The 72,089-nt window shown below is 36.1% G+C and overlaps 1 protein-coding gene across 1 annotated transcript; it reads right to left on the reverse strand.

Annotated features, from left to right (window-relative positions):
* Positions 1-8,712: 8,712 nt before the first annotated feature.
* Positions 8,713-27,952, reverse strand: PLSCR5 (phospholipid scramblase family member 5). The gene is made up of 8 exons (XM_055321651.1): positions 27,890-27,952; positions 22,439-22,602; positions 17,904-17,946; positions 16,649-16,869; positions 14,335-14,496; positions 11,862-12,023; positions 9,091-9,174; positions 8,713-9,004 (listed from the first exon to the last, which is right to left on the reverse strand). Exons 1-7 carry the CDS (start codon positions 27,900-27,902, stop codon positions 9,136-9,138), a joined length of 804 nt encoding a protein of 267 aa, XP_055177626.1. The 5' UTR covers positions 27,903-27,952; the 3' UTR covers positions 8,713-9,004; positions 9,091-9,135.
* Positions 27,953-72,089: the final 44,137 nt, after the last annotated feature.

The raw sequence follows: 72,089 nt of genomic DNA on the forward strand, positions 1-72,089 counted from the left end.
ATTCTTATAGATTTTGTGCTCCTGTCATTTTATTTTCTGACAAGCATATTTAAATGTGGTGGGGCATCCCTGATCAGACCTACTCACCCTTGCTTGATGATCTGGAATCACCAAAGCTTGAAGAAATTTGACTCCATGTATGTGCCACGGCTTTGCCTATACATTTCCTGTGAGGATGATCAATATGCATCATAGAAGTGACCAAAGTGAAGAGTTTCCTGCATGATTCTAAAAATTTTAGATTATTATGTAATGATTGTTTAGCTTTTAAGCCAGAAATAACAAATCAGATTTGGGAATCTACTTTCAATTATATGCTTAATCTTCATAGTTACCTTTATTTAACCACTTAACAAGAGAATGTTATTCAGTTTCCTTGGAAATATAGGAATATATACATTCACTGAATTGACTGGAAATGTATTCAGTCTGTTCATGAAAAACAGTAACTAGGGGAGCCCCGATGGCTTAGTGGTTTAGCATCACCTTCAGCCTGGGGTGTGATTCTCGAGACCTGGGATCGAGTCCCACGTTGGGCTCCTGCATGGAGCCTGCTTCTCCCTCTGCCTGTGTCTCTGCCTCTCTCTCTCTGTGTGTGTGTCTCTCATGAATAAATAAATAAAAAAATCTTTAAAAAATTTAAAAAACAGTAACTAAACTTTAGTGTTGCACAAAATGCATATATGAAAACTGTATTTCTTGTTTGATAAGAAAAATAACATCAAGTTTCACCCTCCCATATACAAAATCAGTGCATTTTTTCTAAAGATTACAGAAAGAAGAAAGTGAGCACTCAGTAGAAATTGGTCTTTCCATACATCTGGTGATAGAGCTAAACAGAACTGATAATGTGAAGTGCTGCTGCCATCTGCAGCATGAAACACTTATTAAAGGCATGTTCCATATATGTGTGTCACTGGGTTTTGAACAACTTGCTTATATAAAAAAGTAAGAACTGTTTAATTTCTCTATTAGTCTTTCTATGTATTTTCTGCTAGCTTTAAACATACTTAAAAATGTAATATATTTTAAAACATTTGAAGGGTGTATGAACATGATATAGGTACCAAGATGAATATTGACATTATATTTGATTGATTATTCTGAAATTAATTTTGAACAAGCAATTAAATTATAGATTAGTGGGATGCCTGGGGGGCTCAGCAGTTTAGTGCCTGCCTTTGGCCCAGAGTGTGATCCCAGGGTCCTGGAATCGAGTCCTACGTCGGGCTCCCTGCAGGGAGTCTGCTTCTCCCTCTGCCTATGTCTCCTCCGCCTCTCTCTCTCTGTGTGTCTCTCATGAATAAATAAATAAAATCTTTAAAAAATAAATGATAGATTAAAATAGTCTTTATGATTCATTGATACCAGGAAATATTTTCTAAATCTTTTATGTTTAGCAAAGTTTTATAGAAATCACTCCAACAAAATTTAAACTTTTTTTCAAATATTTTTTTCTTTCAGGTTTACTCATTACTTTCTTAATTGTTATATATATATTAGTAATACAGGTATCCACAAAGAGGATACCAAAGATATATTGTCAGTGGATGAAAGATTTTGAGTTGTTGGGTATATGTTACTTTCCCAGTGATAGCACCAAGTGTTGATGAAAACATTACTTATTGAGGCCTTAGGGGGATGAGAATATTTCTCTCCTAGGTTTCTAAATTCTTTTTCTATGTATTTTAAAAATTTGTCCTTTTGCCATTTCTTATCCACTCATATTATCATCTTAGAAGCTAGACAAAAGTTAACAGCACTGTGAAACTTTCTTATAAGAATGTAAGTTATTTAACATTTCCGAACATTGATCTCCCCACCTGTGCCTTTGTGCTTATAATAATCATTTTATTGTGTTGTTGCATTGCAGTTAACTGGAAATTGCATGTGAGAAGTCTAGCATAATATCTACAATATGCTCATTAATGTTAGCTTTTATATATTCATGAAACATAATTTCATCATGTTTAGTGTTGTTTGAGCAAAATACCAAATTTTCATATTTTAAATCTCTTATATTTATATTGTAATTGATCATTAAAAACTTGATATTTATAATTAAGTGGAAAATGCCCAGAAAATGTATTTTCAATTATTTTGATAATAGTATTTGGCAGATAGTCAAGAACTACTGACTCAGTCAACAAAAGCTAGATTATCCTTTTTTCCTTAACAAGATTATAGTTTATTTTTTCTCTTTAAAATGAATGATAGATTCCTTAAATTACATAACTTAAATTATTTAAACCTCAAACACCTGAGCAGTTGACAATACATGTCATTAAGTACAATGCTCACTTGTTTTTATGACAAAGAAAAGTCATAGCATAAGAAATTTTAAAAATCCATTTGCGTTCAGAGAATTTTTATCTAAAAAGCCTTTTAAGATAATGCACAGATTCTAAAACAAAATGTTAGAAGAAAGAAAAATTGCTAAACTTGAGAACTCAAAATATTATAAACGATAGGTTCTTTTCCCCCTAATTTTAACAATTAAAGAAACTACGACAAATTGTTAAGAGTATGTTGTGAAGTGTTACTATTTTATATTATTTCCTATGTTTTATCCTCATTTTGATAACAAACAAATGTATGTAAACCTCAACGAATTAGAATTTCAGTGAACTGCTATATATGCTGCTGGGCTATACTCTGATTCTTCAGATGACCTATCAAAGTCTCTCTTTTGTAGGGAAATATGGGTAACTTATTTAATGAGTTTAATTTCTTTCCTCCAGGATGTTATGAATAGGGAAGGATATTCAAGGTTTTTGTTTCATTTTATTTTTTTTGTTGTTGTTTATCTCTACTACCTGTTGGTTCACTTGGACCCAGTTTTTTGTTCAATCTAGTTTCTAAACAATTTTCAAAGCTATTAGAGGATGCTTTGGTCAAGTACAGACAAAACACATCCAGGAGAAGCTATTCTTTGGATCATGATATAGCAATACCAGTGAAGGACAGCTGCAAGCACAGCTGAGTGGGAAGGGTAGCCTCATTTCTTTGGAAGGGCCTCGATTCATTAGGTGAACCTCAACTTGTGGGACCTCTTCATTCTTTTTTTTTCTTTTCAAGATTTTATTTATTTATTTATTTATTTATTTATTTATTTATTTATTTATTTATTTTTAAAAGATTTTATTTATTTATTCATGAGAGACACACACACACAGAGGCAGAGACACAGGCAGAGGGAGAAGCCGGCTCCATGCAGGGAGCCTGATGTGGGACCCAATCCTGGTACTCCAGGATCACACCCTGAGCCAAAGGCAAAGGCTCAACCACTGAGCCACCCAGGCGTCCCCTTTTTTTTTTTTTAATTTTTATTTCTTTATGATAGTCACAGAGAGAGAGAGAGAGAGAGAGAGAGAGAGAGGGGCAGAGACACAGGCAGAGGGAGAAGCAGGCTCCATGCACCGGGAGCCCAACGTGGGATTCGATCCCGGGTCTCCAGGATCGCGCCCTGGGCCAAAGGCAGGCGCTAAACCGCTGCGCCACCCAGGGATCCCCGGCGTCCCTTTATTTATTTATTTTAGAGCTAGGGAGTTTGAAAGAGTGGAGAGAGGAACAGAGGGAGAGGGATAAGGAGACTCAGTGCTGAGAGTGGAGCCCAGTGTGGGGCTCAGTCCCACGACCCTGAGACCATGGCCTGAGCCAAAATCAAGAGTCAGAGGCTTAACTGACTGAGCCACTCTGGTGCTCCAGGGTGTCCTCATTCTTGATGATAATTATAGTGTTTCTGACTTCTATGTCTTTGTGCTGTACTCTCGGCATAGCTTTTTTGTTTTAGAAGTAAACTCCATATACAACAGGGGCTCAAACTCACAACCCCAAGATCAAGAATCACATGCTCCTCTGACTGAGCCAGCCAGGCACTGTGCTTTTGGTTTGGGATGTTCTCCTAGGGGTACACTTCCTGGATTTGACCCCACCTGGCCACGGGGAGTGGGGCACATTCATCTTATGCGTCATTACTCTCTAAGGGTTCTAATCTCTCACTCTAAATGTACTGAATGCTTCCCTTTTTTGTGTGTCTTGATGTATGTTCTTTTGTCATGAAACCTGTAACACTGTATTGTACCAGCTATGATGAATGGTATGGCCATTCCTTCAGCTTCCCACAACAGAGACTGGGGCTTATCCTTGAGTTATTAATATTCCGTACATCTCATATCCAATCATGTGCCAGGTTTGGTTAATTTTCTCTTCCATACTTTGTCTTGCAAGACTTTATATTATCTAGCCCCTGGCCACTGACACCTCAGTTGCACAGGCTACCTGTATTTCTCAAAGTTGCTCTGCAGGCTCTTGGCTCAGAGCCTTTGAACTCACTTTTCCATCTGCTTGGAACTCCATTTTTCCACACGTTCTAGTGAATTGCTGCCTTTTTCCCCTTCCTCTGCTCAAATGCAACAGTAGTTCCATTTTTTCTCTATTTCTTTATTCTGAATTATTTTTCTTCATGAAACAACTGATTGTTCATCGTAGCAACAGTCAAAACCAGTATTAAACTTGTTTAATCAGTGATTGATTACAAAAGTACACACATGTATGAAAAAAAATTCAGTAACATTCCCTGCAGTCCAATTTTGTAAAATCAAGTAATCAGCCACAGCTTTAGTCCAGTGAACATTTCTGAGAGTCTGCCAGTCAGAAACAGTCTTACTCTGATAAACACATTTCTATAGTTAAAGTTAACACTCCAGCTTCTACACTTCACACTTTTCCAAAACCCTATGTAGACTTTCTTTTGCTTATAAACTGTCTTCCAAACTCAGCCCTCCCTTGCCTAAGCAAGCAATAAATCAAACATTGTTCTAGACATTGAGTGATAGACTCTTTATCAGGATTTATGATCACCTATGATTACATGATATTTTTGTTATCTGTCGGTTTATTGTCCATCTGTGTTAGAACATAAGCTCCAAGATGACAGGCACCTTGTTGCATTGTTCCTTGCTGAAAATTCATGCTGACATAGACATATGCCCAGTACATATGCCCAGTACATAATAACAACGTCATAAATATTTGTTGAATGCATCCATCTTTAGAGTAGGAATATCTGCCACTTAGCATAATATCCCCACTGCCTCATATATTGCCTAGTATATAGAAGCAATTCTGTAAAATATTAGATATATAAGTAAATGAATACATTCGTTGACCATGCATATTTTTTAAAAAATTTTTTAAAATTTTTATTTATTTATGATAGTCACAGAGAGAGAGAGGCAGAGACATAGGCAGAGGGAGAAGCAGGCTCCATGCACCGGGAGCCCGACGTGGGATTCGATCCCGGATCTCTCGGATCGCGCCCTGGGCCAAAGGCAGGCGCCAAACCGCTGCGCCACCCAGGGATCCCGACCATGCATATTTTAAAGTATTTTTTAGGGATATCCTTGAAGTAAACCCATGATTATTCAGAAATCTGTGCATCCATATACATAGATCTTTTTTTAAAAAGATTTTATTTGTTTATTCATGAGAGACACAGAAAGAGAGGCAGAGACACAAGCAGAGGGAGAAGCAGGCTCCTTGCAAGGAGCCCGATGCATGACTCGATCCTGGACCCCAGGGCTCATGCCCTGAGCCAAAGGCAGATGCTCAACTACTGAGCCACCCAGGCGTCCTCACATACATAGGTCTTATATATTCATCTCTTTCTTCAAAAATACACTAGCTGAAAAGATGCCCACCTGCCTATTCAACGTATCCTTTTGGAAAACTTAAAGGAATGACAAAAACACTATGTTTAAAACTGAATCCAGGATCTTTATCCCCAAACCAGATCCTCTTCTAAATTTCTCTCTGTCAGTAAACGGCAAAAGCCAGAAATCCCTTTTCCTCCTCTAATCTTCAATTTCAACCCAGTATCAAGTAATGGTCATTTTACTCCCTAAATATATTTCTGCTCACTTCTCTCCCTTTACACGAGTGCCACATGTCCAAGCTACCAATAGCTGTCACCTACTAATTGGTCCATGAGCATCCTTTCCTGCACTCTTCCCAATCTAATCTTTAACCAATTAACTCTTAAGAACGTTCATCAGATACTGATGAGACAGAGTCTCGAATCTTTAACATGGCGTACTGGCCCTTTTCATCCTCCTCTTGTACCATATTCCCCCTCACTATCTAAACTTTAGTCACTGGCCTTCTTCAAGTCATATGATATTGTCATGTCCTTCTCCTGCCCCATCACAGAACTTTTTCAAATGTTAACACCTCAGCCAAACACATTCTTCCTTCTGCTCCACTTATTCTTCACATGTTAATGGTACCATCACTCCCTCACAACCTGACCAAGCCAAATACCTCTGCTGTACTTAGTACCTTGTCTATCTCCTATAAATACTTAGGTTTGACATCTAACCTTTGTGTGTCCCATTATTGGATTAATAAGTCTTTTTGAACCATAAGCTCCACCAAAGGCAGGGGTACCATATTTTTGGCATATAGGAGGGAGTCAGCATATATTTATTAACTGAATGAATGAATGGGAGGTATTTGAAGCTGGTCACATCTCTCCCAGTACATCTCAGAATAAATGGGGTTGGAGCCTGTGTTCTGAGAGTGTAGTGGGGCCAAGGGGAGGTAGTAAAACAGAAAACTGTGATGTACAGAGGACCCTCATTCTAGAGCTGCATGCTCTTTCCTGAAAATTTTACTGAAGAGCCAAGTCTTATTAGTCTCTCATGGACTCATGTTTGTGGGAAAGGAAAAGGAAAAAACAGAGCACAGAAGATATGTAAAGATCAATTTCACATTTAATGAGGGAGAGGAGACAAGATGACCTTAATTTGTTGTGGTGTGCAATTCAGGAGCAAAGTGTTATGGTAGGTTTTTTTTTTTTTTTTTTTTTTAATATAGCCAACTTTGATATAAGGGCTATATCCTAAGAAGCCTTTTATCTTTAGGGAGTCTCTTTTTAGAAGTAGGGGTTTTAAACTTTTCACTAGTTTTAGGAATCATTTAAATATTTTTTAAAATCCAAACGTTTGTCATGTTAAAATATAATATTTATAAGTAGCATTTTTCTCCCATTTTGCCGCACGGTAAGAGTGTCAAATGCTGTTGTTGTGACCTCAATTACAAAAATCTTTCACTTTAGAAATCAAAAGTACAAGAAGAATATATAAAAGCAGATTCATCTTTAGGAAGAAAATTTTGGGGAAAAAACAGGGCGCCAGGCAGTCTTCCACATACTGTCTGATTTTCCTTTGTTTTTACTGCATTTTGTTACCCCACCGGGAATTCATATGAAGCATGGTGCCTGACATGTAATAGGCCCTCAGAAAATGCCAGCTAATTTTCTCCATTTTATTAGTTAATAAACATCAGCTATAAAAATGCCACTTCCTTTAGCTGGTTATGAATAAGTCACACATACATTAGTTAAAATGATGAGGGGGGAAGAGAGGAAACACTGCAGTCCCCTCAACTGTCACCAAGCTCTGCAAAGTAACACATAGGAGACCTGAGAAGTTTGAGACTCTAGGACCGATCTCCTGATGCATGGCTAGCACACAGCAGAGCTAGGCTCAAGACAATGTCTGTCACACGCAGGACTGCCATTTGCTTCTGTGACTGCATTGTTCCAATACTCAGGTCATACTAGTGACACTGAAAGAATGGATGGGACCACCAGAAGAAAGATTGGGTGGGATTTTGAAGCATGGTTATTTTTTGGTGGTCAATGCTTGAACGATTCTGTTCCACCAGTCGATCTTTTATGGTTTGCTGAAGCATGCCAATGGAGGGGGCTCTCAGAAAACGTGCTTCTTTCCCCCTTTCCATCTTATACAACCTAAAGCCCTGACCCCAGAACCCCGGACTAAATTGCTATTTGTGGGCTATCTTGGGAACTCAACTGACATATATAGGGTTATTTCTAGATGAGAGGTTCCTAATTCCAAATGATTAACTTAGGCTTGGAACACATTTCCATCACTAAGCAGGCGATTGCCTGGAGTTTCTCTGAACACCTTTATGAGTGGATAGAAATGAGTGGATAGTATTTGTATCATTCTAAATTAGAGTCCAAATGGTTACATGGTGCTTTGTTTAAAACAAATCTGTTTTCTCATTTTGAAAAGGGAAGAACTATTATCATTCCTAACAAAGAATTCTGAAAATTTCTTCTTATGCGGGTGGGCTTTGGACATGAGTGGATAACTAGGTGTAGTTACCTAGGGGACTCTGAAAACGTTAAAGCATAAGGCATTAATTAATTGAATTGACCGTATGCCCTGACTTCTGTATTTGCCTCATGTGTTAAGTTTTTATTTGTTTTTGTTTGCTTATTTTTAAGTCCTGGAATAGTGCATTTTTCAGAGCCCCAGATCCCTTTCTTGACTGAACTTTCACTATAAATAGATAAAGTTCCTGCTCTATACCACTGCTTTTACTAACTTAGAAGTCTATTTATATACTTACTTAAATCTCTGGTGTGCCTTTGTGTTTACAGCATACTTTGGTTTGTAAATATTAGCTTCTTTATGGAAATATTAGTTCCTTACCACTAGAACAAATTGATTTCATCTATCTTCCTCCTCATCTTTAAGTATATTATTTATCCAGGTTTTCTGATATAAAGTGAAAATCTCACTACAATAAGATTAATGAACAATGTCAAAAGATTAGTCATGAAATAATATTTTAGAAATCCAGTCCTTTTGATTAGTAACCAGCCTTAGTGCCAGAAAAACTTCAAAGTGCTCTCTAAACATTGAATTTTCATCAGTGATGCTGCCAGCCTTAGTTCTCATCTTTCATGCTTACCCATGCAATGACTTCAAAAGGATTAAAAAGAAAGAATGACAATCTCTCAAAGCAGCCCTGTACTCGGGCCAGTAATCTTGTCTTTAGCTATCACGCATTTACAAACAGATAATTGCTTCATTGCATTATGCTTTAATAAATATAATAATTAACATTTGTTAGCAAAAAAGCAAATATGCAAGCCATTTAGAAATGAAATCCGGAGCCCAAGGGATTTCTAGAAAAAAATGAAAAAGAGTTAGACAGCGTCAAATATAGACATCTTCAAAGGGAAAGAGATCACTTAAAGTTTCCTTTACTTACTGAAATAGTTTCTTGCATACTTTATTGTTTTTGTCATCTTGCTTATTATAATCCAGCCAGTGAATGTTCAAAGAACATAAAATCCTACAAATAAATAAACTGAATATGAGTGAATTTACAAAAATGCGACAATTAAGATCAGGAGTCTCACAGGGAAGCTTTGATTGTATAAAGCAATCATGTTGCCCAGTGGTTGTTCCAACAACATGCAATTTATCAGTAGGAGGAAAATCAAAAAGGTTTAAGTTTGATGACACTTACATGTCTAGTTTTCAGAATACAAGTTACTTGAAAATCTTATCTGAATCAGCAGAGTATCATCCGTCAAAACTTTGGGTGATCAAGACAGTGCACACTTCAATTGCAGGGCATTCTGTGTCAGTGCAGGACATTGTAATAAACACTGATTTTTGAACAAGTATTACATAGATCATCATGGACTCTGTAGTTAGTAATGAGGTAGTCATCTCAGGAAGTACTGAAAGCTATATCACAGGAGTCTGACAAGGGGTAGAGATGTAGGATGTGGAATGGTAGGGTCAAACTAGAGGAAAACCAACATTAGGTAGAGTTTGTGAATTTTGCTGTTTGGATCAGGGAGCAGCTTTCTGAAGGTCTCTTTCTCGGTACAAGGTAACAAAATAGAGACAGCATTTAAAACATAAAAACATAATTCTTTCTATCAAATTATATTTAGAAGTAAGTGACTTATCTTGGTAATGCATGTTGAAATTGTTTTAAAAGCTATATTGGCCAAAAAAAAAAAAAAGGAAAAAAGAAATAGATGGGAGCATTAGATATTCTCAGTGAGTATATTTCTCCCTCAGACAATGGAGTTAAAAAGTTACCTATTCAGATGATTGGGGTATTATCTGGATCAGTGCTTCTCCAATTTATAGTACACAGTGAATTGTTTACAGTAAATTTTTACTGATTATAAGTGGGTAGGCTGGATTAAAGATGATCTGTTTTTTAATATAAACACTAAATGTGGAGCTTAATCAGAAAGGCTAAATTAAAATTTTGGGGAAAGGTTTTTTTTTTTTTTGTGTGTGTGTGTGTGTGTGTGTGTGTCTAGGTGTGTTTGTTCATGTGCATGTTTGGAGGGATTGGTGTTGAAATGCTGAATGATCAAAAATGGGAAAGGCGAGCAGGAAGTGGGAAATTAAAAGCTCTATCAAGTGGATAGAGGATAGTAAGCAATGGAAGAAATATTAGGTCATAGGCAAGATTGACCGGAATTGGTTAGATTTATAGATGCAAATGGGAATTAAAGGTGACTGCTTAGTAAGTATAAAAACCTAGTGCTGTACATATATGAATTCTACCTCTTACCAATGATACGGAACCAATAACTTAAATTCCTGGAAAAAAATATTCTGTATTAGACCCTGAGTACCCATCAGTAATGTCACTAGGGAATTATTTTTAGTTCATCTACTTCCCAAGTGTCTTTAGAAAAAAACAAATAGAGAGAGCAGCACACATTGATAGAACCATAAGATTTAGGATCCTAAAACTCCGAAGGACAATAAAATATGAGAGGAAGAATGCAGGGTTATTTTACAATTCCATGAATTTTTGTGAAAGCACTGACAATGCTAAACAATGAGGTAGAGATTAGAGGAAAAATAAGGAACAGGAGACGGCCAAGCATTTGGCACAGGTGTTACTTGACTTCTGTTCTCCTGTCACCAATCTCCACACCAAGAAGAAAATATTTCTAATGAAATTATAAGTTGGGAAAAAAGGACAAAGACTTAATATCTTTGTAATAATGGATACCTGTTAACTCATCCCTGTGAATCCATGTATCCATGTTCATACTGGAAGGGCAAGACTGTACTTTCTACATTCTGAATGTTACTTAGTTCATTGTTAAATGATGAAACAATTCTAACTTTATCCAGGATAAAGTGACATTTACAGATTTTTTAATGAAAGAAAAAATAAGCCAAAAATCTAAATTGAAATTGAAAGGGAAGGGTAACTAAGGCTTCAAAGAAGTGATGAGTAGGATGTTGACGGGGCACCCATTCTTGAGGAAGAAGGTATGAGAGCCAGTGGAGAGCATTGCCGGCTCCTAAATTCTGGCTTCTGAAGAGTTGGTGGTCCCAAAGTAGCCTTCTCTGCATCAACTTCCTTGGGGTAAATGCAGTGCTGTGTAGATGTAGTGAAATGCCAGGACACCTGCACCCCAATGTTCATAGCAGCAATGTCCACAATAGCCAAACTGTGGAAGGAGCCATGATGTCCTTCGACAGATGAATCGATAAAGAAGATGTGGTACATATATATAACGGAGTATTACTCAGCCATCCGAAGGATGGATACCTACCATTTGCCTCAACATGGATGGAACTGAGGGTATTATGCTGAGTGAAATAAGTCACTTGGAGAAGGACAATCATCATATGGGTTCACTTGTACGTGGAAGATAAGAAATAGTGAAGGGGACTCTAAGGGAAGTAGGGGAAACTGAGTGGGGAAAATTAGAGAGAGAGACAAACCATGAGAGACTCCTAACTCTGGGAAACAAACAAAATGTTGCAGAAGGGGAGGTGGGCGGGGGAGTTGGGGTAACTGGGTGACTGGCACTGAGGAGGGCACCTGATGGGATGGCACTGGGTGTTAGACTCAGCGAACCTCAATAAAAACAAATGAAAAAAAAACAAAAAGAAAATGCAGTGCTGTGTAAAATGAGATTGGCACCACAAAAATTAACAAGAAAAGGGAAACAAATCACTCATACTCTTTAAGACCAGACTTACAAAGAGAAAACAAGCACCGATCATCGCTGCTTTGACCGTCACATCTAGATCTGCGGGAACATGAATTCCAAAGTTGTCAGCATTGGTAAAGACATCATTTACAAATCCTGACCAGTACTTCGAAATCTTCCCAATTGTAAGCTTTTCATTAATGGTCTTCACCTGTGAAAAGAAAATAAGCGATGTCAATCAAATCTGAAGGTGAAACAAATGGTTTTATGTAGCTTAGTATATTTGCTTCAAGAGAGATACACATTATTTTATTCATCATCTGTGACAATTCCGTGTCATTCCTTCCTTTATATATAAGCATAAGTTTGTAGATTTAACTTTAGAGTTCAGAAATGTTGCTTTGCTGACAGTATCTAATCCATGTTAATTTTTTTTGCTTTGGTATGCAGATTGAGACTATAATAGCAATAAATAATTAGGGCCCAGCTACCACAAGATGGCAGCAGGTACATAGTCTCAATTACATGGTCTAACCTTGAAGGTAATTTCATTACCTGAGGTCCAGATTTTAAACCTTAATTCTTCAGTAGGAAAAAAAAAAGAAAGAAAAGAATAGAAAAAGAAAATCTTTTTGATAAAGATTTTAGAAAATATTTTTGGAAGAAATTAATTTCTAGGTACATTGTAAACTTTTTCATTGTTATTGCTAACATTTTATAATTACTAAAATATTTAAATATTATCAGTCATTTCTTAATCTCATTTTTATATAATGCTTAAATATTTATTAGGTCATTCCTCTGTAACTAACCCTAAGTCCTATTTTTCAGTAAATAAAAAAATCCTCTGGGCAAATGTGCCACCCAGGAAATTCAGACTAATTTGACATCAAAAATCTGTAGTCCTTCTCAGCTAGTAGGAATCTACAAGTACATTTTATCAACTATTTTGCTTGCCCTGTTTCTCATTCAAAGGCTGACAGTGATTCAAGATAAACTTTCACTTTCTGTATGGCAGGAGAAGATAGAAAATAGTGAAAGTTACTTAGGATATTCATTCCCACAAATACTAAAACTTCTTTTTTCTAAAGATTTATTTATTCAAGAGAAAGAGGGTGACAGTGAGACAGAGCAGGAGCAGAGGGAGGGGCAGAGGAAGAGGAAGAGAGTGAAGTCGACTACCCACTGAGCAGGGAGCCTGAGGCAGGCCTGGATCCCAACATCCTGGGGTCAGGGCCTGAGCTGAAGGCAGACACTCGACTAAGGCACCCAGGCACCCCAATAGTGAAACTTTTAAGTGTCAATCATAAGGCATATTTGTATCCTTTAGGTTCTTTTTCTTTCTTTCTTCCTTTCTCTTTCTTTCTTCTTTCTTTCTTTCTTTCTTTCTTTCTTTCTTTTCTTTCTTTCTTTCTTTCTTTCTTTTCTTTCTTCTTTCTTTCTTTCTTTCTTTCTTTCTTTCTTTCTTTCTTTCTTTCTTTCTTTCTTTCTTTCTTTCTATTTGAGAGAGAGAGTGAGAGCGCACCCATGCACACACAAATAGGAGAAGGGGCAGAGGGAATGAGGGAGAGACAAGCAGACTCTCCACCCAGCAGGAACTTATCCTATAGTCTTAGGAAAGCCATGCTGAGTTATTTTGGAGTAGAGCAAAGTAAGAACAGCTTCCTTTGCAAAATTTACATTGTAGTCTGGGTGAATAGTCTTCCCTGAAGTCCCTCAAACCGAATGTCCTGGGTGGGGTATACATGAATGTATAGAGAATGAAGGAATGAATAACAAATTTACACTTTAGATTGGATCTCCTTTGCCTAAAATATATTTCTAGGAAGGGCTGTTAAGATAATTTATATTCTTACAATTGAATTTGCAACTACCTGTTGCTTTTTAACATTGAATTTACACAAATATGTTCATGTAGGTATAGCTTATTTTACAAAATGAAATTAGCAAGTCTTCTGGTCATTGCTTCTAAATTAGTGATATTTTAATGGACTGTGCTTCTTAGATGAGATCTGAACTGAGATATGTAACCACCAGAGCTATAGGAAAGAAGGTATAATTTAGGGTGATTCTAAACTATATTTGCTTTGTACCATGGGTGCTGTAATTCCATATAAACCAAAAATTTTAGGGGCGCCTGGGTGGCTCAGTGGTTCAGTGTCTGCCTTCGCCTCAGGGTGTGATCCCAGGGTCCTGCGAATGGTCAATCTGATAGATGGAATCCCACATCAGGCTCCTTGCAGGGAGCCTACTTCTCCCTCTGCCTCTCTCTCTCTCTCTGTGTCCCATGAATAAATAAATAAAATCTTTAAAAAAAATTTCAGTATGTCTTTTAAAAAGAATTCTTGAACTTGATATCTCTGAAATTATGAGTTGTTATTGGCATGTACAATATGGGTTTATTACGTTATTTCATAAATATATTATCTTCTAAGTTTATTTCAGAGTTATTTCATGATTTGAATATTTTAAAACTGAAAAATCAGGACCTAAGTGAAAACCCTTCATTCTGTCATCCATACCTCAAAATCCACATCACCAAAACAGCCACATGTTGCACAAGGACCAACAATTTTCAAAATATCTTCTTTGTTTGCATTTTGGATCGTGAATTTAGGCAGAAAGGGGTGCCACTTCTGTGCAACATAACCAACTATTGTACCAGGAGGGGCTTGGATTTCTAACTGTAAGAAGAGATAATAATAAAATAAGATTTTTCTAAGGTCACTGGGTTTTCATTTTACAACAATGTCAACTTGCTTCTAAACAGTAACTTTCATGAAATTCTTCTGTATTCTACAAAATATTCTAAATATCTGCTTCCAAGGAAACACAGCAGGGGATTTTTTTCTTATGTTTTATACAAAGAAATTCACTATTTTGATATATATTTGGCATGACTCACTCAAAGTCCACGTCTTTAATCTTCTTTCCCTAAAGAGAACCTATCCTAGAATTGTTCTCTGAGCCTGGGACACTGGCTTCTTTGCCAGTTTGTTTTGTGTGGCAGTTGGTGGAGGACTGAAGCTGTTTCCCAGGAGGTACTTCAAATCTCCTCCCTCTTTTGTGTTGCCACAACACACATCTATTTTTATCCCTCCTTTACCAATGATTAGTTATTCAGGATTTTTTTCCCTTCTGGCTGTCAACTTCTAGCTTCTCTGTTCAATTAAAAACAAATGCTTCTTGTGCAGGTTCTGTTTTGCATACCAATTTCATTTCTGTTTCACTTCTTCCAAAGTATTATAGACTAGCAATTGCATTTTCAGGCTTCACTTTAGTATTTTACTCCATTCCCTTCATTCTCTCCATGTGTTTATTTCCCATCATATTGTATTTCAACATACTTATGCGGCCAAATCCCTTGTGAAATAAGCTAGAGGTGGGCAAGCATAATGAAAATTGTTTGCTTTTAAACCAAACCAACTCCTTATAATCGGTTGACCTTTTATCTTTTTTTAATTTATTAAGTTCATAGTCTTATGTGTATCTCTCTAGCATTCTTGGGTCAACAAAGGTGGTTTCAACAAGAGTGCTTAGAATTATATAGATCTGACTTGTCAAATCACTAAGTTGTAGAACTGAAACTAATGTAAAATAGTGTGTCAATTATACTTAAATTAATTTTTAAAAAACCCTAAATAGAAAGAATTATATAGATTTATTCTGGGATCACTTTTCAAATAATTGGTTTGATTTTGACAAAAATTGGTAATGGGTATCAGGATACATCTTATTTTTCACTGGGCTACTATGAAATAAAACATCAATTATCAGAAACCTTCAAATGGATGTTTTATCTTAATCTGACTATACCATCTTAGAGCATATTAAATCTCATATCCTCAGTAGGAGGATGAAGTTTCTGGGACTCCGTATATGAGTACTTTCACCATTTTATCACTTAGCTAGGAAATTGCTTACAGATGTATGGAGAATTAGCTTTAGTATATAATGCTAGAAACTTCTTCAATTAACCCCATCCATATTAATATTTTTTCCCATTGTGCTAAGTAGAGTACTTACTTGCTAAGTATGTCCTCAATAAAGAAAATTTTTTTTTCTTTTTAAAAAATGTCTTTGAATAAAGACAGGGGGTCAAGCCCCATTCATGATAGTTCAAGGATGTTTAAGTTACCTCCAACCCCTAAGCCCCAGTTTCCTCAATTGCTAAATGTGGAGAGTAAAACCTATTCTTTCTAACTCATAGAGATGTTATGATATCAAAGACATTAAAGTAAGTAAATGTTCCATGTCGACTTAACTGCATTATGCCAATAGAAAGTTATTATTGTAGAGCTATTAGATAATGATGAAAATCTATCATACATTAAAATAATTAAATGACTCCCTTCAGAACAATAACATAGTCTTTGTCAAAGTTTGAAGTTCGTCATAAAAAGATGAATGGGTTGTGAAAGTCTATACTAAAAATAATACCTCACCAACAGAACACCTCGGAAGAGTTTAGTATTAGTTAGCACTTTCTGATGTTCGCTACTATTAGAAAACACAAAGGGTAGATGTGCTTGATGGTGGAATTCATAGATATTACAATTATATGATTAATACAGAGATTCAGGGAGATGTGTCCTATTTACACAACCCTTTAGCTGTTCATGGAAGCCACTGTAGCTTTTGGTCAGAAAGGAAAACAACAACAACAACCAGTGAATCACCAAATCCTTAAGCTTTTCTGATTCTAAAGGAGCAATCTAATAATTCAAACAATTGAAAAGTGAATGGCCTTATGGCTTCAGATCAATGCCATTAATTAAACAAATTATTGCTAATATTTTCAAACATAGAAAAATAAAAGTACACCCAATGACTAACCTCTTGCAGGTAGCAAGGGCACCAGCAGCTGTTACATCTCAAGGGCCTGTTTACCGTAATCACCTCCCGACCTGAGTTATCTGTGATCTTCAGAGTGCAGGATCGCAGTGTGGAACAGAAAGTACGATTGAAGCAGATGCTTTCCTCCACTGCAAAGTAAATTCTTTGTCCCAAGCTGTTTTTAATTTCATATTTGTTGGAGGTCTCTGTGCCAAGTATCACTAAGGGAAGAAAAAAATTCATCAAAACAATGCTCTTGCCTAGTATCAAATCTTTAAGTAAAGAGGTAGTGTTATTCAAAGAAAATAGTCACTAATTATTAAGTATATGGCATGTTTTTCACCCAAATCTACTTCCATGCTCTAAAATTTGAAGACTAAGCTATGGAAATCAAAGTCAACCAAGAACAAAGCTGTACAATGAGTACATTTTGATTCCAGATATATGACCTACTTGATAGATGTAGTTCCACTCTCCAAGTGAAGAAACAAGTCTGTAAAGAATCAAATCCTCAAATAATACTTCTATCATTGCTGTGGAATTTACTGGGACAACTCACAGCATAGTAATGATCTTCTTTAAGATTTATATGGCAGTATACCTACAGCTGCATGCTATCCTGCTATTACAATTTCAACTTATTTTAGATATAATATAGAATATTAAGGACAAAATACTCAAGCAATTTGAATTCAGTTAGTCATCATTGTAAATCTTTGTCAAATAACATACCATCTGATTAATCATTAGTGCAATGATAAAACATCACATTTTGTTCAACGGATTTTTGTTATTTATTTATTTATTTATTTATTTATTTATTTATTTATTTATCGTTTTTGTTTCAGGTTTTATTTAAATCCAGATAGTTAACATGAAGTGTAATATTAATTTCAGGAGTAGAATGAGTTTTTGTTATTTAGTTTCAACCTTGATTTCCATTTCTGAAATTATTAAGAAAATAAATTATTAACAACCATGGAAATGATAAAATATCTTGTATTATTGTAAGAGAAAAATAATGTTAGATTCCTGATAACAAATTACCAAAGACTTGGAGAGTTTTATGCTCTCAGGTTTATCTACATCAGACTAACAATTTACTTTCAACATTTATTTAAACAGTAGACCTACTGATCTTTTAAATTTTATCCTCAACACTTAATTTTTTATGAGATATTTAAATATAACAAAATTACTGAAGCCTAAAATATTTGTAACAGTTCTAGTTAAGTGTAGAATATAATATACTTACTTCCAAGGAGCTCCACCTGCTGGTGTATAATTATCAGGTCTAACTGTTAAAGAATGACAAAGGAAATAAAAAGTGTTATATCATGGTTTGAAAACCTTTGGAGATACTACTGTTAACCTGTTTGCCACATGAAATTTGGTGATTTCCATGTTCTCTACCAGGAAAATGGTTGAAAACAACTCACATTTTATTTTTTACTTTTTTAAAGTATTTTATTTATTTGACAGAGAGAGAGAGCACAAGCAGGCCGAGCATCAGGCAAGATAGGGAAAAGTGGGCTCCCTGCGGAACAGGAAGCCCAACGTGGGGCTCGTTTCCAGGACCCTGGGATCATGACTGGAGCCTAAGGTAGACGCTTAACTGAATGAGCCACTGAGGCACCCATTTTCTCATGAAAAAGATATATTTTTTATTCAAGTAAATTTAAAAAAAAAATTACAAGAACCCTGAAAATCCCAAGGCCGAATTGCCCAGAATAAGAATAGGAATTGTTGGTTAACTTTGTGTTCTTTCTGTGATAAAGGGAAAAATGAGTGACTCTTAGAAACAATACTTGGAGAAGATTTTGAAACAGTCTTTGAATAATAATGCCTAAGAAGTTTTAAAACTCACTTTTTAAAGCAATGATTTGAATGCCTGGCCTCTCATTTCCAACCTGCCTAACTTCTCTTTCACTCTCAACTCAGTCCTCACAGTGATAAAATGTCTTTGTTAAAGCTGAGAGAGGTTATTCTACAAATTGTTCTCTCACGGCTTCCTTTGGACTAGACAAAAAAAAAACAGCCAGAAATCCTACTGATGCCAACAAAATACCATTTAAGCAGAATAGCTGACATGATAAAATTTGCTTTATGTCACTAGAAATGAAGTTAATTTATAGAGATAAAGTACCCATAGATAAGAAATGACTATATTAAAAAAGTGTACAATGCAAATTTTTAAAGGAAATATTAAAATATATTCTTAGAATGATTTTTTTTTCACTAAGGTAAATTCATGAACCTTGAAGACCACTGTCTTTTCCAACACTTCATTTTCTATTTTGCCTCTTAATTCCTTAACTGTAGTCCTCCTTCATTAATAAACTTACTGGTAACAAACTGAAATATTAGTAATATTGGGTATTGATTGGGCATCACAAACCTGGAAAATTTGAAGTTACATTATTTCCTACATTCTCCTTGCTTATCCTGAGATGCCAGTAAAACTAATGTCACCTCCTCTATTTAAATCTTATTATTGGTAAGAGAGTGCATGTGGCTTCTTTTTTTTTTTTAAGGTTCACAGAAAGTATTTTCCATAATTAGTGATTTAAGATATTCTAAAACCTATTCCAACAATAATGGAAATTTTTAAAATATTAGAATCAGTCTTTTGTCGTGTCCTATTGTTAGTTCTGTTTTCTTTTGAGGAAAATGGAGGATGAAGAGAAGCGAGAAGTCACAAAGGATATCTGTCATTATCTAGCTGTGGTTCCCTTGGTGGTAACTAGGGGCAGAGAAGAACTATGAGGGCAAGACTGAGGTTGGAGGTCTGGGAACTTAATGTTAGTGCTACAGATCAAGTTTTAGTCTTGAAATTTAGAGACTGTCAATTGAAATCCACTCCATGTTGGAAAGGGAAGTTGTAACCCTCTGCTAACAATAGCAGGTGTTTATTAGGGGCCGACATGAGGTAGTCACTGGGGCAGATATTTTGACATAGTGTTTGATTTAATCCTCCCAAAAACTCAGAGGGTAGACATCGTTACATTGTGAAGAAACAATCCCAGAGAGATAAAGTAGTTTGCCGGGGATTTCAGAGTTTGTCAATGGGCAGGCTGGGATTTTAAACCCAGATCGGACTACCTGCAACCAATTCTGACATGGGTTCTACTCTCTTGTATTGGCATTGCTAAACTAATCTTATGAACTGGAATAAACAATTCTTAAAGTGATACTGTGGAACTTCTGAGTAGCTTTTCTTCCTATTTTCTCTCCCCCTTATACACACCCCAACCTCTGTGATAATATTTGATTTGATCTATCTCTGTGGGCAAACCCCTTGGATTTGAAGGTCTTGTTTTGTTCTTGCAGTTTCCATTAAGTAGTCCTGGGCCACTTATAAACTATGGTCCAAAGGAGCCCCTTCCACCCTTTGCTATTAATTGAGGGGCTAGGAATTGTTGGAAACTTTAAACATATCGGATCATATAATCAGGTGTTAGGGCAAGTAAAGAACTCAAGTATGAAAACCATAGAATGGAAATCTAATAACAGCTTTGGATATATAGCTTAAGAATAAATTCTCATGTATAACTTACCAGGTTTACAGATATCAGTGATTCCATTTAATATATGTGCTTCAAAATATATTTGATCTATGCATATATCTTTGTAGACTTGAACTCACTACTCTTACTCTAGGTGACTAAATTATAATTATCCTTTGACAATAATAGGGTAAAATGATATTGACTATAATGAACATGTTAATCCAGAGAGAAAAATCTAGTTTATTCTTAGGTTTAGCTCTACATGAACAACCTAAATGTATACGCACACTCATCCATATATGTATATTGCACAGGCAAATATATGCACATATCCACATATGTATACATATGCATATTTGTATTTACATGTTACATAACTGAACATTTTCAAATTGTTAATGGGAACAAGATTTTCATTAGTCATTGGATGGACTTGATTAAAGGAGAATAGATGAATTTTTAAATTTTTACTCTGACTTTTTTAATTTAGAAAGATTTTGTGTATTTTGTATATTTTCCTGTTTATTGAAGAATGTACTGTTTTCAGATGTTCATGATTTTATTTAATTCTTATGGTTTTTAGGAAAAAATTAACACATAAAAATGCACTTTATGTGTATCTCCTACAGACTTGTGGTATAAGACATTTTAAAATGCTCGTTTATCCTGCTATAAGTACACTGCTTTAGAGCAAGCAAGTGTTCTTTTAGTCTATGGTGAATAAATTACCTTTCCCTTTGAAGTAAAAGAGTCACAAATTTGTGGCATATTTTTATTTTTCTGAAAGAGATTACCAAAGGTATATGTCTGGAAAATTGGCTTCATTTTAGAACTGAAGCCAGTCGGTTCATATCTCTATTTATGGAATGCAAAACAAAAAAATGTATTCACGTCAAGCATCTGGCTCCGGGTGTGTCATCATTCATGGATGGAAGAAGAATATGTGATGACCATATGTGATCATCAAACCTCAGCCCTCTGGCACTGGTATATCACTTTTATACTTGGCAAAACCTTGTCTGACAACATTCCCAAACAGCTTGCAGCAGTTAATCAACTCTAGTCAGCTATTACAGCTGATCCTTTCTGCAGATGGAAGATGGTAGGTTAGCTTTTCCAGCTCTTTTACATATCTCCCTGAGCTCGCCAGTCTCTGAAGTATATTTGTCTGCCAGTGGGTTTCTGGAGAAGGCATCTGCCATTATAAACATTTTCCCAGGAACATATGCTGCATGCAGCTTAAACCCTATCAGGCATAACAGAAAATCTCTTGTACCTTAAGGGAATTAACACAGAGATTTGATTTTGATAAAGGAGATAGACTTTATAGTTTGAAAGAATGCCAAACAAGCTGCAAATTGCAGCAGATGTGCTGACATCTCAATATTAGTGTATTTCTAATCTTTTGCAGGATAAAATACAAAAGCAACAACTATGTTATGTATATGTATTTTATATATATATATATATTTGCTCTTTATGTGCCACATGGTTCAGATGATAATATTTCTTGATTGATTTGTTATAAGGCTTGAATCACTGCTCACCCTCCAGTGACTATATCTAATACCAATATGATCTTAAAAGATCAAATCAGCTTGGAGATGCAACAGTATCAAAGACAATGAGGTTGACTTGGTACCTTGCTTTCCCTTGAATTTATAGCTACCTTTTGAGATTCAGTTGAAGACGCTGAATTCTCAGATCATTACGGAAGTCTCTCCTGAGTACTTAGATCCTTAACAACCTCTTTCTCCTCTATGCACCTGCACACATTACAATTGTGTGTTTATCTGGCTTTGGTACATAGCCTTGCACTGTTTGTCAACATTTTTTGCATGCCAATTAAGTTGCAGAATGTTTGGGTTAGAGGGACTAGGTTTTATGCTTGTTATATGTCTTAATGATAGTGAGTACTCAATAAATATCCTTTAATTAAATAGCTGTAGGTGACTAGACATGTTAGACAATTCCTTGAGGATGCATTTGCTTGTATCTTGAGCAATGAGCAGAAGGAGGATAAATGTGCTAAACAGCTCCATCAAAAATGTTTAGTGTCATACTCTGCCAAATAAATAAGGAAAATAGAAGTGGGAATAAAAGAGAACAAGTTTCTTTCCAAATAATAGAGATTTTTTTTCATAATTTCATGATTTGCAGTGCTTTTCTCACTTCAATAAGTGGTTTGCTGAAGTCCTTCAACCTTGGTTGAAAAGCAAGAAACCAAATCTGTATTCATTTTAAGGGGCGAGCATGTGTAGAAATAGAGAGATAAAAACACCTGACTTAAATATTCTAGACCAGGAGGGAGACTGCCTGGCAGAGGGAGAGCTGGCTGCCACACTTGGTTCCCTGGGTTGGGAAGTGAGATGTGAAAGCTGCGGTCAGGGTCTGGAGCTCCAGGAAGAAAGCCAGGCAAGTCTCTACTTCTTTGGTTCTGTGCATCTGAAAGAGAATGAAAATCTCAGCCCATATTTAAATTTAGGCCGTTTCATTGAGTTTTTCTCACGGTATTTGTTACGCCTGAATTCAGAGGGTCAATGATCTCCTGCATTTTCCCTATTGCCATCCCTTAACCCTAAGCCAGAGAATAAGGAAGGCAAAAGATGGCTAGTAGTAGTTGTGAGAAGATGGATAATTGGGCAAGAAAAATGATTCCATAAATATATTTTCTGAAGGTAAGTTAAACTCCTGTTCAAAGAGCTAAAAAATGATAAACTCCAAAAGGAAAAGAAATAGTAAAAGGAACTAGATATTCTCTACTCATAAAAGGATAAACTTAGACATCAGTTGTGAGTCATAATTATGCGTTTCAAGGCATATTCTTCCTTCCTCAAATATTATGAAGGTACCTTGTATTTGCTGAGGATATTTTGTCTCTTTTTATCAGTCCTACTGCTATGACTAGGTTTAATTCAGTGGTCCTTACTCTTCAGGCCATACCAGAAGCACCTGGAGGGCTTGTTAAAACACAGATTCCTGGGTTTCTGATTCAGGAGTTGGGGTAGGGGTGAGACTTGAGAATTTGCATATCCATTAAGTTCCCAGATGACCTAATGCTGCTGCTCTGAACTCATGGCTTAATTCTATATACTGTGAAAATATTCAAACTAATCTATGAGCATGAGGGCAGTATAATATCTAATGAAGCTTTGATTTCTCAGTATTTTGTATAAAAGCATCCAAACATTTTTGACAGCATGAATCCCTTTGTAGTTTACCCAATATTACAAAAGATAAAGTGATTACAGAAGTCTATAATATCTAGCTTTGATTTTTTTTAAAGAGAATCACCTGTTTTCTATTGTATTGCCAGGTAAAAATGTTACTGTTTCAGTGATTTGTTAGGTTAAAATTTAGAGATTTGCTATTTATCCTGCATTAGTCTGGACCGTGTGTAGTATCATGCATAAGATGTAATAATGCATGAAAAAAACTCTTCTTTTTAAAAAAATATAAATTACTGCCTTTCTACTGTTATTTTTCCTTTTTCTTTTCACATGATTGCCATTTAGATTTCTCCCTCATTAGATACCATTTTTTTCAAAGAGTATCAGAGTTTTTATGCCTCATCCTTATTAATCCATAATTATCTGAGTCTCACATTTGCATTCATTTAGTTTGAAAACACTATGCTGTTCTAGATTGAGCATAGGTATGGATCAAGTTTTGTGATAGGTATTTTCAAATATTAGAGGGGGCATTATGAAAACAAATAATTCACACTATTCTGAAGACATATGAATGGGGAGGGCAAGGAAAACAGTTGCCAATAGGAACTTTATAACAGATTGAAATCTGCACACAGATTTAGATAAGTACTCTCACTGTATATAAACTAAAGTTGGAGTGATATCTACATAATTCATAGTAGATTAGAATGGTCTCTTGGTCTCTCCTGAGTTCATGTAAGTTGTGTGTATGTGGGGGTGTACTTTTCAGAATCTTTTAAATCTCTAAAAAATAAATTTGAAGAAAGGTCTGAGTTTCCTTTGGAGATAGTAAATTCCCCACTCTTAAGAGAATTCAAGCAAAGCCTGAATGAGTTCTTGGAGAGGGATTAAAAAATAAAATAAAATAAACTGGTGAAGGAATACATGGCTCCCAAGGATTGGTCCTTTGGACATTGACATAAACTATTTGCGGTAATTATAGGCTCATTAAGTTTGTGTATACGTGTGGTGTTAAGGAAAAACAGTTGCCAGGTGATTCATTTATTTACTTAACCTTCAGGTTGTAGGAATAGATGACAATAGGTGTTTAAGTTGGTACTGGTCTGTGACATTTAAAATTTGGACATGGTTGTGTTAGGACCATATGGAAACACACTTGTCATTTGATCTCATTAAAATAGAGCTCTATATATGAACACCTGAGTCGCTCAGGTGGTTAAGCTGCTGACTCCTGATTTCAGCTTGGGTCATGATCTCAGGGTCCTGGGATCAAGCACCACGCCTGGACTCTGCTCGGTGGGGAATTTGCTTATCTCTCCCTCTGCCCCTCTCCCCCCTCTTTTTAATAAAAGCAAGTAAATCTTTAGAAAATAAACAAAATAGAGCTCCATACCAATAATATTATAGCGATTTGCTTCCCACAGGCCCCATCCTGAACCTCTCGGATCAGGGCAGGCAAAAAGCACATAGGCTTAGGTACTCCTCTTGCTCTGGAGAAGGTGGCCTGAATGGAACCTCAGGCAGTAAACTGGGGAGAAAGACTGTGTAAGACCATGTCTGATTTGGGAGAGGAGGTAATGACCAATACAGCAACATCAACTAGAAATAATAACGCAGAACAATCCTTTCTTCAGTTTAGTGCCAAAAGCACTGCTGTCATGGACTTTCAGATAAAGATAGGGGCAAAATTATGATCTAAGGAAAACTAGTTCGTAATGATAAAATGTTATGCTAGAAGTTCATCCTGGGTATGAAGGTGTATCACTATTGACCAAAAAGGGAACTTTATGAGGGGCTGGAAATGTTCTATATCGTAATTTTGTTGGTAATTATACAAGTGCAACCTTATTTTAAAAATCATGAACTTAAGTTTGGTGTTCTTTATGCATTTTATACATGTTATCTTTCCATTAAAACACATATAAGGATCAATTTCTAATAAAAACCGGCAGAAGAATATTAGATTCTCTCTTGTCAATTTTATTATTAGAGACATTAGCAAATTACTCTAATTATCTTTTGTAAGCTATGTTTGCCATTACAAAGTGCAGATTTTTGAGTGTCTTGTGAGTGGCTCTACGTTCCAGACCCAGGTCTTTGGGTCCTTAGACCTCACAGCAGGTCCAGAAGCAGTGATGCATTTGGGGCACAGGACAGATCATGTTGAAAGTTGGAATGGAGTCTCATTTGGAAACTCTTGGTACCGTCATTGTGATATCACTTGATTTCTTTCTTTCTTTCTTTCTTTCTTTCTTTCTTTCTTTCTTTCTTTCTTTCTTTCTTTCTTTCTTTCTTTCTTTCTTTCTTCTTTTTGATTTTATTTATTTATTCATGAGAGACACAGAGAGAGAAGCAGAGACATAGGCAGAGGAGAAGCAGGATCCCTGCAGGGAGCCCATGTGGGATTCGATCCCAGAACCCCAGGATCACGATCTGAGCCAAAGGCAGATGCTCAACCACTGAGCCACCCAGGTGCCCCTCACTTGCTTTCTTTTCTGAGATTTCAGTATATTGGAGCAGATTTTAAAGATAGCTGCTGTTCAGTTTAGATCATCCTGGAAACTTCTGTCTTTCTTGAACTTAAAATTTGGGACCAACTTTTTTTTTTTTGACAAACTTGTTCTTAAATTATGTTTATTTATACTAAATCAGGAGACTCCAGACCACACAAATATTTCTTCAGTTCTAATGGCATCCAGTATTCAGACTGTCCTTTGGTTTAGTGGTGCTGTGTGCCTAAACTGCGGACAAAATGTGTGAAATATCCAATTGTCCTGTATTCCCTGGGAAAATAATAATTATCAACATAGTTCATGGACCAGAGGACTTTCATCATGTTGTGAATAATGTCCTGCAACATATTTGAAGAAAACGGTCTACAAGAATGTTTTAGGTAAATAATGATGATAATCTGACTTGCCTCTCAAATCAGACTTCTGATTCCAAAGGAAGCTTCATTTTAATTTCCTCTAAATAGAATAGAGTCTCTAACAGATGTTTTGGTCACTAAATAATTTGAGTAGGTTGCAGTAGTATTAATTTTCCACCTGAAGTTTTGCCTCTAAGTTTAGTGACTCTTTATCATTACTGAACATCACTGCCTTTTTGGTAGATTAATCATATTTTGATCTTACTATTGCTTTCCAGTCACAAGTTTCTTCAAAGACTCAGACCACCAGATAAAGAAGGAACTCCTTTGAATTTCTATCTGGCTTTGAATTTCTATCTACTCTTTTAAAAATGTATAACTAGCTTATAAATATTTCACATACTCGGCAACTCTTTACCTTACAGGCTACAGTTGTTGCTGTAACTCTTATAAAGTGTTGAAGTGTTTTGGATTAAGTGTTAGTGTCAGTCTTAAATGAAAGAAAAGACTTGTCAAGATTTTTTTGTTTGCCTTCAAATGTAAAAATGAGGCACACATATATTAAAATTCATGATTTTGTTGTTTCATGTCTATATTTTACAATTGGCTTGAGCTTTGCCTGTGACACTCAGGGACTGGTGTACATTAAATGTTGAAGAAAGAAAATGAAGATTATCTCCTTTGTTCCATATTAAATCACATCCAAAAGTGTGTTTTGATAAAGAAAGCAAATAAGCCTACATGCTTCTTTGAATGTTTCTTATTAATTTAGGATATTTTAAATTGGTGGACTCTATTATCCTATTTGTAATTAGGTTAAAAGGTTTCCACCAATTATACTAATCATAATTCTGCATGCTAAAACTTTTTATTATAGGCTAGAGTTTAATGGTTTGGTCTGATAATGGAATGAAACACATTATAATTTCATTTTTATATAATTTCACAAGTGTTTTTAGTGAGACTGAAATCCATTACTTTCAAAAACAACCATATCTCTGGTCTTCTGAGAAATTTTTTTAAAGTCAGAGAGTACTAATGATATTTATGCAGTTTCACAAATTTGAGGGATAAATTCCCAGCTCCCCTCGCCACAAACTCCCTAATTAATCTGCTTACTTAAATTACTTATTTTCTGTTTGCTTTTTTTATATATAATTTACTATCAAAGAAGTTTTGGAAGTTTTTTGCTTTGTAATTCAGCAATATTTACTTCTAGTCTATTAAATTTATTAAAATTTATCAATAAAACATTGAATTCTTTATGATAAATGGATGTATCACACATTTTAAACAACAAATTTAAAAGACTGAGCTATACTTTAGCACTTTTTAACTTCTGCGTGAAAAGTTTTCTTTAAATCCCTTTAAACTTGGAATATCAACCTGTCCTTGTGTTTGGCATTAAATATTGCCCTTCTAAATTCTGCTATGCAGCTTTTCTTATTAATTCACTATATTTATATTCATGATAACTAAAACATTGTTTATATCTTAACTTTTACATTTAATCATATAGTTTTTTTTTAATTTAATGGAACAGTCCCTTGAAGTTAAAAATTCCAGTATTCAAAAAGTGATAAATGACAGGTTTTAAAGTATCACTCTCACTGATTGTAACATCCCTACCACTGAATATTTTTAGTCATAAATAAGGACAAATTTATTAGCTGGCTATATTTACTCTTACCTTTAGAGGCCATGAAGATGTCTGAGTCACTTCTTCAAAGGCAGCCAGGTTAAAAGAACAGGCTTTTCTTGTTGCAGCAAGGAGAGAAAACACAGCATGCACAAAACTTCAGAAGGTGTCTGTCTACTTCATGTCAGCTTACAAATAACGGGAGGGAGTGCCTTACTGTTTCCAGAGTGATGTATTTTATCACTTTGGACAACAGGGGGAGACGAAGCTATCACCAAAGGTAAACACTACTCAAAGCATCCTCTCTCTTGGTAGCTGAAGGAACAATTTAGAGATAATAAAAACAGGAAAGGAAAATATGCAACACTCATTTTAAGAGTCTTGTTTTCACTTATTGTTTTTTCATTTCTTGGAATATATACCTTTGCATTTGCTATTACATCAGAAATGCTCAGATCTTCTGTGTCAGAGTCTATGATACATTATTCTGTCCTGTGTAAGTTTCTGACAGTTCTAAATACAATATTTTATATTTTGAAAATGTTCAAAATTTTTATTTTATTTATTTTATTTTATTTTTTGTATATATTTTTATTGGAGTTTGATTTGACAACATATAGCATAACACCCAGTGCCCATGCAAAAATGTTCAAACTTCAATATTATTCTTCTTTTGAGATTTCCTCGCATTCTCTCCCCCAAAAGCAAAGGAGCAAGAATTATTCCTTACTATTTATGTAACAAATAAATCTATAGTTTCGTTTTTAAATGAATTTGATGAATCAGAGACATATGAAAATACAAACATTCAATAATCTTGCAAAGTTAATGAGATCATACAGATGATATTTAACTGCATTGCATACTGAGGGGGAAGAGAAGGCACTGTCACCTTGACTAGATAGCTCATCTTTCTAAATGCAGGTGACCAGGTGACCATGGAGATTTCGCTCCCCAAGTCAATTGCCCTGGATGGCATGATTTGCAAAGGTTGAACTTGCAAGATATACTGCATTATAAGCAACATTGTCTATCTTCTAAAAATAGTTAAGTGGCCTAATAAGCCATAGAGCATAATGAAAAATTATAAAGTCAGCCTCACAGGTTGTTGTTGATAGTCAAAAGTTTATGTTCTTATTTGGCAAAGAGATATTTCTTTTTATTGTTGCTTTTGTTTTGAAATATTTGGGGTTGAAGAACTACCATTAGCTGATGTCATTTGCAGAAAAGGTGAATAAATATGACTAGCATTTTTTAAAAAAATATTTACTTATTTAGAGAGAGAGAGAGAATGCGAGAGCAATTGAGCGTGTGTGTGTGTTCAAGGGGGTGGAAGGGGAGAGACAGAGGGAGAAGGAGAGAGGGAAAATTCTCAAGCAGATTCCCTGCTGAGCACAGAGCTGACAAGGGGATCGATCTCAAGACCCTGAGGACCTGAGCCAAAATCAAGGGTTGGAGGCTTAACTGACTGAGCCATGCAGGCCCCCAATATGATTAACATTTTTAACTAAATTATATGTTTCCTGGATTTCTTAGCATTTGTCTTGGGCATTTGAAAAAACTTTATTCCGAAGGAGCTAAATTGTTATTAATACTATCAAACCTGATATTTCATTTTTTAAAGATTTTATTTATTTATTCATGAGAGACACAGAGAGAGGCAGAGACATAGGCAGAGGGAGAAGCCGGCTCCATGCAGGGAGCCCAATATGGGACTCTCCCAGGACCCCAGGGTCACGGCCTGAGCCAAAGGCAGACAACCGCTGAACCACCCAGGTGTTCCAAACCTGATATTTTAAAATATGGTCATAATGGACCTGTTGATTTTGACTTTCCACAGAGCACCAATTTTGAGTTAATTGTGTATTTGGGGGGACACCTGGGTGGCTCAGTGGTTGAGTGCCTTTGGCTCAGGTCGTGATCCCAGGGTCCTGGAATCAAATCCCACATCAGGCTCCCCACAGGGAGGCTGCTTCTCCCTCTGCCTATGTCTCTGCCTCTCTCTCTGTGGCTCTCATGAATAAATAAAATCTTAAAAAAAAAAACATGTATTTTGGCAGGCCAATCATCCGTCTATGTGGATATGGCCATATGACTGACTAATGGATTCTTTCAATATTTAACCTGTAAGGGAGAACTTCCAGGCCATCTAACTTGGTGTAGTGTAGGAACTGCCCAATTCTTTCTTTAAACTTTCTCCCTCTGTCCTCCCAAAGACAGTACTAATATTGCTTTTTCTTTTCAAAGGCTTAGCAAATACCAACCTGAGGTTTCCCCTTCCCTCCATCCCTTTCCGTTTCCCAGCCTTTCTCAAAGAGAGGCTCACAAACTGTCCTGATGGACCCGTGGGAGATTCAAGTGTCCTATTGCTGAGTGCTCCTACAGCCAAGTGGTGTTGCTCCAAGAGCTGGCTTCGCCTCCTCTCCTGCTGACGTTGCTGCTGTCAGTCATTTCAACTCCAGCTGCAAGTTGCCCTCAATCCCCCTCCCCCCTTTCCTTGCACCTGCTGCCTCAGTGAAAGCACCTGGACCTCCTTTCAGCCCTCAGAACTCTCACATCCACTCTCTGTGTGCTATGAAACTCTGGGCTGTTTCAATCAGCATCAATATCAGTTTCCTTTTGCCATCAGGCTGCACCTTTCTGTCCACTGGCGTGATGCTGTGAAATATAGCTGGTACAAGGTGGGTGTGTCCAACATCCACAACCCAGGGCTCGAAAACACAGTGGGATCAGTACAGAAAAAGAGACTTAAAAATAAATATTAGAAAATAAGTCAATGGGCCTCCCCCTGCAGAGGGTACAACCCTCTCCTGAGCCTCTGCTCTGCAGCTCTGTTGCTTGGGCATGCTTATTTTCTCAGGATGTTATGTCTTGATTGTCCTTGTCCCTTCTAAAAGAAGGGCCTCTTTAACCACCACCAACTTCAGATCCAGCCCCCCCCCCCTAAAAAAAAAGGAAAAAAAAGCCTGCATCATAATTTCACTACAATTACCCTCTACCCATGGCCTTTCTGCAGGAGACATATCACAGCTCTTCCCGAAGATCTGTTTATTCAATATCCACATCCTTGTTTAGAACTTTTCCCTGAAGAGGTTTATTCAATATTACATCCTCGTTTAAAACTTTCCCTTAGAATCAAATTAAATATTTAATAGTTAGATACTGGACTCAAATTCTCATGTCTGAAGAGGCTCACCAAAATAGGGTCTCTTAGTAACAAAAGGAGAGACTGCAAATTATTTAAATCTGTCTAGTGGCAGATAAGCTCCCTGTTATGATCAAAACAGCATTATGTTTCAGACAGCATCTGCTGGGGAAAGGGTGGAAAATGGAATAAGGTATAAGACAATGTGTCTAGGGCAGGACCAAGGACCAAGCATTGAGAATAACTAGCTTCAGGAATATTTCATGGTTATTTTGGTTTTACCATAAAATTATGTGTTCCTAAAAATTAAATATATACACATATAAACATATACATATCTGTATACATATATAATCATATATATACATTTATATGGAATGAGAGGGAATTATTTGTTTTTATTGATTTATATTAATATTTTTGAAGTGTAATTCCAAAACACATTTTATTCACTTGAAATTGTGTTTTCTAAAATTCATTATAATTCATAATGTTACATTTGCTTTTAGCGGCTCCCTATTATTATATTTTATGGATATAATGCATATACATTTTATTATATTTTATTTTATTACACTTTGCCCATTGTCCTTCTAATGAGTATTTAAATTGTTTCTATTATATAAGGCAATGGTTATTATGCACATGTATTGTGGTCTTTTGAAGGTAAATATCCAGAAATGAAAATGCTGGCTTATGGAGTATGAAGATTCTCATTTTTACTAAGCATCATTGCAGAATTTACCAAGTACTAAGCAAATACTAAAAAATTGCTATCACTGGAGATCATTGGAGAATTGAACTCTAGTGTGCTTGTAACAATTTACATGCCCAACAGTAATGGGTAAGTGTTCCCATTTCCGTATACCCCTTCCAACACTGGTCTGGTCAGTAGAGTGGGGAATTAACTAGGGACTCCCAAATATTGATTTATAAGAAGGCAGCATCCATGGGGGTGACTGGGTGGCTCAGTGGGTTAAGCGTCTGTCTTGGGCTCAGGTCATGATCCCAGGCTCCTGGGATCAAGCACTCCACTGGGCTCCCTGCTCAGTGGGGAGTCTGCTTCTCCCTCTCCCTCTGCCTCTCCCCACCTCCCACTTATGCTGTCTCTCACTCTACACTCTGTCTCTCTCAAATAAATAAAATCTTAAAAAAAGAAGGCAGCATCCAGAAGTTTTAACTATAGCATGGCTAAGTAATGTGAACACTTTTGTATATATTTATGTTTTCAGCTATTCCTATCATTCTGTATAATGTAAGAATAATTAATAGCAAATTTTATGAATAACTGATCATAAAAATAGCTACTATAGGTGGAGAAGGGTTTGTAAATGGATCATTATTTATTGATAAAATAGCTCCTTTCATTCAATGAGCCTTATGGCATAGTCAGCGAAAATGTGAATCCACTTTTAGCAACCATGTAGCACATAAGGCATGCATTTCTATGCATGAATCTTATCCCTGGATTTATAATTTCCCATACAAAAATGTGTTGTGGAATAAGATAAGGTGTGTATAAATAAATTAAGAAAGGAAAGAAAACAAATATAGGGAGAAATGTCATTATTATAAATGTTTTTTTCCAGAGTTATTTGATTTATAACTATACTATACTATAGTTAGTTATTTGATTTATAACTTACTATTAAATATCCATTAATATCCCTTAATGTAAACTTGAGGATGTTCCTTTCCTAGGAATGTGTGCCTCCTACGTCAGTAGCCATTTATCTACACTTTGCAAACCTTCTATCAAAGTGCATAGTGAGGGATCCCTGGGTGGCGCAGTGGTTTGGCGCCTGCCTTTGGCCCAGGGCCTGATCCTGGAGACCCGGGATCGAGTCCCACGTCGGGCTCCCGGTGCATGGAGCCTGCTTCTCCCTCTGCCTGTGTCTCTGCCTCTCTCTCGCTCTCACTGTGTGCCTATCATAAGTAAATAAAAATTAAAAAAATATATCAAAGTGCATAGTGCATTTCTTTTCTTTTTTTTTTTTTTGCATTTCTTTCTTTTTTAAAAAAGTTTTTATTTATTTATTCATGATAGACAGAGAGAGAGGCAGAATGTAGGCAGAGGGAGAAGCAAACTCCCTGAGTGGTGCTGGATGCAAAACTCAATCCTAGGACCCCGGGATCACCACCTGAGCCAAAGGCAGATGCTCAACACTGAGCCACCCAGGCATCCCTTAAAGTGCATTTCTTTACTAACTTATTCAAATCTGTCCTTTTGGTGCAATGCTTTATGCATTCATTCAATAAACTTGTTTTAAATTTTTACTATGTGCGTAGCATTATAGAGTCTATTCAGATGTAATGATATGGCCCCCATTTTGGGGGGATGTGTACTCCACTGAAGTATCATAATACAGGATTGAAATATTCTTTTTATTTTCTAAGCTAAGAGTAAGTTACAACCTCCTGAAAATAAAATGATGTAATTCATCCTCTCTCTGAAAAGTGAAACTAGTTGGAATCAATAATGCATCATTCAAAAGAGCAATTCTTTGTTTCATACACATCTAATTTTTCCTTTCCTCTGTTCCTTTAAAAAAGGGAAATAATAACTATTAAGATATTTTTTTCTTAAATAATAAAAGGATAGTAAACTGGATCATGCCTCTTAGCTGTTAGTAAAAGATGGATTTCTTACCCCCTCTCGCTCTGCACATTTAAAAAGATACTGATCCAAAGGATTAGGAAAAAAGGGAAGAATTCTGGATACAGAGAAGAATCTGTGAAAGTAGGAGAAAGCTGGTTCTGGAACAAATCTAGAAGGATCCCCATTTACCAAGATGACATGGAAAGGACTCCTAATTTAGAATCCTGTGGACAGACTCCATGGGACAAATGGTATCCCATAATCAGTAGATTGTAAAGCCCAAGGCAGAAGCAGAAGCTTAGTTTGTATAAATTTTAGCCTTATACATTTTCTTTAGGCAGGACTAAGTTAAGCTGAATGGAGTCCTTTGAAGTATTCTGTGTTTATTGTGCTTTATCATCGGGTATTTTCCTGATCTGTTACACCATAATGTAAACTTTTAATAGTTCATAATGGTATTTTGCTTTAAAGAGTCTAAAAATAGGGGGTGATATTCTGAGAGGTTCTTGGCTCATTCCAGGGATATTATTAGAGAAATAGATGGAAATTACAAGCAGAAAACTTGTACAAACATATGACATATCAACAACTATTTATTTAGGTGTCTTTCAGGAGGTATGTTTATGCTTGTATCTGGAGGGGGGAGGAATAGAGGCAGAGATGAGAGATAGAGATAGATGATAGATGGACAGACAGATAGAAATTGAAGCTGCTAAGTCGATTAAGGAGAATTAAAAATGTGAAAAATCTTCAGAGACCTCAATCCTCCCCACCAAGAACTACTTTGCCATTTTGCAAATCTCTTTATTTCTACCATTATTTTACATATACTTACCTTGTGCCTTGCTTCTTGCACCTTGCTCCTTGTGGTCACTTTGTCCTCCCAGCATCTGCCTGCATCCCTGACATCACCAAAATCCTGCACCAAACCCTTGGGTCTCTGCAGCCGCCAGCCCAGCAGTGCGCTGCATACAACTGCTTTCACTGACAGCAGCCATATCCCGCACAGCCAGGGCAGCTGCAATTCAGTGCCAGCCAGAGGACACCAATTGTTTTCTGCAGCACATCTTCTTCGCATTCCCAGCATTGAAAATAAGCTTCTGCAAGCTCAGATCCCCCCAAGAGCATAGTTCCAAGAAACTGAGATAATTATCATAACGAATATACATTAAACATATAGGCAAAGTACACGAGAGTTAATTTATGCTCAGTAGTGCATGTTTAGTGTTTTCTTCTGCTGCTGTTTATAGGCTAGCTCATTCAGAAAATGTGACCATATTTAAATGCATGCTCTGCTAAGCAGTGGCTAAAAGAGGGGGATGTGTCCTGTGTGACATGGAGAATGTTGCTTCACTACATGGGATGGGAGTGGAAAAAGAAGGCCTGTTTTTGTTATTTGTGTACATTCTTTTTGTTGGTGATGGTGGTGCCCAATGCAGGTCCTGACTGGTCGTGGGCATTCGTGGAATGTTAACTACAAAAATGATGGAATAGAGGTCACCAACAACATTATTTCTTGTTTGGACCTTCTCCTTTCATTATTTTATCTGCAAGCAGATGCATGGGCTGTGAAGAATGGATGAGAATTATGATTATGCTCTTGACTTCAAATTATCGTCAGTTGTGATTTGAATAAGATTTATACAGCATACTCTTGTGTTCTGGGCATATCTAGAAATAACTCTGTGTTTGCCTAAAGTATATTTATGTTTTGTGTAGTTTTGTTTTTTCTTTTGAAATCTCCTTGGTCGTGTTTTTTCTCCAGTTGCTAAGTAGATTCTAGTGCAATAGAAATATATTTTGAGCCACATATGTAATGTAATTCAAACTTTTCTAGAAGTTACATTAAAACTTCTAGAAGAAACAGGGGAAGTTAACTTAAATGATATATTTTACTTAACCGGATATTTCAAACATATAATTTCAACATGTGGCGCTGTCCAATTTTCAAGGGCTCGGTATCCACATGTGTACTGGACATGAGAAGTCCTATTCTACTTTTCCAGTGAAAGACTTGGCTGGTGACACATGAAAGATTGTTTATTCATTTTATGTTTTTGTTTAAATAGTATGTGCTTTAAAATAATTTTGAACTTCTGTTTTTGATTTATATATTTTTATTTTTATTATTTTATTTTTATTTTTTTCTCGAAAGCTTTCCTATTTTATTTTATTTTTATTTAATTTATAAATTTATTTTTTATTGGTGTTCAATTTGCAGACATAAAAAATAACACCCAGTGCTCATCTCATCAAGTGCCCCCCTCAGTGCCCGCCACCCAGTCACCCCCACCCCCCACCCACCTCCTTTTCCACCGCCCCTTGTCATTTCCCAGAGTTAGGAGTCTCTCACGTTCTGTCTCCCTTTCTGATATTTCCTTTTTTTTTTTTTAATTTTAAGTGGCTTTGAGTGGTTTTATTTATTTATTTTTTATATAAATTTATTTTTATTGGTGTTCAATTTGCCAACATATAGAATAACATGCAGTGCTCATCCCGTCAAGTGCCCCCCTCAGTGTCTGCCACCCAGTCACCCTCACCCCCTGCCCACCTCCCCTTCCACCACCCCTAGTTCGTTTCCCAGAGTTAGGAGTCTCTCATGTTCTGTATATTTTTAAATAAAAGTAGCACATGGTATGGAAAACTTTGAAATTATACTGAAAATTATAAAGTAAAAGGTTATATTCTTTCCCATATTAGTTTTTTCCCCAAAATAATTGTTGTGAACTCTTGTGTATGTATTTTCAGGTCAAAAATATGCTTATATTATGGGAGTACTTTTATATTTAGAATATAGCAATATGTTTAGAATTTCTACCATATGAAATCATACAAATAGACCTGTACTGTGCTTAACTTCAGCAGTAAGCAGAAAAACTACATGTGATATCATTACTCACTTCTTAGAATGACAGAAACTAAAAGGACTGACAATACCAAGTGTTGCCAGACACAGAGCAATGGTAGCTCTTATATGTTTGCTAGTGAGTGTGTATTTTGCTACAATATGTAGAAAAGTTTGGGATTATTCAGCATGTTTGAAGAGACACATATTCAATGCCCTAGCAATTCCATCTCTAGGTATATATCACAAAGAAACACTTGCACATCTATGTCATGAGAAATATGTAAGAATACTCATAGAAGCATCCATCATTATAACCCCAGATTGGAAACAACCATTGGTTGGGAAACTGGTCCCCTACCACAGAGGTCAAGGAGAGACCAAATAGGCAGACCACCTCTGACTGGTAAGTGGTGGTTTTAATAAGCAATGGATTTACTTACAAGGCTTGTCTTGCGCTACTCTAGGATTTTGCACCTTTCTGCCAGGTTCTTAAGTTTATATAGAGGCCTTGACTGGGTTTGGTCATAAATATTGTCCAGATGATTTCAACACCTTCCTCTCTCAAGACTGTGTCCTTGGGGCAGCTTCTTGTGGGGCGGGCAGGCAGGATGCACATTCCAAGGACGGATGAGGGATGAGTCCCTATAGTCTCTCAGGGACTAGCCAGAGATTACATCTTCTTGATGACCTTCTTTACACAACAAAAATGTTCATTCACACACAAAAAATTAGTAAATAGTTGTATACTTACATAATGAAATATTACACATAAACCAAAGTGAGTAAACTACAGCTATCTGGATGCAATATGGGTATTTCTTTCAATCATGTCATTGAATGAAAGAAGCAAGTCACAGAAAGATGCTTGTCTAGGGTGATTCCATTTCTATAAAGTTTGAAATAGGCATACGTAGATACTAAAACTATACTTTTAAAAAAAGTTACAGCGAATATCAGATCTGTAGTTACCTTTAGGGAGAAAAGAAAAATATGTGAATAGGCATAGACCTATGAGAGATCCTGGCAACATTTTAATTTTTAACTGAGTGGCGCTGCCACTCTAGAGAGTAATCTGGTGATATTTGATATATACTAAGGTGCGTACTTCAGTGAAATTCTTCCCCAAATCCATAATGGGATACTCATGACAGTGAAGAGTTGAAGACAACCCAGATGTCCATAACTGGGGCAATGGATAAGCAAAATGTGATAGATTCCCACGGTGGAATAGCATACAGCTCTTAGAAATGATTTACCAGATGTACACGCAGTAATCTGCGTGGGTAGTGGCAAAAATGTTTATTAAAGAAAAAAATGAGACAAAGTTTATTCAGTTGTTGGTATCTACTGATACTGCTTTTGTCTTCTCAATGATTTTAGATTCTCTGTCACCTTTTTCAATACTACTTTTATATTGACACTTGCAAAATAAAATATACACATAAATGACAATGCCATGCCCTTTTATCTTCCCCCAGTAATCTTGTTTCCTGTTCTACCTTAAAGATATGACTTTTATACATATAGCTTAGATACTTCTGTAACTGGTAATGCAGTCCTTCCATTATATCAAATTCATGTATCCTCTCCTCTATTTCCGGCTCATTCTCTCTGGTACTTCTGCTGAAACAGACCTTTGATGCACCAGCGCCTCCAATCCTACCCATCATTGGCTCCCTTTCATGTCCTCATTCTCTTGTTCACCCAGGCTAAATTCCATGGGGGAATTGTTTTAATTACACCCCTGAGTATACACATTTCCTACTTCATAGTACTCCTTTAGTAAAAAATAAATAAATAAATAAATAAATAAATAATCAATCAATCAATCAATCAATCCTGGTTGAATCCAACTCTTCTACTCTAGGCCTGTACCTAAACCTATATAAAGCACACAAAACAATGCTTATTAGTTTCACTTTTTTATTTATGATCTCAAAATCAACTGGCCCTCAATTTCATTGACTCTCTTGGATGACTCTTTCACACCTTCTCTCAAACAAGCATCAATACCTTCTATCCTATTCTCAGCTGATGATTTTGCATCCTACTTCACTGGGAAAATGGGAGGAATCAGAAGATGACTTTCAAAAATTCCCACTGCCACAGGTAGCCACCTGCCAGCAGCACACATGCACATAGTCTGTCTTCCTCCATGTAGCCGAACATGATTTATCCAGGCTGCTCCCTGCAAGCATGCACTGCATCTCAGCCTCTCTGGTAAATTCAAGAACTCTTAACTACTAATCTCCTTTCTATCTCTCTTTTTAAAATATTTTATTTATTTATTAATGAGGGGCACACAGAGAGAAGCAGAGACACAGAGGGAGAAGCAGGCTCCCTGTGGGGAGCCCGATGTGGGACTCAATCCCAGGACCCTGGGATGGTGCCCTGAGCCTAAGACAGATGCTCAGCCGCTGAGCCACCCACGTGCCCCTCCTTTCTCACTCTTACATCAAGTTTTCATTCTTCACATCGTGTACAAACTGCCATGATGACTTCCATATTAAACTTTTTTTTGACCCACTTCTCTACCAGCCATAGATCATTTTGTTCCTCCTCTTTGTAGCAAGATTCCTCAAAGAAGATTTCCGTATTTTTAGCCTCTGATTTCTTGCTTTCTACATTCGTTCTCCCAACCCACTCCACTCAGGCTTTTGCCTTAGCGATTCCACAAATAACTAACTTTGTTAAAGCTTAAGATAGTTTCTGTGCTCTTAAACCCGGTGGTTAATTTTGGATCTCCTTTTCTGGTTTTGCTGGACCTACTGGCAACGTTTGACACAGTTGATCAGACCTTCCTCAAGAGGCTTTTAGCGTTATCTTTTTTTTTTTTTTTTTCTCTTCTGCTGATCACACCTCTGTCTGTTTTGCTAGTGATACCTCTTGTTTCAAATGTCTATTTTGGAGGACTCCAAATCTGAATCCTTAATCATTTTTTCCCCATACATTCACTTCCTTGGTAATCTCGTCTAATCTCCTGGCTTTAAATCTTTTTTTTTTTTTTTTTGAGATTTTTTTTTTTTTATTTGAAAGAGAGCATGCATGAGCAGGGGATAAGGGCAGAGGGAGAAGCGGACTCCGCTGAGTAGGGCACCTGATATGGGGCTGGATCCTTGGACCCTGAGATCATGACCTGAGCCAAAGGCAGATACTTAACTGACTGAGGCACCCCTTTAAATCTTTTATATATTTCCAAAATATATTTCTAGCTCAGGCTATGCCTATCTCTATTGTCACATCTGATTCTATTCCCTTATTCACTCTATTTTAGTCACACTGGCTTTCTTGCTATTCCTAGACCATACCCGGGAATCTATCATTTTAGTTTAGCTCGAAACATTCTAACTAGAATATTCTTCTGCAAGGTGTTTGCAGGTTAAGGCCCTCATCTCATTTAAATTTTTGTCTAAATATCACTTTTTAAATGAAGTCTCTACTAATCACAGTATTTAATGTTCCTACACAACCCCACCCCCCAGCAGTCCAGCAGTTTCTTTTCTCTTTTTAACTTGAAAATTATAGGTTCTATTTCTATTCTTTAAAGACTAACTTTACATGTTGAGCATGTCCATATAATGAAGTGTAAAGTTATTTTCTATAACTGCATCTTAATAACATTTGGTTTTCATTCTATATATAAAATTTTCAATGCTTAGTCCTTTACCGTAGCTTCCCTATATCATGGGTGGCTACATGTGTCATCATGTTGTGTTTTCAAAAAGGGCTCATGGGATTGTGTTTTCTGAATTCATGCATAATTGAAAATTTCTTTCTGTTGTCTTTACACTTGCTTGACAGATTGGCTGGGTATAACATTCATGAGTTATGCTTCATTTCCCCTTAGATCTTTGTAGACTCTGCTTCTATTGTTTTTTTTAATATTTATGTGGTTGTCTGAAAACAATAGGCATTTCCTGCTTCCTAAATGCCTCGGTTTCCTAGCCTAGATGACTGAAGAATTCTTTCTTTATCCTCACAGTTCAAGAAGGTGACTATCACACGTTAGATGGTTGTTTGTTTTGTAACACTTTTTTGGAAGCATGTAGTCTTTTGATCCTTACATTCATATATTCTTTTATGTAAGGAAAACTTGTTTTAAAATATATATTTTTTTCTGTTCCATTAGTTGTGGTCTCCACTTCAGATACAAGAATTATCTAGGTTTCTTTGTTATCACCTTTTCTGTATCTATTACCTTCTTTCTAAGTGTTTTAAGTACTTTGTTTTCTCTGCATTCACATTAATATTTCAAGAATCTGTTATTTTTCCTATTATTAATTTTGCTGTTACCTTTAATCTAATTACCTGAGTTAGTTTCAAGTTATTTCTTAGGTCTGTAATGCTACTTTCCCTCCTTCAATTTGGTCCTTAGCTCTGCATTTTCATTTCGTTACGGTATCTTACCATTGTGAATTTAGTATATTGATGACTTAGATCTGTGTTTTCTTTGGATTCTTTGGGAATATGCAGTTAGAGATTTTTCCTTATTTTCTTAGATAACTTTTCCTTAAAAGTTGATTTTTTAATTTCATTTCACTTACGCTACCATTTCTTCTTTCTCTTTCCACCCATGTCTTCTTTCCTTTCTCCCTTTCTTTCATCTCTCTCTCTCCCTCTCTCTCTCTCTCTCTGCCTTTATTCCTTTTTTTTTTTTTTTTTTTTTTTTTGCCTTTTCAATAGCCTTTTGCAGTGCTAACATGCTTCTTTCTTTTATCCATCTCTGTCAAGGCCTTCTGATTCCTTTGATGTAGTGGGGATAAATCCTCCATGATTTTCCTTTCCAACCTGATATGAAATTCACAGAGCTTCAGTTCAACATCTTTAGTATTTTGTAATCTATTACTTTTATGTAGCATATGACCATGAAAGTCAAGAGGATATCTTATTTAAAGGATTTGATCTCTGGGTTCTTTTTTCCATTTTTGTGAAATACTTTGTATCAAAATCTCAGTGTTCTCTGTTGCTGTGTATTCTGCTTCTGTCCTGTGGGTGGATCCCCCTCCACCCCAAGTAAAGTGGGATCCTACAGCCCTCCTTTGCTTCCAAGATGATTAGGCAGGTTATTTCTCTTGTCACTTCCTCCAACAGCCATTGCCACTTGCTCTAAGCACTGGGACAGAAACACAGTTGGAAACTTGCTTTTGCCCATAAAATTTCCAGAATGACTAGTGTACTGCCTGTAGAGTTTGAGGGATTGCAGCACTGCATGGTAAAGGCAATTCAGAGACTGCTGTTAAGGTGTTTAGACCCATGGCCTTTGGCACATGCATTTCACTAGCCTTCATTCGCCTCTCCCAGACAATCTGCCTTGCTTTTTAATTCTTTGTCTTTGACTGCTTTGCCTCCTGACTGGACACAGCTCTGGGAAATATAATTCATTTTTTCCCTTTAAACATCCTTCCTGCCGTGGAAATCTAAATGAAGAGTCTCAGACATTTTTCCTGTTTCTTAAGAGACTCCGGTGTAGTAGGGAGGGGCTACGTATCTAGACCTTTTTTCCTTCTCTGCCTAAACGTCTCTTCAATTTGCCCTTCAAGTTGGGAGAAAATGTTTTAAAATCTTGGGCTTCGAGACACAGAAAGAGATCTTAAAATCATGGTTTCCTAACCAGAAACATAAGTAGTTTTCAATATTTGTGTTATTTTTGATGGTAAGGACTGATAGTTACTTGGCAAGTTGAAAATAAAATGATGTGACTAAGTACATACAACTAGAGAGATATTCTCTGACTCTAGATTTATTAATGCCCTTATAATTGTATTTCTATTATACTTTTTTTCTTGCTAAACCACACAACACAATGGAGAGGTGTTAAAAATATTTATTTTAGTCTTTTGGGTCATTCACAATATAAGTCAACTAGTAATTTTTATGCTAATTATTGAAAGTTAGTTATAAACAATGTAACATATTTTGGCCAGTTAATCAGGAGCAGCGATTTTGATTTACAGTTTCATGCTGTTATAAATTGAGATATTCTGTCCAATTTTTTTTTAAACGAGCAAAGGGATGTTTCATTAAATTTCAAAGCCTGTCTTGTGTCTGACCATCAATGTGCTATTATTACACTTAATGTCTTGTTCCTCATGAGGGAAATCTTTTTCTTTTTTAATCCCCTGTCACTTTCCAAATCATCATTTTTAAGAATCTACCAATCAAAGGAAATTGTGATTCTTTGAGCCTCTCAGCTGTACTCTTTGTAACCATGGAAACCAAGCCAAACTGTTGCCATGGTAACCCTCCTGAAGCAATGATTTCTCTCATTATCAGTTTTTCCTAAGATTAATAAATTCATTGGAAGTTTAACATAAATAATGCTGTATTTGTGTGTGATTTATGGCTTATTTTTAAATCTCTCTCATTTTAAATTATATACAACTGAATGTATGGTTCATGATGGAGGAACAAGCACATTCAAGTGGCAATTTTTTAAGCAATTGATTGAGTGCCTGAAGAGAATTAATTTGACCTTGATGCTGAGCATATTTTGTCTTTAGTGGCACATATTTAGTAGCTTAAGGTGCATTCCCTCCCTGCCCCCCTACATACAACTTGATTTTGCTATATTATATGCCTTGATGTTATAAATGCTATTTTTGGCCTTCAATTTATATAATCAACATATTGATAAAATACAAAGGACATGGTTATGGATAAATAACAGAAGATAAATTATAGATATCTTGGGAACATAAAAGCAATTGTATCTTTATAATGTGTGGTGAAAGAAAGTGTGATTTTATAAAGAGCTAATTTGATATTGTTGGAAATCAATTACTACTGTTTAAATTGATAATCCAGGAAATGGTAGCATAAACATATTTCAGAATAATTTTATAAATATTTCCAGATATTTATAATATTTAGGTATTTGAATATTTTAAAACATTTTAAGAATATCTTCTGATGTGCATTCAAAGGGGGGAAAAAGTAAATTGGGGAAAAGGGGACCAGGATTGGAGGTTTGGATGTATGACTCATTATTTTAAACTTTTATATGGTTTGATGTTTATGTTTAATACACCACAATATAAATAAACATCGAATCAAGATTTTTGTTGTTCTGTAGTTTAGAGTGGTGTTTTTCACAGTAAAAAGGAATGTCTAAGAATTTTTATTTCTCTCTAAACTGAATATAAACATAAGCATATGTGCTAGATTTTTCTAGGAGAGTCCTATTCTTCATAAATCTCAAAAATACTTCATTCCAATTGTCCCTTTGTCCCTTTTTTTTTTTCTATTATAGAGAAACTATGGACTCATGTAATCGGTGAAACCAAGGCTCTGAATTTGGAGCATGCACACATGGAAGGGCTAGCATGTGCACTGTCTCTATGTGATTGAGGATGGGGCCTCTGGGAGTCTGGGAACCCTGGGAGTCTAGGCATCTTCAAAATAGAACAAGATCAGAAACATTATTTATGAAGACATTATTTTAAATTTGTGGGTGTGGAGACCCAAGATGAATACCCCTCAGTTTATTAGTCAGCCAAGTTCTGTAAGTCACTAGTGTGTGACTTACAGTAGGAATCTAGAAGGAAACACTTGTGTGGGGTTGGTTGCCAGGAAAGGGGAGACAGCTATTCCAACCTCACCCATCTTTGACTTTCTCATCTCCTGGCTCTTTACTGGCTAGACTCCAGCAGGAAGCCAGAAGACAGGAAAGTTCTGTTTTGTGGAACAAATAAGTCAGTTTCTCTGGGCAGAAGACAGAATAGGGATAAGTGGAGATAGACAGAGAATGGATTTTTAGGGGCAAAAGGAAGACAACTGTCATGTAACTCCCATCTTCAGACTTTTTGTGATTTTGCTAGAACTGGGATTTATTCTCATCTGTCAGAAAAATTGCTGTAATCAACATACAAATCTGCTATCTCTACAATACGAACGGCCTCCTCTTAGATATGGCAACGTTGAGCATGTGCCACCTACAACGTGATGGGTTACTGCGTTACATTTGAGTAAAAATGGAGAATGAGGAACCTGATTGGACTCCATGAATGGTGTCTTTTATTTACAGTGTCACAATTATCAATAAAAAGGAGCTACCATGAGTTCAAATTTCACGGCATCACCAGGGTGACATAGACGGAATCCAGAGAGTGGAGCTGTCTCATCAACATGCTGTAGGTCCCCAAGTTCCACTGAGAATTCTTTCAAATATCATTTTCTACATAAAATTTATACGTCTGATGGGAAACACAACAAAATGATTCTAACTGTAGAAACAATGACCATAAAGATTTCTTCTTAAAAAACAAAACATTGAGGGCATCACTAGAGTCCTGTTTCACTTGAAAAAGGGAATACTTGAAGGAAGAAAAAGACCAGGAAGGAAATTCACATGCCTTTAACATCTTTTGCATCAGGTGCTGTGGGAGGGAATCAAATATATATATATATCTGACTTAATTTGGGTAATCATGGCAAATTGATAAGGCAAGTAATTTTTCCTTTATTTTAAAACTACTGTGTATGTTTTCCACAAAATTTGGTTCCAATCATGTTCTGTGGTTGCTGTTCAGTTGAAGGCAATTATGAGGTATAACATAGCCAAAGCTAGGAGAAGAAAGGAATGTGAGAAGGTAATAGACTAACTAGATCAGTGCATTTCAAAACAAGTCTTGGGAAATCCTCATGTTCCAAGAATAAGCCTCTGGGATTTTTGAGGTGTGAGGGGCAGGGCAGGATTTGGGGGCCCAAGTGATGCTGGATGGGTAGATTTCAGACTGTTTCTTTTCTTTCAAACAGAGAAATGTGATGTGATATGCTTTCAAAATGTTCTTTAAAAAGAAAACTAGTCTAGAAAATTCTAAAAGTTGTATAATCGGCTTCTTAATATTCACTCAAAATCCCCTCTAATATGTTAGTGGCATAATCCTTTCAGACTATATTACAGTTAAGTAGAAATGAAGCAATAATCAGCTTGCTATTCACATAAAAAGCAGTATTGCTTATTTTGCTCCACAAAGGTTCATTAACTCATTTTAAGCTAGACACTTCATTAAACAAACATGTGATCAGCTACAAGCAGTTCTTTCAGAAAGAGAAAGTGAGAAACCCCGGAGTAGAATGTGACCTCCCAGGGTAAAATTCTTCTCACATTCTTTCTTAGGATACGGCATTTGTCTTTTCTTTTGGGGCTCTCTTTTTTGATTGCTGCCTTCAACTTACCAAGAGAACAGTTTCGAGGAATTTGTCAAATTAATAAGCAGTTACAATCTGTCCATTTGTTGTATGAGTTCTGCATTTTGATGGCAATACTGAGTTTAGAAGGGATGTGCAATTTTGCCCAGGCACGTGGAGGTGTGAATCCTGCCTATCAGGTACACAGACAACCTTAAGTGACCTTGCCACCGAGACATCTTGAAAGACTGAGGGAAAAGGAATTTGAAACAGATTTCTTTTCTCATATGATCATCTTTGTTACGTGTGTTTTTTAATTCAAATGTCATTGACATATGACCTTGTGTAAGCTCAAAATGTACAAAGTGTTAATTTAGTACATGTATAGATTGTAGTATTTAAGGTTACGTCTCTATCACGTCACATAATTATTTCTTCTTTGTGGTGGGGACCATTAAGATCTAATCCCTTAGCAGCTTGGAAGGTGATACTATGGTATTGTTGACTGTAACACACCGTTGTGCATTAATCCTCCACGATTTACATACCTACCAGTTCCAATTCTCTCACCCTCTTACCTTTGGTAACCACCATCCTACTGTTTTTATGAGTTTGACTTTTAAAAATTTTACATATCAGTGAAGCCATACAGTATTTGTTTTCCTCTGACTTATTTCACTTACCATAATGGCCCCAAGGTCCATCCAGTTTGTCCCAAGGGGCAGAATTTTCAGTTTTTATTTTTGTTCATAAGTAAAATGAGTCTACCAAAGTAAGAGGCCCTAGGGGCTCTCACAGAAGGAACTCTCCTTACGTTAGGCTGCCAAAGGGAAACAGTAGATAGTCTACTAGTTTAAACAAAGCAGAAAAAAAGCTACGTTTGAGAGTTTTCTGTTTTAAAAAGCAAAAAAAAAAAAAAAAAAAAAAAAAAAAGAGGGTGAGGAGAATTACACAAGTTTTCACCTAATTTATTCTTTGGCTGATTTAATCCATGTATATTTGCATATATTAGCATACAAGAGAACTCACCGAATGAAACCAATTATTTAAGTTGAAGCTAACAAATAATGGCAAGAAAAGAATGAGGGAAATTGTTAAGTATTTGACTCTAAGTATTTACAGATAAGGAAATTGAAGTAAGGACTTCTATGTTATCTGTGTTTAATTTCTCCCCTCATATTTTATATTCTTTATAACCAGGAAGAGTCTGAGAACTGTTACACTGGCCTTTTTTAAAGTTGCTTTTCAGAGGGCTAATTTAATTAAAAAAAAAAAAAAAAAGGAACGCTAATGCTCAGAGCTGTAAGGGGTCTCCAGGGTTTCTGTGCTTCATCTCTATACCCTCAGGCACATTTTGCAAGTAATTTGGACAGATAAACCTACCGGAAAGGTGATTTCACAAACCATTGCTAGTAATTCATTGTAATGTTCAACTGACCTTCCCTTATTGGCAGGAAGTTCTTAAATCTGTGTGAAATGCTTTGTACAGGAACTTAAATATCACATGAGAGAAAATCTGATGCAGCATTTGTCCTGTTTATGTCTGGGTCAGTTACAACCAGGGCCTTTGTCTCCTTCATTTGAATAGAAGCTTCCTGAAATATGTCAATATTTGCCTTCTCCACTTCCTCCCCTACCCACTATCACCATTCTCTACTTAGACAAGGACAATCTGGCTTCTGTTTCCTAATTCAAAGACCTATGGCTTCTCTGAAGTAACTGTTTCCAAGGTAACACAATGCCCTCTGGTTTCCAAACCTAAAAATGCTTTGAAGTTTACTCATTTAACCTCTGTTGGCACTTGACTGGGTCGACAACTCCCTTGTTTCAAAACATTTTCCTTCCTGATTTATTGGACGTTATGTTCTCTTGGTTTTGCTTTTACATTTCTGAGGATTTTCTGTATTTACCTAACTTTTAAATTTAGCGTTACCTATGCCCCTCCTGTCCTTGATCTCTCTCTTTTTTTCCTCACCCTATACTGTCTCCCTGAACAATCTTATCCACATACTGGTTTTAGTCTCTGTCAACTCCAAATCGGTATTAGTTCATACCTCTCTTCTGGTTTTCAGATTTGTATAACATTTTATAAGAGTGTATTAGTTAAAAATCTCTGATGTTCCATTAATTGTACACACATACCATCGCCAATACCTCACTGAAAAATCGAATTTTCAATACAAAAATCTCTATTATGTGCCATTCTCTTGTCCTTTCTTCGTGCTAGACATAAGACTTAAAATCAAGTAAAATACATACATGATCCTCCAGGAGCTTAGGTCCAGAGACCCTGAGCTGTCTCTTGGGTTTACCCCTTAAGGGCTATAGTGCCATCTTGTCCTTCCCCATCATGGCTTATAACACACTGTGCTATATCTGCCTGTTTCCTCATGTACATCTCTCACACATAGTGTCAAAAGGACAGGAACCCCTTCTATCCTGTTTATGTCTCTTTCTAACTTAATATAGATCTGTTGACTTGAATGGCTTTTCCCCAGTGCCGTATACCCACCTAAGCATATAAATTTGATGTAAAAAGAAAATTATTATTTGCTTTCCAGAGTTTCATTTTTGTACTTATGGAATTATTTTTCTAGCAGGCCAAGAACATTCTATTTATTTATTTTTTATCAACTTTAAAAATAAAATCGTCAGTTATTTTACTAGCAAGAGGAGTTTACGTAGGAACAGCAGAGGAATTGCAATTCAGACAAACAAGCTATGAGAAACCATAGTCAAGTCCAAAGAGACAAAAAGAAGGACAGTTTTTATTAGATTTTAGGAGGAAATGGGGAGGATTATTTTGAACAAAAGTTCACTGGAGAAAGAACAAGAGTTTGAAGTTGTGGAGGTTTCTCATTGTCTGTAAGTGGTAGTTAATGCATTGCTGCCTGGGCTGAGAGAGATCTTTTTCTTAAAAGCAGGAGATAAAATTACTGTGTGGAATGTGTCCTTCCTTGTCAAGCTAAGAATTGTCTTCTTTCTTGCTACTGGTTATACAGGCTGCAACTAGTGTTCCGTGCATGAGAGCTCCCCCTTCAGGGCTTCTTCACTCCATTTTAAATAAGATTTCCTTTACTCATTTTCAAAATATGTATTTGATATTTATAAACAAAATGGACTCATGTAAAGTGCAGGTGACTTTTAGTGAATGTATGGCCTCTGGAACCAAAGAAATATATTTGGAGAAATATAACCTCAGATGTTAAAGGATTACCAACTTAATAAAGCATCTAGAATTTATTTTTTTGTACTATTCCAGGGAGGTTAAGGAGGAAGTCACAATTTTACTGAATCTTTAAAAAATTCTTAATATATATTTTTATTGGGCCTGCTTTTGTAGTGGAAAAACACATTTTTTATTGATATTAGCCTATGCATTACGGTGAAAAATCTTGATCATTTTTTCTAAGATCTTTTACTTGTGTCAGGGCAATGATATTCTGTAAAGTCTTTGACATTGTATACACATGTTGGAATATGTACATAACTTAATTATATGGAGTAGGCTCTGTAGCTTTTGTTAGATTCTCAGAGGGGTCTGTTTTTCCCAAAATGTTAAGAACCATAAAAGCCATACTCTTTGTTCTATACCAGATCTGGAAATTATTAGTAAGAAAGAAGAATTTTTCAGGGAAAATATCAAATGAATACCTTAAGCCAAAAAAAAAGTCTTTTTGTTTTTGAAATTTACACTACACAGAAATGCAAACTCTCTTGATGCTGACCCTACAAGGGCATTTCTATTTGTATCTGAATAGATTCATTTCCAAAATTGGAGAGTAGCCCATGTTCCATTACCGTGTAGCCCACAACATGCTTGAGATTGCTAATTAGGGTGCAAATCATGGTGGTATTCCTGGTGACCTGGACATGTGTTCAATAGAAATAGAAATGAGCCCCTCAACTCATTCCACATAGGCCAGAAAACATCTGCCAGATGGTTATAGCTTTCAGTAACTATTAAACTGGATCACATTTGAACAAATGACTTAGATATATAGTGTTTGAAAGCTTATTCTGAATTTTCTAACATATCCATGGAGATTAGCCTTAATGAAAAACTACATTAATCTACCTCATGTATTGTGATTAGCCTAAAACCAATAATTCTCTCTCACTTTTGCCAAAGTCAGCCCCAAAATGGCTTTATCCACTTTCAGATAATGTTAACAAAACATCTGGGAGATTTATTGAGATAAGGATATCTATTAGGACATCAAAATTAATTTCAATTCCCTGAGGTATCTTATTTTAATTAACAAAGCCATGATCTTGTTCTATTAATTAGCATGCTGAAGGAATAAGTTTGAGATGAATTTAATTCTAGAAAAGCATTTATCTTCCAAAATAATAAAAAGAGCATTAACTATCTCAATCTAATTTGTTTTATACTTTTAATAACAGTCTTGAAATTCCATCCAGAAGAGTAATATAACTAATATTCATTATTTTTAATTTAAAACTTCATTTTGGGTGTGCATATTTCTTACAAGCCTCATTATTAGTAGTACCATAGTTCTAACATTGTATCTTTTAAAGATTATTAATGTGAGCACAAGTTCATTTATTATGTGATATTATTAAACTTTCTGTTGGGTGGGAGCCTCATATTTATTTCACTCCAAGTGTTTTTCCTCACTAACTTATGGAAGTATCTGAATATGCCAGAGTACAACTAGGATCAAGGCACATGGAATTTGTAATAACTCCCTGTTCTGCCCAAACATATAATTTCTGTCTAATCATATATTTCACTCTAGATTGCTTTTATTGATATATCCTTATATTTTAAATATAGCTAAAACATTTTAGGCAAAATTAAATTAACAGATTAGATTAATAGTATGTCTGATACAATATTAAGATTACTGTAATGGAGCATGTTGAACAATTTCAAATAACTTCATCTTACATCAAGCCACAGATGATGGCTTCAGGTGGTATAATTAGAGGGACTGGATTGTAAAAGCTTAAATGGCATCCTACTGGAAATCCTCCTTAGAACGTTTTCACTTTCATATCTGTTTTGTTGTAAACAGGCTTGCATTTGAAGGCATCATAGAATGGTTCTCAAACAAAACACTGGAAAACGGAGTATATGCATTTACTACCCGAATGCAAGAAAAAAAAATCAATATTTTATATATGGTTGCTGTTTTTCAATCTTTCATACTTATAACCTAAACCATGGTCAGATAATGTTTTAGGCTTTGTGGGCCAAGAGGCAAAATTGAGAATATTATGGAAGTCAGTATACAGCAAGTGAGAAAACAGAATTACACAAATCTTATTGATGGCATTCAAAATGTAATAATTGAGGACAATTTTTGATAATAAAAATCTAATGAGAAGAATGAAATTCTTCTTTATAAATAATATTTCACTTTTTTGGCATTCAAATTAGTGTTTCCTATCATCAAAATTAACTGCAAGTGTTTAGCTGCCAATGCTGATCCATAATGAGATATTATGTATTTCATCTTTGAAAATATTTTTTCACAGAGGTAGGTCTGCCAAATGTTGATATTAACCCATGAGCATATGGAAGGCACAGAATCCTGTTAGATTCTTCTCTAGATATTTGCCTTTTAGCATGTCATTGGATTTCAGATTATTCATTTCCAGTTGAAGGTTGTGGGGAAGTTCCTCACTTACACAGTTAAATGAACTTTGAGATGTGGAAATTTCCTTTGAACTTGGAACTACTAGAACTTAGTTGAAGCTTGAAATGTGTATCTCCTACAAAACTGTGGTAATGAGGTATTTCTTTTTATCTTAACTTCTGGCAATCTATGAGACATATATAAGGCAGCTTGACATTACTTATGATTCAAACAATATTAGTTGTCATCAAAATGACTTTCCTGCAGTATAAATTCTGCATTTAAGTACTGTTATTAGTACTCATAATTTTGCCTTTTAATTCTAGGTCAAATTAATGAAAAAATATTATAATATATAGCAAAAATTATTTCTAACTCTGTTCAGCATTCAAAGGTAGTGGTTGAGGGTGGTTCTTTTTTAAATATTTTATTTATGTATTTGAGAGGGAGAGTGTATGTGAGTGAGCAGAGGGAGGATCAGATGGGGAGGGAGAGGGACAAGTAAACTGTGTGTTGAATGCAGAGTCTTTCAGGGCTTGATTTCATGACCCTGAGATCATGATCTGCGCTGAAATCGAGTCAGACACTTAACCTACTGAGCCACCCAGGCACCCTGAGGGTGGTTCTTGATCACAAAAGTTTTAACCTTGCCTCTGAGCTCAAGAAAATCACAATAGAATATCCCTGCCAAGTTATATAATTGCCCTGTGGTAGAGCAAGTCAGGGTAGTCAATGTCTATTTTTGACACACATTCACAGAATTGATGATGATCAAACCCATGAAAGCCAATGAAGATCACTGTTGACAACTATGGTAGTGACTTATCTAATAGAAAGTCTTTTATTCTTTATGTACTTATTCACAATGTCACTGGGTTAGTTGGGGTCCTCTAAAAGGCAGAGACACCAACGTGGGTTTAGATGTGCAAGAAATGTACTGGGGAAAACATCGGAGAGGCAGAAAATAGGAAGGAGCTAGAGAAGGTGGGGCGAGCATTCAAGCTCTAATGCAGTTCTGACTCCTGTCAGGGAGGAAAGGAATGAAAGGGGGGTTTACAATCAGTTTGAGGAAGGTTTCAGCGAGCCACTTGGATTACTTGAGCCAAAGTCACCCATCAGAGGAGTCCCTTCTATGTTCCATCTTTGGCTGGAAGCATCCTGCCACAGTCCAGCACAGGTTCCACCCAAGTTTACTTCTTCATATTTACTTGGGGAGAATTTCCTCCATAGTTCCTCTGGGTCTGCCTTCCTGAGGGGAAACTTTTAGAGTGAAATTTGTTTAATAAACTATAGTCCCAAACACTGCAGTTGATCTTAGACTGCCACTGGTCCTCACTCACCCATTTCCTCCCGTACAATTCATTCTAAATCTCTGTGCCCTCCCTATCACCTTAGCATATTTTGGTTGCTTATATGGTGGTGTGATCCAAACATTCATTCCTGAGGGTGTGAGTGCTCAGTGATCATACCTTCCTCAGAATCTCAGATTCTTCACAGTTCTTGACATATATCTAGTTTCTGTATATATCTAGTCAAGGGGGGTAAGGGAGTACCAGGAAATACCCTACTGGAAAACTTGGGTTCGGTATGAATTCCTCCCTGCCCCACTGCCTTCTCATGCCATGCAGAATCACTTACCTTGTTGGTGCGGTGACTTCCATATTACCTCTTGGTATCTCAACACAAGGGGTTCTAGTGGGACAAGGTGTCTTGGTGGCAGCTTTAGCTTATAATGTAGTGGTATTTTTGCCAAGTCCATTGGTAAGAGTGTATTAGTTTTGGGGTTTCAGGACCTCCGCTCCTGCATAGTCTAGTTGTAGGGATGGAAAGCACAAAATTCCTATTGGATTACTGGAAGTAATAGTACATAATGTCATTCTTGCTTTTACCTGTTGGTATGTGAATCTATTTTTATTATTGGAAACAAAATGCCATGTTGAAACCTGATTGAATGCATTTAATACGTACAAAAGGATGGCATTCCATTTCCTCAGAGAATTGCCTCTGAGCTCGTGCTGTAGTTAAACATTTAAAACTGTTCCATCATTTTGTGAGGTTGGCTGTTTCTAGATGGTTTGGTATGTAATATGATTATTGGATTCCATTGTAATGGGCTTACTCCCATACCTCTTTCACTGCAAAGTAGGTCCCCTAGTCTGATGTCATGCTATATGAAATCCATAAACCCCAAGATGTTGGTGCTTACTGAAACCACGCAGGTAAGGATGGCAAAGCTATACCCAGAACAGGAATCTGTCTTTCTAAGAGGGATGGACTGCTGGCCTTTCCAGCATGCAAGAGCCAACGTAGTCAACATGGTTCCAAGTGGTCCATTGGTCTCTTCGTGTAGGAGAGTTGTATTTGTTGTCAGGAACTGTGAAGAATCTGAGATTTTACTGTATTTGCAAGCTAAGTTAGCCTGCCATAGTTTCATAGATTTTGGCAGAAGATGTGAGACTCTTGGATCAAGGGCAATGGACAATTTAATATGTACAGCCGTAGCAGTAGCTTAAGTGTCATTATTTTTGTGTTGGCTTCTTCAGACCTAATTCCAAAAGGGGTTTGAAAGAGGAATACATATAAGGTGAGTTGAACTACAGAACAGAAACTGAATTTAGGGAGCTCAGACATTTTATTTTATTTATTTTTAAAGATTTTATTTATTCGTGAGAGACAGAGAGAGAGAGAGAGAGAGAGAGAGAGAGAGAGGCGGAGACATAGGCAGAGGGAGAAGCAGGCTCCATGCAGGGAGCCTGACGTGGGACTCGATCCCGGGTCTCCAGGATCAGGCCCCGGGCTGAAGGCAGCACTAAACCGCTGAGCCACCTGGGCTGCCCGAGCTTAGATTTTATAATGAGAAGCAAATGATAGATATATAACAGAGTTATTTTAAGGACAAAATATGATCATTAAAAGCTTTTTGTACAGTGATTTAACAGCATCTAGCATATGGTCAGGATTAGAAATAGATACTTTTATTATTAGGTAGTATAAAGGTTTACTTCATAGACCAGGGATCTCAGTAAGATTTATTATTTGTAGCTAGAATATTAAAATGCAACTGTTACATTTTTGGGGGGAATGCGAATTTACATGTTTTCACAAGGCAAAAGAAGGCAAACACAAAAACCAACCAAAAAGGAAACAAAACATCCTCTGTAGATTATTCCTTATTAATCTAGATTATTCCAGATTAGGCCACCTGAATAAAAAGAAAGAAAATAACCTGAGTTTTTGCCTGGAAACAGTGCCAATTTTCTTTTAAAATGTGTATGAGCTTTCATGAAGTTCAGCATTTGGTAATTGTTGGTAAATATTGCATTTACTATGACAGAGAACCTATATTTATTGATAATTTTACTTTGGATGCTACAATATAAACCCATACAACTGCGCAATGAAGATGACTATGTAAGTCTAAAAGGAACTTCTTTTTTTTTTTTGTTTGTTTTTTTTTTCTAAAAGGAACTTCTGAGGGAAAAAGCAGTATCACTGTTTACTTCTGTAAGTTTTAATTACATTATTAGTTCTAACGTGTAGTATCATAGGAGAGCAAATGATATGGTTTCAAAAAAACTTTACAGATTCTGAAAAAGTTAAAGGACTGTCAGGAGTCTCATTGACCAAAAAACTCTTTCAGATTTCAGCTTTTGTTTACATATAGAAGTTACTCTGCATTTTTCTTAAATAATTTATGATCTATATGGGATTTTTACATATATTCTATATCTGTTAAATAAATATAAGCACTGGGACCAGGTAATATGATATCAAAATTTTATTCTTGGAAACCTATTTTGAAATATCTTGCAAAATTTAGTTTGCTACATCAATCTGCTCTCCGAGGAAATTATCTCAAATTGTAGGCTTCAGGGTAAGCGAAGGCCATACTTCATACTTCATAAATAGAAATGATTTTCCTAACAACGCGTTGCTTTTGCAATTCGTACAATAGTCATCTTAAGGGGCTTCTCTTCTTCTGTTCATGTGGTCTTAGATATAACAAAGTGCATTTTATGCCATCCTCTTCTTGAAACTTTTCATTGGCATATGGGCGCTCTTAAAATAATCTCCAAAATTCTTACAAGGGCCTTCAAAACGTTACAAGTTCTGTTTCTTGCCAAAGTATCCTCTAAAAATCAGCCACTGTTTTTGATGGGAAAAAAAAATGACTGGAAATAACCAAATACCTATCAATCAGAAATTGATGTATTCGCATAATGGAGTGCTATGAAGCTGTAGAATCTCTATCCCTCTCTCTCTGCAGATGTACATGTGTGTGTTATTTATATGTAGATCATGTATATCACATAAATGTATGTGTACATCTATGGATATATTCATCTATCTATTTATTGAATCAGGATGTAGCGGAGCAGAAGGGATAGGATGGCAACGAGACTTCACTGAATATACTTTGTTCTATAGATTCGACTTCTCTACCACTTATATATTTCAATAATTATAAAGCTACCTTAAATTTGAAAAACTCAATCCCTAAAAAGTCAAATTCAAAATGCAATAAATGAATCTGTGTCTTTGCTGGTAGCGTAACCACAGGCATAGTAGAAAGGTCATTCTTTCCTGATGATTTAGACTCTCCTTTAGCTTCTATATCCTGGTAGTTCAAAGGTGTCTACTGGATCCTTTTGAAATCAATTCACCCCATTATCTGGGGATCTCCCTGGGTCACTGTGGCCTACAGGAACACATGTGTGTTGGTTCTCACTCAAAATTCATATGCTCAGATGACTCCTGCTTGATTTCTGACTTTCACTGATCTCCAGTTGAGAGCTAGACACTGGCTCCAGTGCTATGTGTACTCCATCCAGCTCGAGTTCTCCAGATGATTGGGTTAAATTTCTCCCACTTATTTTGTGGGTAGGAAACATATTTTTCCCCTTCTCTCAGGGCTGGGAGATTGAGTGGCCCTCTGGCCATTCTCTCCAAACATCTATTCTCTCCCAGTCATTAATGAATGTTCCCCTCACCTCTTATATACCCTCTCATGGGTGATGGGCTAAGGTGTCTGACTATTCGGGGGATGTTGCTTAGCAAGTTCAGCATGGTTTCTCTGTTCCCTATTTTAAACACAGGCGGAATTATCCTCTTTTATTGACAGCTTTGGAGCTTCAACTGAAAGTAAAATTTTAGGTAAAATAGGCATAATGATTGAATGGCACTGGATGAGTTTCTATAATAGTCACTGAGCCTAAACTACAGAACTTTGACAAACCAGCAGACTACCAGCTTTGGGCTACTCAGCTACCTTTAATAATAAATACCTAATAGAGTACTTAATGTTGCTTTGTGATAAAGACATATGTTCTTTTTGTGAAGTATCAGCAAAAGGCAAATATAAATTTTATTAGAATGACCTGAAGAATTTATGTATTGCTTGTGAAGTTCCCAAACACCCCAGAGTCAAGAATATAGGAAGAGATGAAAAATGCCTGATCCTGAATTTAACCGTTATGGGAAGTAAATAGATAATGTCTATAATGTTAACAAAAAGTTAATAAATATATATAAACACATGCAAATTAAAGATACAAATAAATTACCGAAAAGAAAGAAAAAGGAGGTAAGAAATTGGAATTGATTCTCACTGGGGATTAGTAATTAGGGTCAAAATTTGGCCCTTTAATATGAAATAGTTGACAAGAACAATTAGCTAATATTGTTTGCTTGTTTCTTCCTTTCTGCTTTTTCATATAGTACATTGAAAAGAACTATAAATATTCATAATTTAAAAACTAAGGCGGAACTTTCATAATAGAGCCACCTAGTGGTGAGAAACCTGTGTTATGGAGGCAAAAATTACAGATTTTGAAATTTCACAGTGATTTTATGAAATGACATTTAAGATGCAAGGGAGGATTTTATTTTTATAAGATATAAATAATATAAAATATAAATTATAATTTGTATAATTAAAATTATTTGGAACTACACATATAGTAGTGGTAAATAATGAGAATACCAATATTTATACATGTATGCTTCTCACTCTCAAACGAACAAAACTCCCTGCACAAATTTTTATGATTCTTTCCCTATTTTTTCTCTACCACAGATCACCATACAAAAACTAAACCTTATCTTCTGTACATATTATTTATCCTGTGTGTAGATTGGGGATATTGATATTTCCATGGATCCCTGATCTATGGAGCAATGCTAGCCAAGCATCCTAAGATTCCTGGTTGCCTAATGAATTAAAAGGAAATCACAAATAATACAAATTTTCTTCATGAAATAAATTTCTTTTTTTTCTGTTTCTTTGCAACATCAGTGGTGACTAGAAAATATATTAATATTTCACGAGTATAAATAGTGGTCCTCTATTATGTTTGAATCATTGTACCATATTTGTTCCATCAGTTTTTCTGGGAGTACAGATTTTGGGATCATGAGTATAAGTAGGCTCAGAACAGAAAAATTTTTGTAAATAATTGTAAATAATTTTTGCTTTCTTTTATCTTTGCTCTATAATTTCAATTACATATTTGTGTGTCTATATTACAAATATATATTTATATATGTATAAATATACATATATACTGTGATATTCACAGTAGCCTAAATTACTTGTTATGTGGCAAATCATGACTGTTTCATGTCTAATGATTTCCTGGAGATGCATTACTACCCGCTTTAGCCATTATTAACCTGTGATGCAAATTGTAATTTAATTATACTTAATTTTTACCTTCATTGTTTCTGCTTCATGTTTGAGTGATCAAACATACATGTTTTTAAAGTCAAAATATCGCTATTTGTCAGTTTTGGGAATGTGAGGGTTGGCTTGCTCTTCTCACAGAAATGTTAATTTTGTAAAAAGACATTGCTATTTTTTTTGCCTTTATCTAATGACTCAGGGTACCCATCTGTGGGAGTATTGGGTCTCTACTCTCCGACCACAGAATACAAGAATGTTGGTTAATTTCTAAGAGTATTGTATCTTTGATTAGGTTTATATGTTAATGAATAGGGAAGTTACCACCCATTATCACCTCATAGATCAGCGTAGGAACAACTAGTAAATATATCAGGGCATTTCAGAACATGGGTTGTTTAGCTTCCACTGCATATGAAGTCCAATATGGGACTTGAAGATGTCTCCTGAATAGAAAAGTATATCACTTACTTTAAGCTTTACCACAGTATTTAATCAGATGTAACCTCTTGATTCTTTTAAATGTTGTGGACCTAATTGTTTAGTTGTCAATAATATTATAGACAATTGAAGATTCTCTTGGAAACCAGTTTGGGCCCAGCTGTCAGGAGAACTGGAATGTCTTATTTCCCCGCTCTAGGTGTTTCCACTAAAGCATAATCAGATTCCCTCCAACCCCAGGGCTATTTGCAGTTTGGATGCCAGGAACAGCTGTGGAGTCCAGAAGGCTTCTGTAGGATTCTCTCACCAGGGAGGGCTTTCAGGGAATAGCTGAGCAAGGATATAGATTTGGAATAGATTAGGGAGACAGTGCTGCTTTAAAATAGTCTTCCATAATACATAACAGTTTCAAGGGGAAAAAAAATCAACAAATCCTTCACACATTGAAATTTAAATTTAATAGAATATTTTAAAAGGTTGAAATAAAGTATGCCTTGCATGTAAACCAGATTCTATGTGGGAATTGACCTGTTTAGCCACAAAATAAAATTACTATCTCCATATTGAAATGGAGATAGTGAGCTGGATTTTAGATAATATTTCCTTTTCTATGGAGAAAATAAAGTAGTACTATAAAAGTAATAAAGTGCTATAGAGGAAGTGGGCCTTTATTTACTCCTTATTTTAAGCAGTTCCTTTAAATCAGGAGGATTTCCACTGTCAAATTCTGGCTTATTTGCATTTATATGGTGAAATGTTGCCATCATGTGGCCAGTCCATCTATCACATCTTTCTCTTTCCACAGGGTTAACCTGAATTTTTAGCTATTTTTATATATGATGCTTGAGTATTTGGAGGCAGGTATGGTGTCTGTTAGGTTCATTAATATAATGAGATGACAAGTACTTAAGCATATTAATTAAAAATAGACATTGAAATAAATTTACTGTTAACTCCCTCACAATGGGATTTTAATCTGTGTCTTCTGGAGTTCTTAGAATTCCCCTTTTCATGGGCAGATTATTCAAGTTATGAATCTTAAATTGTTTGGAAGTGCTCTCTTAAGAGTCCAGGTGACTTTTCTTCCCCATGTTTGTAGTTGTTTTGAATGTCAGCACAAGTTACCAAAATGTCCATTTATTTGTATATATTGGGAGCTATTTCCAATGCATACCCCATTTTAAACAATAGGGGGCATTATGATGTCATGTTTCTGGTTTTCTCTATGATGGCAAGTATTTTATTTCATAGTAAAAATCCTGGATTTTCTTCTTGATAAGAATACTTCTCTAAATCCAAAAACATATTTATTTTGACAGTACTGGCAATGAACATGAGCTTCATCCTCGGGGGACTTAATTTCTTAAGAGAAAATACTACACCAATTTATCACTATTTCAATAATTGCATGCATTTCTAAATTGATATAAAAATCCAAACCAATTTATATTTAATCCAGATATAATAGTTTTAAAACATAGGTTTATGTACTTCCTTATTAAATTGAGAAATGTTGGCATTTTCAAGTATTCGTAAGTCAATCTTTTTCATCATGTATTATCATAAATGCAAACTTTTCTTAAGTTAAATTTTAAGTATAAAAATCATGAAACTATGGGGATGCCTGGGTGTCTTAGTCGGTTATGCATCTGCCTTGGGCTCAGGTTGTGATCTCAGGGTCCTGGGATTGAGCCCCTCATTGGGCTCCCTGCTCAGCAGGGGTCTGTTTCTCCTTCCCCCTCGCTGGTGTCCCTCCCCCTTTTCCCCCTCCCTTTCTCTCCCCTCTCTTCCCCCTTCCCTCCCTTCCCTACCCCAATGCTCATGGTCTTTCTCTCTCAAATAAATATTTTTAAAAATCATGAAACTATGTTCTTAGCATTACAAAAATTTGAAATCTTTAGACAACTAGGGTGAAAATTGCTAAAACACAAACATTTTCAAAATTATTGATTTTATGAAGTTAATTAAGGAAGTTCTTTAAATGTATAGCCTTTGGGTGTTTTATTTTTTTCAAGCTTTACATGGATTTAAGTTTCAGACAGGAATCAGAGTAAACCAGGATTTAGTAGATTAAATATTAAACTGAAAGTTTTAGATGGAAGAAAATATATTTCTCAATGAGAAGCATCTCTTTCATGTTTCATGAAGCAGAGAGAAAGAAACTGGATATGAGGCAACTTCAAAGATCATTTCTGTCTCCATCCAAAATTATATAACAGTTATCAATGCTTTTTTTGAAGTTTTACTGAAATTATATATATGCACATATGTATACATGCAGGTATTGCATTACTATGTTCTCTTTATTTCTTTATTAAAACTTAAAACATTAAATAACATCAACTTTTAATTTGCTTTTCCAATCTCAGTCCCCTATATTGGATAGTCATAATCATCATTGTGAATTTGTTGGGTATCCTGAATTTTTAATTATTCTGGTAAAAGTCACTATGATACACATATTTTTGCATATTTCAAGGCATTAGAACCCATATTCAACAAAATATTTGTAACTTTTTTTTAATTGCATGCTCATAGCTTGAATTTAGCCATTGTGGGAGTATTTACACCATGGAAATCAGCAAATTCAACAGATTCCTGCCCCACAAAGTCCTTGTCATCAGTACACCAGTGAGTGTTTCTAACTTGGGACCATTATCGGTATTTTGATTAAAATAGTCTTCTTCTGCAGGGTTTTTCAACCCATTGCAGAATGTTTAGCATCCTTGGCTCCTGCCTATTAAACATCAGGATAGAAAACCCTACACACTGAAACCACTAAAAATGCCCCCATGTTTCCACATGTTCCCTAAACCATTTAAACTCTTGCAAATGACACCCACCACTGCAGGGATAACTAAGAAATATGTGGCAGTAGGTAATGAAAACTCTCAGGCTGGGGGAATTTAGATGCAGAAAAAGGTAACAAGTTAGTTTAGAAAAAATAAATTGGGCCGACCTATAAACAGATTTAAATTATAGTCTATATTGTTTCGCTTCTTAGTCATTTTGTTGGTCTGCTTATTGATAGTACCAGAATATGGAGAGACCAAAAACAAGAAACTGGGTTAAGGAAACTATAGTATATATCCTGTTTTGCCAATTGGTAGCATTCATTTTTCTTTTGATAACATTGTACTTCAAGTGCCCTCTGGACTTCAGAGGTGTGGTGCTTGATCCATATCGTTTCATTCTTCGTGATCAATAGCCTCATATGGCATTGAACACTCAAAATAAGATTAGTGCAAAGGAGGAAATGAATTTTTAATTGAATTATGTTGCAAGTGTAAAATCTGCACTGAATTTTGAAAATATACTCTAAATTTAATGAAAGAATGGAAATAATTTTAATAATTTTAAAATTTTGATAAGATGGTGAAATAATGTTTTGAATATATTGGATTAAAGAATGTTATATCTTATAATTATATATTAACCCCATCTATTCCTTTTTACTTTTTAAAATGTGGCTACTAGAAGATTTACAATTATATACATAGTTTACAATATATTCCTATTAGATAGTGCGGCTCCAGAAAGAATCATTTCTTTTTCATTGTGGGTCCATGCAATTCTGATATTTTTTTTAAAGTTTACTTATTTTTAGTAATCTCTACACTCAAGTCGGGCTCAAATTCACCACCCCAGAGTTCAAGAGTTGCATGATCTTCCAACTGAGCCAGCCAAGCACCATAGTTCTGACATATTTGATTCCTTTGCAGCTTTGGAGGTAGGCAATGAGTCAGTCCTGACCAATCAGAAGACACTGTGTCTTATCTCTTTGAAGATGGTTACATGATGTAATTTCAACCAAAGAGAGTGATTTTAGCTCAAACTTCTGGAAAAGAATAGTTCTCTTTTTATGAACTTGGGACTGTTGATTCCAAGCCTAGAACCGGTAGAGACCATATTACCACCTTGAAAAAAATGCCAGGTTGGACACAAAGCCGATGCTGGAGTGCAGAGCCAAGAAGTAGTGAGAGATGGACTCCTAAAACCAGATCTGTGTCAGGACTTTTTAGTTACCTTGGGCAGTAGAAACCTTTTGGGCTCAAGCCTGTTTGGATTTTCTGCTACTTTAAAAAAATAATTTATTTATTTAAGAGAGGGAGAGCATGTGTGCATGACTGTGTGTGAGTGGGGGGTGGGGCAGAGAGGAGAGAGAGAGAGAGAGAGAGAGAATCTCAAGCAGATTCCACTCTGGGTGAGAGCCCAACGCAAGGCTCAGTCTCACGATCCTGAGATCATGACCTGAGCAGAAACCAAGAGCTGAACGCTTAACCAGCTAAGACACCCAAGTGCTCCAGGTTTTTCTGCTACTTTAAAAACAAAAATTCCTTCTTGATACAGAGATAGAAGATTTCTTAAGGGCTAGTGCTCATGCAGTAGCTGCAGGAATCAAGAACATCAAATCTATGATGCATGGCAGTAAACGTGGCTTTCATTTGACTTAAAGAATTCAAGGAGTAGAGATAGGGAAAAATTAAGTACATTAAAAAACAACCTCTTCAGTTGATTCTATCAAGTGGTAAATACAGGTTTTATTAGCACAGGATATTGAACTTGCTTTGAAATTCAGGCTTTTCTAATGTATGCTAAATTCAAATCCTCAATAATCTGGTTAGCAGCATTTAGGAGCGACTCTTAGTTTACAATGTGACCTTCTATTTGGTTGGTCTTTATTTAAAATGCTAGTATAATTAGTGAGATTATGAATTATAAAATATATATTTTTAGGCTCCAAACTAGAAATAGATGAATTGCAATTAGTATACATGCAAGTGTTACGGCTTTGTATCATCAACCAACCACCCAATTCTGCTTCTCTTATACAAGAGACTCATAAATTCATAGCTCAAGTCACTGTGTGCAACTATTACTGATTAGCTCTGAGTCAAGTCAAAACATTTCTCTTTTTAGTCGAGTGCCTCCTGATATTCATAAACTTTGGCAAAATGTTATACTTTTATTTATGGTAAATCATAATTTTTTGATATTCTAAGTTTCAATGAAATCTCCATTCCTTGGTAATCTTGAAACATTTCAGATTTTAAAGCTTGATTAAACTCTAGATGTTTAAAATCTAATTTTTTAAATCATAAAGGTGACATGGAAAAAATATTGAATAAATGTGCTTTAGTTTTTACTTCTGTCCTCTGATTCACTTATGATACTAAAAAAGCATTTCTAAGAGGTTTGATTCCCAGCTGCCACCTTGATCGGCTGAACACTGGAAAGAAGATAGACAAAGTTGACAAATTTTTTATTTATGAGAGTTAACTAGAATAAGATAAGTTTTCTTATTATGATAGAAATTTCTCAGAGGGCTCTCAAAATAATAAAAAAATAATAATATGTTCCCAGTAATATTCAGATACGTGAATGAACAAGTATAGATAGTTCAGTGCTCTTGACATCAACAAAAACATTACCTTGTAGAAGAAAGATAGGTCTTTCTAATTGTATAATAGTGGAAAGATACTTGCATAATTACAGGGCTACAGTGACAGCTGCTTACCATGTCCGCTATCATGCACTGCAGGTGGTAATTTACCCATGTGCTTTCCATTCATTTGAATGGAAAACAGTAGGGGGTGGCCCTTATGCATTCCATGTAATTGTAGACATTTTAAGCAACTATCATTGAAGTTTTTTCATTTTAATGTTGTATAAAAATATGACTTATTATTTTTTATACTAGACTTTCCTACTCGACAGAATCTTTTAAATACTATGCCTAAAATTTTTGTCTCCTTTTTCTCTAAAATTATTTCTTTACTATTTTCATATTTCAAGGCTGAAGAGAGAAGTATCAACAACAGGAACAAAATCTTGGTTAAGTTATGGGTCTAATAAAAATGTTGGATAAAATCTTGTCTTCTCATTAACATTCCTAAATGTAGTAGGTACAGTAGCATACAAAACGACATATCAAATATACTGAGTTCAGAGGGCTTGATTTTATAAAATTGCCTTAATAATCATTTATTTGCAAATGTTTTCAAAAGCCATTTAATATCCACATACATGGAAGTTCCTGGCTCTAATCTCAACCAGCCAGAAGAGACCAGGACCAGGAAATAAAACGGTTCCTGTACAACTATAGTTGCTGGCTTAAGACTTTAAGGTCAAACTGACACATGATCTTCAGGAGAGATCCTTCAAATTTTTCTTTTTTGTAAGATTTTATTTATTTATTTATTTGAGAGAGAGAGAGAGAGAGAGAGAGAGAGAGAGAGAGAGAGAGATGCACTTTTGCACATGTGAGGCCAGGGGTGGAGGTAAGGCACAAAGCAAAGGGGGAGGGAGAAGGACAAGCAGCACCCCCCCCCCGCCCCCGCCCCAGTGAGCACAGAGCCTGACTGGGGCTCAATCCCAGGACTCTGGGACTGTGACCTGAGCTGAAACCAAGAGGCTGATGCTCAACTTACTGAGCCACCCAAGTGCTCCTAGGTCCTTCACTTTGATCAGAACTTCTTTCTTCTTACTCAGCACACCATTCTTATAAACCAACATAAGCAAGCAAATGAACAGCTTTAATTCCTAATACAGGGGCAATTAGAAACATCAAAGGAGAAAAGACTAGACAGGAAAAGAAAGTTTATTTCTCTTACCTACAGACTTAGGTCACATTTCAACTGCTTTTTTAAGGCTTCCTTAAATTGCCAGGGTTGGAGTTAATCACCTCATTCTCTCATCTCCCAGAACACTGTTTTTTTTTTTTTTTTTTGAGCACATGTGTACACATATGTGGGGATGGGGAGGAGCAGAGGAAGAGGGAGAGAGAGAATCTCAAGCATGGAGCCTGGCAGGGGTCTCCATCCCAGGACCTGAGATCATGACCTGAGCAGAAATCAAGAGTTAGCCACTCGACCGACTGAGGCACCCACACACCTTCTTCCGAGGACACTTAAACTGCCATCATGATCAGGGTTGATACTAAAAATATTTAGCAACTGTTACAGATGTGGGGTGTCTCTCCCTTTGCCCCACCCCTACTTGCACCCTCTCTCTGTGTCTCTCTAAAATAAATAAATAAATCTTTAAAAACAAACCAACAAGCAAGCTGGCCAATGCTGAAGTTTGGAGCTTATCTATGCTGTCCATTAATCCTTTAGCTATTGGATCCTGTAGAATTCCAAGGTGTCCCAAGGGCCTGGCTGCTGTGGTGGCTGGGGAACACGCAGGGAGCAACGGCAGTGGTTATTTGCCAAGTAGTATGGAAGTATATGTAACTTCAAAAACCAAAGGATGAATGGGTGCAGAGCCTGTCTCTAATGCCTTTTAACAACCCCAGCTGGCAGAGAACAGCACAAGATGTTAGCATCTCAAATAAGTAGCCTTTGGATTGAATGTGTTTTTAAAAATTTTAGCAGAGAATCTAATGACAATTTAGATTCCTATCAGTGTGTATTTTACTAAGGTTCTGCCTCTGTAATTCCCCTAAACTGGGAGACAATGAATGTTGCCAACATACAAAGAGTGGAGAGACGAGAATATTGTAGCCAGAGGACTTGACTTGGCCAAGCAAATTTTGGGTTACCAATTCTACTTACCTTGTTCTTGCAGATAAACAAAGACACTTGCTCTTGCAGATAAACTTGCCAAAGAGATGGAAGTGTGCTGATTAAAATAAAAAACAACAGTATTTTAACAGATGTGGTGTTCTGTTAGGAATTAAATAAAACAAAGACATTCTGAAATGTTTGGGGTTTTCTTCTTAGATCTTTGGATACTGCTTATATTTTCTTTTTGTCTAAATTCAGTTTTCTTTTCAGTTACCTCTCATCCTCCTGCTTGTTGGTGTCCTAGTTAGCAGAAGAGACGGGTAAAAGTACGTGGAAGAAATTGAGATGTGAGTGAAGAAAAAAACCCAGTTACATCAAAGCCTACAGAATACTCAAAATTATGGGTTTGTCTTCGCCTATTATTTATCATCTGTACAGATAGTAGCATCCAAATAGTAATAGGACACATATAATATCATGCAACGAGAATTATTTTGCATAATTTTGCAAGATGGTGAATTGTACCATGAGATGTGTTTAGGTACTTAGAACTGAGTATGAGATGGATATACTGAACATTTACATTTTAATTATAAACATGGTAGGTAAGGTCCTTTTCACTGTATATTACATTAAGTTAATGAAGTTGGTCAGCGGAACTTGAACGAATCATCAGTTTCACTCCAATTCATTATAAAAGGTAAGGGTTCATTAATGCAGATTTCTATTCTACTTTATTTCAAGGAAGAGCAAAAAAGTTTACTTCTACTATCTGCTCAACTTGTTTCTTCACCACGTAAGTGATCACCTCTAAGTGACAAACCACAGTAAGCATGCAGCTTGGCTTGCCTTTTATTATCTACGTTCCTGACCTAATTCAGACCTACTTGCCCTTTAAGAAATAGTGAAAAGTTTCTCTTTCCCTCTTTTTTTTCTCTTTGCTTCTTCCATAATTATATGGAGGCATAATTGATATGTAATAAATCACACATATTTAATGTATACAATTTGATGTCTTGACACACACACACACACACACACACACACACACAAATATATATATCTCCACATCCCAAGGAAACTATCAGAAAAATCAAGGCAGTGAACATATCCATGTTTACCTGATAAAAGTTTTCTGAAGTTTTCTTGTACCCTTTGTAACCCTTCCCTCACACCCCTCCTCAGCTCTCATCCCCAAGCAACCATTGATCTACTATGAAAGTATTCTTAAAAAAAAAAGTATCTTTATTTTCATAGTTTAGTATTGGGGATTCTGATTCTCATAAAGAAATCTGAATGCCCAGTTTAACATGGTTAGTGTACAGGTGGATCGACTTTATACAGGGAGCGGAACAGCATGAGTACACTTCAACCACAGGCATACAAGCTAAGCAAATCCAAAATCAAATAAATATACTCCTTTCATATTGATAGTAGCCATTCTACAACTATGGAAAACTAGTGTTTTATATTGACTGTTTTAAAATAACTACTCAGAAACAAATTCTGGCACCTTGTGTTTGCCCAAGGTAAATGGGCCATTAGGTAAACCAAAATTCCCGCCCTTACATGAAGACATATATTTGTGGATCTGTGCAAAATGAATAGAAAAGCTGAAATACTTACTGAAATCTGGGTCTGAAATTTGTTGTTATTAAATGCTAAGGAATTCCCATTAAGTGGTATGAACTAGTCTTTATGTCTTAACCTTTTTTTTCCTCTTCTTCTCTTTGCTCCGAATTTGGCCAGAAGGTGAAAAGACGTACTTTGTGGTGACATTATCATTACTGCATGTTTTCTAGTGAAGAGACGAAGGGCTGAGCAGCCTATTTCTTCTGTCCTGGGCAGGGGGGGGGTGAGGAATAAAGATTTGTGTGGGTTCCTGTGTATGTGTGTGTCTGTGTGTTTCCGAAGAAATATAATTAGAATAGGAATAGAATTCCATTGCTGATGGTCTTATGTTTATATATTAGTAAAATAACAATAATAGTTATAAAGTTGTGTTAAGGCTGAGACGGCTTGCGTAGAAGAATCCTGGTGCATAGTACGTAGTACTCAAAGTATGTTTGTTCTTATTTAGTTAAAAACCTTTACATTTTGATGCTATTTGAATCAAAATGTATACATATCTTCCAACCCCAACCTACTTGCCCTTTAGAAAATGGTTATTGATTTTTGAACTCTGGAAGTTACAGCTGTATCTGGTCAAGAAAATCTCCTAGATTGGCAGGTTATTGAGTTAGCTGCCTGGAAACAACCACGAGAGGGTCACTTCTGATTAGAACTGACATCTAAGACTTTTAAAAATGGGTTCCTTCCCAGCCTGCTCATGTACTCCACTTTATTGTTTATAGAATTGCAATCCCTGATACTTAAAATAGCACAGACACCACATTTGCTTTCTGCTGACAATTAATACAATTAAGAATCATCAGAAGTTCAGGCACTACTAATTCCCTCATAAAGTGTCCTCAAAGCCAATACAGCTTTGAGTATTTAAAATGATGCTAATTCCACCTGGGGTGGCGGCAGCGCCCTGTCCTTGAATTGTTTGTCTTCCACGGGGAGGTAAGTACAGAACTTAAGAGTGCCCGGATAGGTGGGTATGTGATTTAGGATTTGACAAGAGTACTGGTGGGGACTGGTAGAGGGGAACCCCTCGCTACAGTAATTCACACAGCACCGATTTAAGGTGAAATCTTTGTGCATAACCAGATAACCAGCTATGTGGTCTGACTTGTGGAGAGGGGGGCTGCCCCCATATCTGTCTCCAAGCACTTGTCATGAAATCTGATTTTATAATGAGAATTCTATTTCTTAGAATCATCAGATTTAAAGATCAGAGTTTAAGAGTCTTTTTTAACAGCACAGATATTTCTGAGGGGAGATAGGAACTCACATTTATTAAACAACTATTTATCCGAGTTCTTTTTACATTCATTATTAAAATTCTGCAAAATGCTGGCCCAACGCCCTAAAAGAGTTGAGTTATCCTGAAGGCCACTTAGTGTCATGGTGAGCAAATGTCAGCAGAGGATAGTAATGTCCTGTGTGTGTGTGTGTGTGTGTGTGTGTGGCAGGAGCTTTTAGAGAATTCAAAATCAAAATTAGAGTGGCTCCCTGATTTTGCCCTGTATGTAACTCCTCAGAGGTTCCATTTTATTTGGGTCACATGGGGTAGCATAACTTTGGACCTAATCTTGCCAGCCCAATGGAGAAGGTGAGAATGGAGAGGAGGCTGTGTATTTAATCTGATGCTCATGCAGAGTGAGCCTCCCCTCCACTGACCTTCATCCGTCTTCATGGCTGGCTCTGTGGTCTTCTCATTTCCAGGATGCTTGAGGGAGGGAGGTCTGTGTGCAGGCCTGAGATATCTGACTAAAAGGAAGTCGTGTATTCTGAACTAGCTATTTTAGTTCAACGATTGCATATTTCCTATTTTCTCTTGAGAATGTTTTCTTGACTTTCTGGCAGACTTTCAATATGAATAGAGAAAACAAACAAACCCTCAAGATTCTCTAAACAAGGGTTTCTCCTACTAGGATTTTAAAGTATTTTCAGATTTCTTCTCATCTATTTTGTGAATTCAGACGTCCAAGCTGGATCAGAACATTCTTTAAAATTTTCTTTTCCATTAACTTGTGACTACAGTATTCACTACTACGTTGGCTTGGTGGAAATATTTTCGTAATTTAATATTGAATATTAATAGAATTTCTGGCACAGAGGTCAAGGCATCTGATCCAGAATCAGAATGAAGGTAACTTGGTTTTAAGTGTTTATACTGACCATAGAAGGGGGCTTCATGTATTCTTTGTTACTGAGATGTTCAATGACTGGCACAGGTCGAGTGGCATATGCTCAGTATGATGACTTAATATTCCATTTGTTCTCTTCTAATCCATAAAGAGTTAAAAATTCAATTCCACAAGTCTATTTAGAAAAGTGTCCTTTAGGGCAGCCCGGGTAGCTCAGCGGTTTAGCGCTGCCTTCAGCCCAGGGCCTGATCCTGGAGACCCAGGATTGAGTCCCATGTCGGGCTCCCTGCGTGGAGCCTGCTTCTCCCTCTGCCTGTGTCTCTGTCTCTGTCTCTCTCTCTCTCTGTCTTTCATAAACAAATAAATAAATTTTTAAAAAATAATTTTTTAAAAAAGAAAAGTGTCCTTTAGTGGAAGATTTTGCTCTGGAATAAAAATATTCCACTGGATTATATAAAGCACAACAGCTTTTTAAAACAGCTTTCTTATGAAAGTAAGCTGGACCAGTACTAATATTTGGGATAGTGCTTCCTACGTTCATTCCCGTTTGGAAAGAAAGAAACAGCACTTTTTGAGGTATGGGCCTTTTGGTCATGAACACATAGGCTCTAAAGCCATATATAATTTCTAAACTAGAGAAATTAAAACAGCAGTAAGTTGAAAGGGAATGTTCTCTAATTAAAATGCTAATAAGCTTTAATGCTATAGAGTAACTTAAGGAAGAAAAGCTTAAGAGAGCTCATAATTAAACGATTATCTAAAAAATTCTGATAAATATTCAAATCTCCAAACTTGTTTTTGCTTTCAGTTCTTGAATTCAGACACTATTTTCTTTACTTCCATTTCCTTACCTGACCTCCAGGCCTGTTTTTCCAGATACATCCATGTAAGAAGTGTGTTGACCTCTTACTATGCAGATATAGGCTAAAATAAAACAACATGCATTCTCTATTTAATCCTCACGATATTCCTATAATGTATGAGAGGGCTTTGCTTCTTATTTTATTGGATGAAGAATTTGAAACAGTCTGATTTACCTGCACAAATGAGGAACAAAAACATTGCAAATAGTTATGTCTAAACTTATCATTTATGTATCACCTATCTGATAGTACATCTGGCCTCGGACAAGAGAATGTAGCGTGGCTGGTTGTGTGAGGGCACAGCTGTATACCAGTCTCCCTGCAGTCAGGTGTGGCCAGATGCCTGAGTTCTGCTAGAGGAAGAGGGAGAGGATGGATGGTGGGCCATTTTCAGGCTAAGGCATTTAGGAAGTGGGTATGCACACTCCATGTGCTTTTCCACTTTTTCCAACAGGGTGAAGAAGCCTTTCAAGATACTGGACCCGAAAGGTAGAGGAAGCCTTTGTTGCCAAGGAGAAAGTCTACCGACAGACCAAGGAGCTCCAGCAACACTTCCTCTAGGGTGTGAGTTCTGGTATTGTTTATTTGTTAAAGCAGTAGTATTAGAGTAATGCGTACTTATTTTCATTGTTTCCTTGCTTCCTTTCCCCAAACTTTATAACATATTCTGTTAGGGCCACTTAATTCTCTTCCTGTTGATGTACCATAGGAGATACAAGTTTCTATTTGTTATTATAGTAGATGCTGCTCTTATCTTCCTTCCACAAAACTTTCCATAAGTTTTGACACATGCTAACCATCATGATTATGAAATAACGCTGATATATGGTTATCACTATCTTGCAAAAAGAGATGAAAAGCTTACTGTGTCTTCACCGTTTTGTTGAAAGTTTGCTGATAGCTTTTCAGTACATATCATTAAAAATGCAAAGTGAAGATTCAGACTAAGACATATTTTGTAAAGATACCGTATGTGTATATGGTTAGTTTACTACTTGGTCATTTAGAGAAAATGTGGTAATTTTCACCAATCAAAGCTGTGAAATAAATATTATGTATGAGTCAAGAAAATGGATTTTATTCCTTAAATGACACTAGCTGTATGACCTTGACCAAGTCATTTACTTTCAGTAGAATTTAGCTTCAGATATACAGAACAATTGATAACAGTTAATGGGTGTTGTCTCTATATATCCAAAAAATGGCCTAGGTGCTCTCTATGTATTAATTCATTTAATCTTTACTACAACACTATGAGATAATACTACGTTGGCCCATTTTATAAGAGGGAAACAGAAGAACAATATATTAGAATTATTTGACAACAATCACTCAGCTAATCGTCAGCAAATTTGAGATTTGAACTGTCAGCTTATGTCTCAAGTAAATACTATTAATCAGTTTACTAGTGCTTCTCAGACTGGAGTGCATGAGAGTCCTCTGGAAAGCTGTTATAAAACACAAATTTCTGAGTGTCACCCTCAGAGTTTCTGACGTAGTTGGTCCAGGATCGTGCCTGAGAATTTACATTTCTGACCAGTTCCCAACTGATGCTGCTGCTGCTGGCACCACAGGGGGAGAAGCTCTGTTGGAATTTTGATCATCTGTGGTTTCTTTTCCAAAAGAAATCATTCGAATAAATTGAATCACAATATAAGAAAATATTCTCAATACT

Source organism: Nyctereutes procyonoides, unplaced genomic scaffold, assembly GCF_905146905.1.
Source record: "Nyctereutes procyonoides isolate TBG_1078 unplaced genomic scaffold, NYPRO_anot_genome, whole genome shotgun sequence".
NCBI lineage: Eukaryota > Metazoa > Chordata > Mammalia > Carnivora > Canidae > Nyctereutes > Nyctereutes procyonoides.

What these genes read in the sequence shown, in the direction of transcription:
- PLSCR5 (XM_055321651.1), bottom strand. An exon ending in GCAGGTGGAGCTCCTTGGAA is followed by an intron (nt 16,870 to 17,903) that starts GTAAGTATATTA and finishes TTCTTCCCTTAG; the next exon opens with TGATACTTGGCACAGAGACC. An exon ending in TTGGTGATGTGGATTTTGAG is followed by an intron (nt 12,024 to 14,334) that starts GTATGGATGACA and finishes TTCTTTTCACAG; the next exon opens with GTGAAGACCATTAATGAAAA.